The 72,089-nt window shown below is 45.8% G+C and overlaps 2 protein-coding genes across 2 annotated transcripts; one reads left to right on the top strand and one right to left on the bottom strand.

Moving 5' to 3' along the window:
* The first annotated feature begins 42,571 nt into the window (after nt 1–42,571).
* SQD1 (sulfoquinovosyldiacylglycerol 1) lies at nt 42,572–45,303 on the top strand. Its single transcript, XM_078581899.1, has 3 exons — nt 42,572–42,729; nt 42,831–43,894; nt 44,838–45,303. Exons 2-3 carry the CDS (start codon nt 42,857–42,859, stop codon nt 45,237–45,239), a joined length of 1,440 nt encoding a protein of 479 aa, XP_078438025.1. The 5' UTR covers nt 42,572–42,729; nt 42,831–42,856; the 3' UTR covers nt 45,240–45,303.
* On the bottom strand, nt 45,233–46,272 carry LOC144708534 (DUF309 domain protein). The gene is made up of 3 exons (XM_078581908.1): nt 45,841–46,272; nt 45,629–45,776; nt 45,233–45,535 (listed from the first exon to the last, which is right to left on the bottom strand). The coding sequence occupies exons 1-3, from the start codon at nt 46,216–46,218 to the stop codon at nt 45,315–45,317; spliced, it is 747 nt and encodes a 248-aa protein (XP_078438034.1). The 5' UTR covers nt 46,219–46,272; the 3' UTR covers nt 45,233–45,314.
* Between the last annotated feature and the right edge of the window lie 25,817 nt (nt 46,273–72,089).

The raw sequence follows: 72,089 nt of genomic DNA, 5'->3' as shown, positions 1-72,089 counted from the left end.
GTTGTGGAGGCTACCCGACACCTGAGCGATGCCTGGACAACTACAAGCGTTGACGAGAGGAGCATCACACAAGGATCTAGAAGAGTGTACAAGTTGACATCATTGTCTTCGAAGGGTCAAGGAACCAAAGGAATTCATGAACTAGGAGTCAAACATGAATTCCCAGTTTTGATGGTATCGTATGGACAATGACTGGTGCATCAAATATGTAGAGACGAGACTCGCCGTACAAGCTAAGATTTTCTGGGAGAATGAGCACATCGCAACTGAAGGACAAGGACGACCCATCATGTTGTCGACCGAGGTGGCTCAGATTCTGAGGAGCAAGTACGTGCAACGGTAGTACCAGATGACATTATTCCTTTCGTGGCTCAACCTACACCAGGGTCGGTAATCCGTGATGGAATACATCGAGGTCTTCGAAGAGTGTTGGATGCAGTGTCGGTTTGTATAGTGTTAGACACAAATCAAAATCTGCCACTAGTATTCTTTGTTCATTTTACCCAAAAACTTAATTCAAATTGAATTATGTTTTTGTTGGATTATTTAATGAATTAGAAATGATTTGGAGGAGATAGTTTATCCTAATTGTTTATTGCAGAGATTAATCAGCACTTCTCATGGACTAGAAGCCCTAAGGCAACATTTTCTGGTTTTTTGCATCTTTATATGATTTATTTCTCACGGATTTGAAAATGATAAGAAGGTTTTTTATCCAATTTTTATTACATCCTAATTGATTTGAAATTGTAAAGATGTCCTAAATTAGCAAATCGTGGATACGATTCATGATTTGCTAATTTAAGGAACACGAGATTAAATTGGATGATTTAAGGGATGAATATTATTCGAAATGGTTAATGATAATCAAGGAGTACTAATTGAATTAAAAACAAGGTAAATTTTATGAATCACGATGATTAAAATCAGAATTTGGGAAAAATGGCAAACATTAACTAAACTACAAAATTGGAAACTTGAACGCCAAATCAATTGCAAAATGAATTCAAAATATACAGAGAAGTACCACGAAAAATTTCCAGTCGATTGGGGTGAATTTTGTGCAACAGCCTATCAGATTTCTGCCAAATTGACGCTTGATTTTGGGGCAGAATGCGGCGCCGGATCGTCCAATATTCTGTCCCAATATTTTTCTTTTGTACATTCTACGTAGAGCGTGCAACGCATCACAATTGGTTAATTGTGTATTTGTGTGGCTCCACACGGTGCGCGACACATACGTAATCCTGTAGGTGTCTGTTGCGCAACGAAGGCGCGAACACGCCTTCTGATCGGCCATCGCGGTGCTGCATGTGGTGTGCCATTTCATACGTACTGCGCCACTTAACAAATGGTCAGCGCCAAAACTGGCCCAATGAGGGCCAGTTTAAATTAAGAAAAAATTTTTAATTACAAAACAGGTGGAATAAATCTTAGAAAAGTTTTATTAATGCGAAAAAGGAGTTTTATTAATTTCTAAAAGCCATTTTATTGTTTAATTTCTTTCTATTTATAAAAATGGTCAATTAAACATTTAATTTCCTTTGAAATTCATTTTATAAACATTTAAAATGTATATATTGACCTAATTACTTATCGAACGTATTATTTAACTTCAAGTTTGAGGAAATTCTTCTTTTAACCGAAAATCATGATAACATGCATTAAAAATTAATGTTTTTAAGCATTAAAAGCCCAAAATATGATAAATTCCCAATTTATCAGCTCTTATTTGCATGTTATCAGAGCACATGGAGCATCTGAGTGAGGAGGCCATCCTAGCTACCCCTTGAGCTACACCCGCTCGAAATATCCCGTCCATGACCGAACGGACATCACAGATTCCACAAGGCAAAGGAATGCCCCAGCCACTTCTGTGGGCTTTGCCCCACCAGCTCAGGCCATCACTATTGTCACTACGACCCATAGCACAACCGTGAATCAGGCACAAATCATGTGATTCAAGTGCCAAGAGAAAGGGCACCGAGCTAGTCAGTGTTCATCTTCAGCTCTTCTGATCAATACGGGAGGGATTGAACATGACCAAATAGAAGAGATGGTGCAACTGCGCGATGACAACTACCATGTAGATGAGGAGCTCAGAAATGAGAACGAAGAACCAGACACTCGAGTCGAGTAAATCCAGATCATGGATGCTTGTGCGACCCCAGCACCTGTTCCACACCCTGCTGGTTGACGACTCGCCAGCTTGACGGTTGACAACCCTAGCATTAGTGGGATGTCAGTCCCACACTGGGAGACATCGCGAGTGAACCCTGCACCTATCCCATAGAGGACAAACCCGATGGCAGATACAGTCCTCTGAACCTCAATCTTCTACACTTATCTCAATATCGACGATAAAGTATGTAAGTTGATTATGGACATCGGAAGTTGTATCAATACCGTCTCTGACACGATGAATGCCTGATTAGGTCAGGCAGCCATATCCCACCCGACTCCCAATGATGTGTCATGGATTGATGATTCATCATTTTCGGTAAAATGTCAATGCCATGTTCCGTTAAAGGTAAGCACTTACTACGAGTGTCCTTTCTCACGTTCTTCTTATGAAAGTAGGAAGTAACATCTTAGGTCTTCCCTGGATATATGATAATGATGTGACCATAGCCGAAAAAATGAACACATGTTCGTTCATATACGGGGGATGAAGGTTATATGGTACCCATATACCCCTAAGCCGGTGAAGAAGAGTGCCACAACCAACCTGGTTGGGTTAGTGGTTGTTAGTCGCCCCATGCACACCCAAGAGCTGAGACACATTATCAAAGACACGTTGTCATTCTCAGGTACCATGCCGCTCACCTGGCCCCCATGCAAGCTACCATGGCACTTGCGCTGCATGGTTCGTCGCCCGCGTCGCATGCCTCGCCACCACACTATTGGTTCAGCCACCAATGCCACCCAGCCAGTTGCCAGCACCGTCTGCCCCAAGCAAGAGCGTGTCATCTTGACAGGTTTCATCCAGGTACGCTTCATTCCTCGTGCAAATCTTGCATTCTTCACCCTAGAAAAGGATGGTATGACTTCATGTGTAGCAATCGCCATGCCACCCATGAGACAACAGTCAAGCATCGTTGTCTCCATCCTCGCATCTAAGATCACCTATGGCCAGATTCCTCGTCGACTCCTAACCCTAGCACCCATAGATTGCCATGGTCTTGCAGTCGCCCAGCATGTTTTACCCTTGCATCAGCATCATCATGGTAGAACCACAAGTCTTAATGTGTCATACAAGGTGGCGCCCGACGTGGATTACCGATTTTGAGTGTTCGATGTGGGATATTATTGTGTGATGGTGACACTTAGACCGGAAAGTTATTCTCCAGGGTCGGCGACACCGCTACCTTATTGTAGCGCCAGCCCGTTCTTGATCCTCCAACAAGTGGGCGATCACGCCTATGTCGTCAAAATTCCTCCTTCATGGGAAATCAGCTCCACGTTTAATGTGGCAGACCTGGCTCCATAACGAGCCCTTTTCTCCCCTCTAACCTAGGCTTTCTAGACCTCTTCAGTGTGAGTGAGTTTGCCACGACCACTTCCCCAACATTTGCACTTGATTAGCATGACTCAGTCGATTATATACTACAGGAGGTTTGCAGGTACGAGGTATCACGTAGGTTTCTGGTGCGTTAGCAGTGCCGTGCAGATGTAAACAACTCGTGGATTAGGGAGGATGAATTACAACATTTGCGGCTGGGTCTTCTTCAGCTGCCGCCACTAGCTACCCCAACTCGTTGGAGCCGAGTTCTTTTGACTCTAAAGGATGGATAGAGGCAGCCGCTCGAGATCGCCACCACATCTTTGAAGTCATTATTCATCATCACTGTTCACCCCTATCAGCTCGCGCCCCGCACGACCGGCACACCAAAGCGTCAGTGAAGATGCTCATGTTTAAATACCCTGTGTAAAGCACATCCGCGCAAGTGCTAGCTGTTTTGTGCATTTTCGTATGTGCATTTGATGTTTTTTTGTATTAGTCACGATGAATTTTCCATACTCATCATGTTATATCTATCTCGTCGTGTTTTCCTGTCCGTATCACTGTATTCATCCTTGTCGTTTAATATTCCTATTGCTTTAAATTCCCTTGGTTTAGTTTATTTGTTGCAAAAGGGGTCCCTTGTTGGGCCCCTTGTTGAATCAGTTGTAAAGGACCCATCATGGCCCTACATAAGGCCCTGATGAGCCCGAAAAAATCTCAGATCTGGAGTTGTATCTGGGTAGATATCGTTCAGAATCCTTCTGCTCAGGTATCCGCCCATTGAGAGCCACCGGCAGCTTGCCAATTGCCCCTCTGATCGCTAAACCATACACTAATAATAACCTGACGAGTCTCTATGGTAGATCAATAGCTGAACTGACGGTCTTCGTTGGGAACCATCTTGCCACGCCACCAAGTGATTTTGTATCCGCACGGCCAAGAAGGCTCTCTGTAGGCGACAGGTAACCGTCAACGGTCTCATGCCATACCCACGTCTCACAACAAATGCATGGTTGTGTTGAGATTCGGCCAATGAGTGACTACTCCGGTCGACGAACGCGTCTCGCACCTAACTCCTGCGATCGTGTGGTCCCACCTTCTGCACCCATCACAGCGCTGGGTCATTGCACGGCCTGTGACCAACAATGTACTGTCACGACTAGTCGTCGTGAACCACGACCGACAATCTGCGTTCAATGACTGTGTGCGCTACTGTGCTCTACGACTATCCCATGGCCTGAAATTGCATTGTTGGGCGCTATAAAAGTCATCGACATCATGCTGCCTAGCTTCTAGATGCCCATCATTAGATGCCTCCGCCCCACACCGGACAGGGTGCCCGCCAATCAGGTAGCCACGGTCGTAACTCAAAGCTAACACTATTGTCGCTTGAATTTGTCATTGCCGTCTCCAAAAGCGAGATGCTGTTGCGTATGTTCACCAAGCCTCACCTGGCACTGTAGTTGCTTGCCCAGCTCCCCGCACTACTCCTGCCGCTCACGACCATTGACTGTCTCTGCTAGCGCCATCAATCATAACCTCCTGCCCGTCGAGTTTAACCATTGTTTGGGCCACCTCGCCGCTGGTCTCCTTGCTCTCCTTGCCGCCGACTCCTCCAACAATCACGCTCCTGTGCGAAGATGAATTCTGCACCAAACGAGTCTTGCCATGCCCCTCCCCAATGGCACGCACTCATCTACCTTCCCGCGCTGGCCCGTGCCCGACGAAGACGCCAACGATGAACGCCGCCACCGACGAGGTACGCCGTTCTCTTTCTCGTCAATTACATTATGTCTTTCAGTACATTTTTGGCTGCACTCCACGCCCGGGCTAGAAATAGGTGAGAGTTTATCTTGTGAAAACTACAAATTGAGCAAACTTTTTGGTACGGCTCGAGCCTGTCCATTACGTGCGAGCACCAACGGAATTATTCTGTTTGGCACCGTAGTTGTTATCCTCTCCAACAGGCTCAAAAGGTCACTGTCATCATCAACGATCAGTGACCTTGGAGTTCAGAGCTCGACAAAACTTCACGACTCGGGGCCTCCGCGTACGTCAGCCTAGGACTCACGTCATTACGTAGTTACATATCCCATTAGGGAATTATCCACGAAGGATGTCACCGATAACATCTAGCATCATCTTGGTATCAGAGCATCGTCTCGATACCCTTGGGACGACATCACTAATGTTGTCATGTATCGATTTTTTATTTTTATATGAAATTTAAATCAGCCACCAAGAGTCTTCGGATGAGGAGGGAGAAAGGTAGCAAGACCAAATTAGCTAAAAGGGGTTTTTTCAATTATCAATGTTTCTTGTTTTCAGCAATGACTGTTGATTTTATTAGATTTTTAAACTAGGCCATGAGACTCTTTATATGAAAAGAGAGAAAACTAGAGAGAGAAAGAGACGCAAATGGATTTACTTTAATTTTAGTGATAAATGATCGCAAAATATTTTTTGATTTTTGTTAGATTTTTAATTTAGGCACTAAGAATACTTGGATGAAGCGAGAGAAACCAACAGAGAGAAAGTGATCCAAATGGGTTTTCTTATATTTTCTGGATTATTTGGTTTGAGAAATGAATGTTCATTTTTATTATATTTTGAAATCAGCCATTCAGAATCTTGGGATGAGGAGCGAGAAAGTGACCCAAATGGGTTTTTAAAAATTATCAGAGTTATTTGGTTTCAGAAATTTTATTTTCTTATTAAAATCTGCTATCGGCATTGAGAGTTTGTAAATCAGGGGAGCAAAAGCTAGAGAGATAACAGGATGATGGGTTTGATTGAATTTTAATGATATTTGATTGTAAAATATTCATTGATTATGTGGATAAGGAGAGAAAAAGCTAGCGAGAGAAAGTGACCAGGATGGCTTTTCTAATATTGCACGGTTCAATGATTTTTAAAGTCATTGTTGATTTTCATTGTATTTTGCAATCAACCATTATGAATCTTTGGATAAGGAGATAGAAATCTAGAGAGTGAAAGTAAGGCTAATTGATTTTTAAGTTATTAGTGTTATTTGCTTTCATAAGGGTTATTATTTTCAATCAGAATATGAAATTATGCTTTGAGAATCTTTATATGAGAAGAGTGAAATAAAGAGAGAGAAAGTGAGGCCAATTTGTGCATTATTAATTCTTTAGTGATATTTTGTTTCTAAATATTTGCTGATTTTTATTAGAATTATAAATGAGCCACTAAGATTCTTTGGATGAAAGAGAGAAAGACACAAAGAGAAAATGACTCAAATGGGTTTTTACAAATCTCTAAATTATTTTGTTTCAGAAAAGATCCGTTTGACAAATCAATGGGTTTTTAATTATATTTTTAAATTGGCCACCAAGAATCTTTGGGTGAGGAGAGAGAAAGGTAGAAAGCGAAAGTGAGCCACATGGGTGTTTCTGCATTAGCAGTATTATTTGGTATCAAAACCTTTGTTATGTTTTATTAGAACCTTAAATTAGGCCTTGAGAGTCTTTATAGGACAAGAGTAAAACCCAGAAAGGATATGCGAGGCTAAAGGGTTTGATTGAATTTTTAGTGATATTTGGTTGCAAAATGTTTGTTGATTTGTTATATATATTTAAATTAGGAACTAAGTATTTTTGGATGATGGGAGAGAAAGCTCAACAAAGAAATTTACTCATACGTGTTGTTTTAAGTTTTGAGTGCTATTTGGTTTTAGAAAGCTTGTTGTTTTCCATGAGAATCTTAAATTAGCCCAAAATAGTCTTTATATGAGAAGAGTGAAACCTAGAGAGAGAGAAAGCGAGGCTGCTGGGTTTTATTAAACTTTAGTGATATTTGGCTTCCAAATATCTGCTGATTTTATCAGAATTTTAAATCATCCACTAAGAATCTTTCGATGAGGAGAAAGAAAGCTGGAAAGAAACAGTGATCTGAATGCCTTTTTTAATACTTTAGAGTTATTTGGTGTTATACTAGGAGTATTCGGATGATGAGAGGGAAACCTTAACAGAGAATGTGATGCAAATTGGTTTTTTAAAAAAATTTTATGACATATTTGGTTTCCAAAACGATTGTTGATTTATTCTAAAATATTAAATTAACCTTGAGATATTTTACGTCAGGAGAGTGAAAGATAGAGAATGAAAGTGAGGACAATGGTTTGATGAAATATAAGGGATATTTGGGTTCAGAAATGTTTTTTGGTTTTTTGTAGTATTTTAAATCAGAAACTAAGAATCTTCAAATGAAGAGAGAGAAATCTAAAATGAAAACGGATAGGAATTGGTTTTTTTCAATTTTATGCTAATTTGGTTTAGGAACTGATTGTTTACTTTTATTTGAACTTTAAATCAGCCACTAAGAGTCTTCGGATGAGGTGAGAGAAGGGTAGCAAGGAAAAATTACCTGATGGAGCGTACCAGCCAGCTCCCCTAGAGACGTCTTCAGAGATGCCATCACCGTCATCAACGTCCCCGCCGGTTCGTGTTCAGCCCGACCGGCATGCCAAAGTGATATTGAAGACGCCTATGTTCAAATACCCCAGGTGAAAGCACGACCGTCCTCATTCGGTTCGTTGTTTTATCTTGTTCGCGTGTTCATTTTGTCGTATCCTCTCACCATGTGTCACGTCATTCGCGTCATCATTGTGCTCATGATCATCGAGTCGTGCATCACACATCGTTTTTTTTTGTCGTGTTATCATATGTTATTGTGTCTTGTGCTTGCTTATTTAAAAAAAAATTATTTTGTCTTTGCATTTTGATGGGGCCCTATGCATATGGACGCTCTCAATGGACCCTGCCTGGGGGCCCATCTTGACCTCTATATAAGGGGATAAGGGGGCACCCTAGGTCGGTTAAACCATAAGAAGTATTGATTTGTTGTTTGAGTTTTGGTCTCACCCGAGGAAGAAAAAAGGAGAAGGGTAGCAAGGAGAGAAGAAGAGGAAGAAGGCAGAAGAGACAAGGAGAGGGAGGAGAGAGGAGAGAGTGTTGACATTACATGCTCTCGTGGTATCGTCCACCACCGGTCTCCCCTAGCCTATCCCCGCGAGAACGATTCTGTCCACTGGTGGATTTTGCCGTGCACCTACGGCCCCCTTCTTGGACATGAAGTCGATGCCCGCCGTTCTTGATCTCGCGTGTTACGACCGTCTGGGCTTGAATATCACCCTAATTGTACCCTGGGCTGATCGGTCGCCATTCGTGAGGCATCCATCATCACTGTCAAACCGTGAGGTGCGCCGAACCCTAGGGCACCCTTTGCCACCGTCCGGTTGCACCTTGGACTGACTGGTCATGAACAATCCTCTAGGCACGAACGCTGGCCAAATCCGGCTGCCCTCTGTTGATCGCCTGTAATTGTCGGAAGTTAGCGTGCACAGCTGTCACACGCAGCCCTTGTTTTTCTCTTGATGCTGCATTGCTTGCTAGTCACCACCCCGCACCCACGCGCCGTTGTTGTCGTGCCACCACCTATGGAACTATGCCAGGCTCCTCCCCAGCATGAGTCTAGCCCACTAGGCGCACTGGCTAGTTGATAAGCCAAAAATAGGGGTAAATTTTATGAAATTTTAAACCCTTGTCGTTGTCAATTTTAGCTTATACAATAAAATTTATAAAGCCTCACTTAAGATGCCCAATGACGAGTAGAGGTATCGTCCAATGGAGGCTAGCAAGGAGTTCAATTCGATATTTTTATTTATAAGTAGGATTAACTTGATATTCAATGAAAATCAAATTAACCTAATTAGTCCAGGAATTTAGAGAGGGAGGTAGAAGAGATGAGAAGAGTAGAAGAAATTTGGAAACTCTAAGTTGAATTAATTGATCCAAACGAAAGGATCAAGGAATTCAATTTAGAGGGATTAAGAAGAAAGTTTTGATTTGGTTGGTTGGTTTTTGAAGATTTGATAACTCAGAACTAACTACACTATTAGATAATAAATAAAAAAAGAAATTTTAGTACCCTAGAATTTAAAGTTTTTTTAGAGTTTTTTTTGGGAATGCACTTGAATACCTAGTTAAATCTCTCCATTTCTCCTCTCAATCCTAATCAGGGCATGTACATGCCGCTCAAGCAAAGCAATTTAGAGGTTCAGACTAGAATCAAGAAGAGCAATCAAGAAATTGAACCAATTTCATTCAAAATGCACCAAAATTCAAATACAATGAAGGTAAATGTACGAAACAGGTTGATCCAAGCTGGGGCTCCTCTCTGTCTTGTAGTTGTGATAGAGAACCATCAAGCATGACCCCCTCCTCTCAAAATTCAGCATTTATACCTAGGTAAAATGGCAGAAATTACCATCTTACCCCTAATGAGTAATTAATTTTTATCTATCAATTCAGGCTTGATCTCAATAATCCAACCATACAGATAGAAAGAGGGGATCAAGATGAGAAAATCCATAAAAAAGTCATCTCAATCGGACTTCTGGATCGAAAGTTATGAATAAATGAATTTAAACCAATATTAGCCATTGGATTAAATCATTTATTTAATTTTTTTCTTCTTCTAACCGCTTGTTGAGGTATCGTCTTTTCATTGGCTGCAACATTTTAACTTCTTCAGGTGGGTGCCTTCTCGTTGCGCCATGTACCCCCTAGCGAAAAATAAAAATAGAAAGAAAAAGGTAAAACAAATGAGGAGTTTAAATTTAACATGCACGTGGCGCATACGTTTCTCGCAACGCGGGCGAATCCGCAAGCGCCACGTCACCGCCCGTGCGTGCGCATTGCACGCACCGCGCGGGTGGTGAACTTACCTCCCGCCGCTGACCCCTCCTCAAGCGCCGTCGGATTCTCATCTGACGGCCACGATGAGGCCACGTCGACGCGCGAACAATTCTTTTGGACTTTTTTGTTGCAAAACCCATTTTAAAACGTGCAATTGCAGATGGACGCCGCCCAAAAATATTTGTGTATATGCCCTTTGCGCATTCTCTCTTCTCGTGTTTTTTTCCTAGAATATTAAAACAAATATTAAATCATTTGCAATAAAACCCTATAAAATTTTAAATAACATCTTTACGCTTGCAACCACAACCGAGAGCTGTTTTGAGGGTATAATTGCAACAAACATTTACAAAAAAACCCTTCAAAGGTCGAAAATTATCTTCATACTGAATTTTTTCCTTATAAACATATATTTTTATTTTTAAAAAATGCATTTCTTCTTCAAATAGATCTAAGAAAAATCCCAGAAAATCCTAAAAAATTCTATAAAATTCTATAAAATTCACTGATTCATCCTTGTACTGATAAATCTCAAAATTAAATATTAAACTTTTCATTTTGATTCAAAAATAATTATTTCATAGAAGCAACAGAAAATTAGGGAAAAAACAGAAATCACTTGAAACCAGTATTTTCCTGTAAATAGATGATAACAACCCCATTTTAAGCTCTTTAAATGCATAAAATTGTGCTAATAGCATGAAATACAGACTGAATTTAGGGTGTTATCACTAGTGCATCAATGAAGGTCTCAATGTGGAGTGTCTCACGATGAGGTACATCGTTCCCTTGCTTGCCTATTATATTATCCTCTACAGTATACTTTTGAATGCACTTTACCTCGCTCGGGTTAGTTTAGGTAAGAGATTATCTGTTGAAAACTACAAGTTGATTGATTTCCCAGGTACGCGTTGAGCATGTATGTTATGTGCGAGCGCCAAAGGCTTTATTCTGCTTCATGCCATATTTGCCGTCATCTCTCCTATGAGGTCAAAAGGTCACTGTCACCGTCACCAGTCGCCCACCCACGAGCTCAGATCTCTGCGAGTCCCCACGAGTCGGGCTTATATGTACATCTCACCAAGGATACTATATCACGTAGTTACATCATCTTATAGTTCCGACAATCTCTAGGTATTTGAGCATCATTTCAGTACCAGTCACACGACGTCCCCGACGATGTTTGGCATCCATTTGATATCAGAGCAGGCTGTGGTTGCTCATAGTGCATCTCCGTACTTGCATCATGTCATCTGCATTATCCTATCAAAAACCCATGTAGGTACCCTCCGAGGAACTAGCCATGGCTGTTAAGATTCGATCGCGTAGAGGGAAGCATTAGGGATGTTCAACCTCCCCGCGACGAGCTGATTCGTTGCCATTTGAGAAAGGCAGCCCTCTGCACCTCATAGAAAACCATCCTCTGATGTCGAAGAGTGGCAGATCACCACCACATTCGAAGCCCGAACGGACCGTACCCGCCGATAGGGATGCCGATGAAGCGTGTGGTTCACACGGACACACCTACACCGTCGTGGATGCGCACGATCACACCACAGCACCTTGTAATCTCTCGATGCCTCGTCTCCTAGTGACACCGAGGAGAGAGTGGTGACGAGTCGTCGCCCACACGAGAAGGATCTAGTGGATGAGCCTGCACCTCGGGTTTCAGCCACACGTGGTCAAGGAGCAGGATGTGTCCAAGGGAGATCGCAGCAGCAACACCGCCCCAAAACAGTCATCTAAAGAGCAAGGAATTTATCTTCACACCCTGACCACCATCTCCGAGCACGTCAAGCAGCTCCTAGCCTGGCCTGCGATACCACTAGTAACCGTCGCCACGCCTGCGCCCGTGTCACCTGACCGGCTCCGCGATCCGCCTCGGGTCGTGCGGCCCCTAGAGCACCCATGGAGCCCATATGACTATGATGACTACATGGGAGATGACAGGTGGCAGGACAAGGAGCATCGAGATAGAGGCCTTGACCGATACCCTCCCCCCACCGTCCAACAGGGCGTCCGTGTGCGGGATAGATAGGACCCACGAGACAACTATTATTGTGGGTTCGAGGCTGACCTATGGGCCCATCGAGATGACTTTGTCTGGCCTTATGATTGCCGGTACGACGAACCAGACCAGGTCCTCGCTACCCACCACGCATGATACTCAACATTCGTGCTCAGTACCATGGTCAAGCCTAATCATGGGATGACGATTACCGCTTCCTGACCCCACCTCAACAACACGCCAGTCTGCGTTTCCCAAGCTGCCCCATCCCTGAGCGGTGCTCAGACGACTACGAACGCTGGCAAGAGGAGCATCGCGCTAGGATCCAGAAGAGCATACGAGCTGACGTTGTTGTCTTCGAATGGTCGAGGAAGCCAAAGGAGTTCATCGACTTGGAATCGAACATGAACTCCTATTTCCGATGGTATCGCATGGATGATGATTTTTACATCAAATATGTAGAGATGACAGTTGGCAGACAGGCCAAGATCTTCTAGGAGAATGAGCGTTTTGCCGTAGAGTGAGGAGGATGGCCCATCACATCATGGACCGAGATAGCATAAAAATTGAGGAGCTAGTAGATGCCATGGCAGTGTCAGATGACATTATTCCTCACGTGGATTGTCCTTCAATAGGGTCAATAGTCCCTAACAGAAAACATTGAGGCCTTAAAGGAGTGCTAGATGTGATGCCGGTTTGTGGAGAACTAGTGAATCATTTTTGGCCTATTTACCCACGGGCTTTGGGTGGCCCTACGCAGCGAGGTGCTTCAGTGCAACATTGTCGAGGTCGACGAAGCCAATCACATAGTGGAACACATGGAGCATCCAAGTGAGGAGGTCGCCGCCCACACAACCCCTGCCGCTCCTCGAGCCACACCCTCTTGGCCTACCCCAATCACCATCGCTCAAGCTTCGTCGAATGCCGGAGGGCAAGGGAATGCCGCGACCACCTCAGTGGGATCTAATCCACCCACTAGGGCCTACACGACTGACACCCCCCCGGCCTGTAGCGCCACCATGAACCAACCACACATCATGTGCTTTAAGTGCCAAGGGAAAGGGTACCGAGCCTGCCAATGCCTATCATCAGCACTTTTAATCAATGCATGAGAAGTCGATTTGGACCAGTTGGGCAAGATGGAGACCCATACGATGATGAATACCATGTGGATGACGAGTTTGCACATGAGTACGAGGAATCCGCCAGACGAGTTGGGCACATACAGATCACAGAGCCTCAAGTGACTTCACCACCCGCTCAACAACCCATTGGCCGATTGTTGGCCAACATAGCCATTGATTGCATCGGCACTAGTGGAATGCAGCCACCACCTAGAGGTGCCCAACTGATTTGGCCTGCATGTGTAGTGCAGAAGACCGACCCGATGGCCGATGCGACCCTTCGCACCTCAATCTTCTACTCCTATGTAAAGATCAATGCCAAGGTGTGCAAGCTGATCGTGGATAGCGCAAGTTGTGTCAATGCCATCTCTGATACGATGGTCGCCCGATTAGGATTGGTGGCCATAGCCCACCTGAATTTCTACGACGTGTCATGGATCGACACGTTGTCCTTACCGATGAAGCATGAATGCTGTGTCCTGTTGAAGGTGAGCTCCTATGATGAGAGCATCCTATGTGACGTACTTCCAATGAAAGTAGGAAGCATCATCCTATGTCGTCCCTGGCTATTTGACCACTACATCACTCTAGCCAGAAGGACGAACACATTGATGGCACAGTGCAGCCCGAGCCCCCAAAAACATCTTCGGAGACGTCACCATCGTTATAGACATCGCCGCCAGTTTGCGTTCAGCCCGCTCGGCAAGCCAAGGCAATGGTACGTACTTACGGATTCAAGTATCTGGGGTAACGGGCTCGTTATCTTTTCTTTTCCTTCGGTTTTTTTTTGGACTTCATCCGTGTTTCTTTCCTTTCCGTTGTTTTTATCTCTCATTCTCCATCTCTCTATCTCGTCTTACTCGATGTAGTGAGGGGAATCCAACCTATAAGGAATTCCCCTCCACCACCACTCAAGGGAAAGACAATTCCCTCTTCTCCCCTTTTCTTTCTCTTCCTTACATTTCTTTCTCTTTTCTTTTCCTTTTCCCTTCCTTTTCTTTTCTTTTGGTTTGGGCTTGTTGTGTTAAGGCCCATCCAAACTCCCTATAAAAGGGATAGGATGGGCACCCTAAGACATGACCCTTTGACTATCTCTTTTTTTTAACGAAAGTTTATTCTCAAAGGGAGAAGAGTCGCCGCTCACAATCGAGAAGGAGAATGGAGAAGAAGGGAGAAGGAAGGAGAAGGAAGGGAAAGGAGAGAAGGAGACAAGGGAAGGGAAGGAGAGGGAAGTAAGGGAGAAGAAGATGCCACCGCGGGGTTCCCCCACCGCTGCTGATCTTCTCCTCCCCTTTACCTTGCCGCCGTCGCCCATGTGTGCGGCCGCTGCAACCCACTTGTCATCTGTTGCCGCAATACTCCACCACACCCTAGCGCCCTTTGCCGGCACACCGCGTCCGCAGAGCCTGCACTCTCTGTTCCTACCGCGAGCGTCTGTCCCCGACCGTGTGCCTGGGAGTCGTTGTGCTGCACCATCACCGTGCCACACTGCCGCCTTCGCACCAATCGGACGTGTTCCGCCCCACCTTACGCCGAGCGGCACTTGCACCGGACCGCCGCTCACCCGCACGCATTACCTAAAGGGAATAACCATGCAGAGCCCCCGCGACACAAGTGTATCCGCCTCCTGTTGCCGCCACTCCTAGCCCGTTCAGGCCCGACGCTGCCGTACAACGTTTGCACTACGTCATTGCGCCACATAGGCTCTCCTCATCCTCACTTCACGCCCGTAAGCTGCCGATGTTGATCGGACGCACCAACCGCTGCCAGCAGCCGACACCACCACTGTCGTCTCGCCTGGCAACCTCCAGGCCGTGCGTGGCACCCGGCGCTCCCATGCCAGTCCCACCCCGGGGCTGTCCGCGTGCCGTGCTTGGCCCCGACTGTCGGTGCCTAGAAGCTATCGCCGCCATGTTCGTCAGCCTGGTCACCGTCCGTAGTCAACCCCAACGACGTCATCTTCGCCTCGCGCTCGACCGCGACACCCGTCGCTCACCCTGCTCCCGCCCAATCGCGCTCCACCCACCCGACACTCGCATCGCCGCACTAGAACGAATGCATGAAGCCAGGACGGCACACAACGGACCCCAACGAGGTACGTCCACTCTGCCGCGTCTCATATTTCTTTCAATGCCTAGTCGTATTGCCTCCATCGCGCTCAGGTTACACACAGGTGAGCGGGACAGGATGAGTGAAAACACACAAAATCTCGAGTGTCTTACCTGTTTGGTACGAGTCGGGCTTGCCCGTCTCGTACGAGCAACATCCGGCGGGGAATACCCCGTTTGGCGTCGTAGCGTCCGCGACCCTCTCGGATGAGGTTCACGAGGTATAGCCACCCACCACCGGGCAACTCCGTCAATTTTCCAGCTGTCCGAAGACCCGCGAGTCGGCACTTGCACGTACCACATTTTACTGTTTTTGAATTCTCATTGATATTCGCTCATTTGCATCCAGCGTCAGACGACACCCCGCTATAGTTTGACTTCCACTACCTATCATCGGCATCAATTCTTCGCATTCGGTGTTGATCGGACGACGACCCGACGATGTCTTGCATCACACATGTTTGTTCATGTATCGGGGATGGAGGGTTACATGCTACCCATATACCATGAAGCCGGCGAACAAGTTGGTATAGACTAACCCTCTAGGGATAGTGGTCATCCATGGCCCCTTGTTCACCTAGGATTTGCGATACAAGATAGATGACACGAGAATGGGCCTCCCTGTCATGCTCAATGCTCCTATAGACACACTCGTAGCCCCCCAACACCTCAAGGTCGAAGCCCTCGTATCGGAGTTCAGTGACTTCTTCTCGGATGAGTGACTCGGCGAACTACCTCCGATGCATAACATCCAGCATGCTATAGACCTCGTGCCTGGCGTGATGCTGCCAAACCTGCCTCATTACCGTATGGAGCCGCAGAAGTACAAGGAGCTGCTCCGACAGGTCTAAGAGCTAGTGGCAAAAGGCCTCATCCAGGAGAGCCTCAGCCTATGTGTGGTCCCCGCACTCTTGGCCCCAAAGAAGGAAGGTACGTGATGTATGTGCTGCAATAGCCAGGCCATCGACAAGATGACGGTCAAGTACCATTTTCCCATCCCCCACATACAAGATCTCTTCCACATGATGGCAGGATCCACAATCTTCTCGAAGATAGATCTTTGAAGTGGGTACCATCAGGTTTGGATTTGTCTCGCGGATGAATGGAAGACCGTCTTTAAGATAAATAATGGGTTGTACGTATGGAGAGTTATGCCCTTCGGCCTCTCGAACACGTCGAGTACATTCTAGTGGCTCATGAATGAGGTACTCCACAGGTGATGAAGATAAAGATCCTCGGGTTTGAGCAGATTCGGAATGGATACATTAGTTGCCCCAATTTTAGGCCCATCGCCATGGAGATCCAGCGAGGACCGTCCCGCAAGCTTCAGGACTACGTCGTCACTGACCGTATCCTATTCTTCTGAAATAGGTTGTGCATGCCACGCACGTCACTCCATGATTTCCGTATGTGGGAATGTCATACTAGATGTCTTAGCGGCCATTTTGGCCACGACAAGACCATTGACGTCGTGGAATATCAATTCTACTGACCCATTTTGAAGTGCAACGTTGGTAACATCGTCACCCAGTGCCATGTATGTGCCATGGCCAAATAGGTCAAGAATAGTGCGAGGCTATACACTCCGCTACTAGAGCCCAAGCATCAATGGGATGATGTCAGCATGGATTTTGTCCTAGGGTTACCACGGACCGCCCAACGACATGAATCCATCATTGTCATCGTTTATAGGGTTTCGAAGATGGCACACTTCATGCCTTGCGCAAAGACATCCAATGCCATGTAGATCGCACAACTATTCTGCCAGGAGATGGTGCGCTGGTAAGCCAAAACTAGGGGTCAATTTTACCAAATTCAATCCCTTGTCATTGTAAATTTCAGCTTGTACAATAAAATTTATAAAAACCCTATAACTGTTTAAATAATAGCTTTACGCCTGCACACACGACCGAGAGCTGTTTATGAGGGCATAATTGCAACTGAAGTTTACGACAAGCCCCTCCGACTTTCAAAATTGCTCTAAAACTCATATTTTTCATATAAGTATATCCATTTCCTATTAAAAACCCATTTCTTCCTCAAATAAATCCCAGAAAAATCCAATAAAATCCTTAAAAAATCCTACAAAATTCTAGAAAATTTAGTAATTCATCCCCACAGTGATTAACCTTAAAATTAAATTTAAACCTCCCATTTTAATTTAAAAATAATTATTTCCAGGTCAAATAAATGCCTGAAAATTCATAAAATTAACATAAAATTAGGGAAAAATCATAAATCACTTGAAAACAGTATTTTCATGTAAATATATGATAAGAAACCCTTCTAATCTCGTGAAATGCATAAAATTGTGCTAAATTACTTGAAATAAAGACCAAAATTAGGGTGTTATGATATACCCCCCTACTTAGACATTGCTAGTCCCTTAGCAATATCTAGGTATTTTTCCAAATTATCATTTATTTTTTATCCCGTAGGTCAAGGAAACAAGTGTTGGAGGTGGTAAACATATCAATCACAAGCTGAGATGACACACTAAATGACAAATTGAGCGCTGACCTTTTCAGGAATGTGGGGTTCCTCTCTCATTGGTTTGGATGACTACGTAGATGAAAAGGGAGTGCACTTGTCGCTAGGTATGACACTAGACTCTTAAGGTAATCTCACTTCACTCATTTGATACTGGTCTCACATCTCTCGCAAGCAAGATCACTCTCTCCCGAGGTGGCGGCCACCAAGTACTTGTCTCCCATTAGCGTTTCTCCTACCCAAGAATAGAATAAGCCAATTTCCTCCTGTTGAGCACATAATATGGAAGGTAGCAAGAAGAATAAATGGCAGAATTTTCAGGATTGTGATATGAGAGATGGAAATAACATGAAGGGAATGGAGTAGGTGTTAACAATAGGGTGAATGTATCGTCAAAGGGATGTGGTGCTACCTAAGATAATCTACTCCCAAGATTTTTGAAGAAGTGGGGTAGATAGAAAAGATATGACCAATATAATGATAGATACAATGTAACCATGAAGGATAAACTAATATAAAAAATTCATTCACGTCAAAACCCCTTTTTCACTTTCTTCTTTTTTGTGTTTTTTCTTTTGTTTTTTCAATATATATTTTTCTCTTCTCTTTTCTTCTTCTTCTTCTTCATTTTTCAATAGAAGAGGGGCATGAAAAAAATAAACCACCTTCCATTTTATAAATGGTTTCTAAACATCTTATCACAACTGCATGACCGACATTAAAGTCATATTGGTCTAAGGAGAATGGACAGAAGAATACGATTAAGATAATGCAGACGAATCATAGACAGAAAAAAAGGAGAAGAGGTGATATCCCAGTGATATCGTAGAAAGGAAGATAGATGTACTTGGGAGATAGGTGTATCCTTGGTAGTGGAATCAAGGTGATGATCGGTAAAATGTGAAATGTGTGGGAAAATGAATTTATGGAATAAAAATTATGATGGATGAGATGTGAAGTGTGTGCAACAATGCGGTAGGTGGAGACGATGTATTCTGTGCATAGGACTTGGAGATTGACTCACCCCTATCTTGAAATAAGAGTAGGCTAATGGTGAGACAAAATACATAAGTGGGATTGGTTACTTCGAGCTAATGGAATGGAGGACCTCAATTCCCTCATCCCTCAGCCTTTAGAGCATAGAGCTTCTACCTTTTGACTTTCCATCATCTAATCACCAACTAGATACTCACCCCAATTTGAAAGTGAACCCACATTGCTTAAAATCACACGTGTTCCACCTCAAACATGCTCTTGAACCGCCCTAGGAGCTTAACTTCTCTACACATTATCCCAAAACCAACAGAAGAAAAGTTTCATTACTATGTATACATGTTAATTATCATTATGAGCAGGTTCAATTATGTAATCTTTTCTAAAATTAAATGCATAAATAACAGTTTGCCATATAAAATGAACTAGACTCCCCCCCCCCATTTGAACATGCGTGGTCCTCAATGCATAACTAAGAAAATAACCAAAAGTAACATTAAGAGAGAGAATGGCAACCAGTGGGGATGGACATGTGGCTCGCCGTTGAGATGATAGATATAAAATCCTGAATAAGCTATGCTGCATTGTACATCGTGATTTCTCCAACTTGGTCAACATCCTGATCAAAAAAATAAAAACACCACAACAAGACTAGTAGAGGTTCCACACAAAAATAAATAGTTCAAGTCATTCAAGAGAAAAATTTAAGAGAGAAAACAAGTTGAGGAATTGGGTCCTAAAAGATCAGGTTGTGGACAAATCTTCAAAACTGCTCCCCCATGTGGTAAGGTTGCATCCCTTGATTCCTCCTTCATGTGGGCTCCACCTACTTGGTGTGACACCTAAAGAAATACAAAAAAAAACGTGAAGGAGAACTGGAAAAGGATCCCAGTTCCCATTAGGAAAAGCAAAATAAATGAAACTAAAGATTCTCTCAATCATAAAGCTAAACTCAAAGGACTTTGTATGAGAAACTCGATGCCCATGTGTATATACCTATATTTAATAGTGAGTTTCCTTCTAACTTTGGCCCACAATAGTAAAACGTTAAAGGGATCGGACGTAAAGAAAAGCATGCTAGAAAATTGCCATTTACATTCAAAGAAATGATCATGCCAATCTGTAAAAAGAATTTTCCATAAGAAAGGTTCAACCTTAACTTCATTACAAATTTCTGTCATCCTTCTCTTAGGTTGAAATTTGAATAATTCACTAGTTTTACTGAAAAATTCTTTGTTCATCTCTATTCTCATCAACATCATCCTCATTGAATCCTTCACATGATTTCTGTCGTCAAGAAATAACATGTAAACATCAGAGATTATATCATCCACTTCTTCCATTGAGATCCTTGGCTCCCCAAAATTATCCCTACACAATTTTCCAAAAGAATCATATCTTGAAAATTCTTTTATCTCTTCTCCATTCCTATTATATATGGGTTTACATACAATTCTAGTACGCAGTGCTTCTAGAAATGGAATAGGAGGTTGATACTCTTCAAGATGAGGATGGGTGTTTCAAACTGACCTTCCTCATCTCTTTCCACCGTTTCTCCCATATCATCCTGAAAATTTAACTTAGAAGCATCTGATTGTGATTCCTCATACCCATGTATTTCATCTTCAAAAAAATGTAAATTCAAGATTTCAGCAATCTTCGTCTTAATAGTTTTCATTTTTCTGAGAAAATAATCCTCCTCGAGGGGACCACTTTCGGCAAATAAATCCTTCAAAAAATTACAAACATCTTTCTCCATTTGTAAGATCCTTATGAAGTATTCTCCCCTTTCATGAAAATCATTTTTTTTTAGTAGGAAACCCTCTAATCATATCAAGAAGTAGAATCATTTTGGAAAGACATTTATGTTTGAAAACAACCTCATATTGAAGAAAATAATTCATCATAAACTGCTCACTCTCTTCAAAATCATCAAGCTGAGAAATTTTCTTTTGAATATTTCAAATTCATTAACAAACACATGCTTCTCTTTGGAAAATGAAGATGGAGTAGATTGGAATGAACTTGTAGAAGAAAGTCCTAATGATGGTGATTGCGCCCACTTATAGTGCTGATATTCCAAAGGGGGCATGACATGAGTGTGGAAGCCATGATCATGGATATTATGAAGGGAAAATTTAGGGATTGTTGCCTCAATAGATTTAGGATAATATGAATGTTCATGAAAATTGTGGAATGCCTCGTATGAATGGTCATATTCAGACATATGAGGATTGATGTCATATTTTAAATGTTCACCATAATTCAACGAGTCCCTATAATCATTAAAATATTCAGATTGTGCACCTTCATAGTATAAATTATCGTGGTGATAATTTTCATACAACTCATGGTAACGAGAATTATGCCCATAACAGTAAGACATGGTTGCTTCATATGCTTAGAAATAGTTTCCTATTAGAAATACGTGTTGCAAGAATATTTTAGCTCAATACGTAGCACTTTCTAAGAACTTCAATCCAAAATTGGACGTAAAATGTAGTGCGAGAAGATATTAAATTAAAATTAAGCACTTTGTAGAAAATAAAATCAACAAGATTTTTAACACAATTTTAAAGCACACAATTGATAAAAATGAAAATCAATTAAATTTCCTTGGCGTTGCTTCCCCGGCAACGGCCCCAATTGATAAGCCAAAAATAGGGGTCAATTTTACCAAATTCAATCCCTTGTCGTTGTAAATTTCAGCTTATACAATAATAATAGTGAATGAAAAAAAAAGGGAAAGACCAGGAACTAACCGGATTTGGCACGCCTTAGAAAACACCCAGTAGCGACTATTGTTCATGAGAATTCCCCAAACCCAAGGTCGTTGAAGGGGTGATGATGTGCGTCCGAGGAGAAACATCAATGGTGCCTAGGCACGCAGGATTGAGACCGCCGGGCAGCACCAGCGTCTAGCAAGCTTGCTCAGTAGGAATTCTCATGTCACCGACGAATACGTATGAAGAGGCGCAGGTTCACCAGTTCAGCAATCCAAGGGAACGGGCTGGCAGGGATGCAATGCGTCGCGCACGTAGTAATGGGGGGGGGGCGGCGGGGGTGGCGTGCGGAGGAACCGTGAGCCATGGCCGAGCAGCATCAGGCGTGGCGGGGGCGGCCGTTCTCACGCGGAGCGCCGTGGAGAGAACATGCTCAGCCGCACGAGCTCACCTAATGGAGATTCCGATCGCGCGGTGCCGCGAGCGACGAAATTAACGTAACGCCCGCGATGCGCGTTGGCCAGGGCGAGCTCGGTGAACCACCCGGTCGGTCGTGGGTGGGCGAGGAATCCAACAGCCAAGGCAATGCGCACTACCGGCTCCGCGCCGACGCGGCTGGACCAGGCGATCCATCGTCAACGAGGTTGAAAAAGAGACGCCGCCGGGTGACGGCCGGCGAGGCTCCTGCGAGGGGGCAGTCTGTGGACCAACCAGCTGGTGGCGGCGGATGTCTCCGGCGACGTTCCTCCTCCAGATCTGATCTGGAGATGGGAAGGGGTGGCGCTGAAAGTAACGGTTACTCTAGAAGGGAAGTTGCACTAGGTCTCTCTCTAAGAAAAGAAATTGACGGGAAAAACAAACAAGACGGAGGATTTTCTTTCAAACTCTCTACCTCCCCCTTGGGCATACCTTCCCCTTATATAGGGAGGAAGGGTGCCAAGAGGCCGTCCTTAGAGGAGGAAACCGTCGCGAGACGTGGTCCTCCTCTTTACAAGTATTTTCAAAAACAGAAATGGGAATATGGACGAGGCCCAAAACACGGCGCAATCCAGTTGTCCTGAAAATTATAAGTAAGGAAAATAACAAAGAAAACTTACAAAAGATCACGACGAGTACTTGAATCCTGGGTCACGTACGTCAGCACGAGCAGCTCAAAGTGGTTGGGCTCGTCTAGTGTCAGTGTCGGCGTGATGGTCCCCCATCATCCTCCCGGGGTGGGAAGAGCTCGACTCCGGCGAGCAAATCTCCACGATGTCTTCGATGGGCTGGATCAAGTCTGGTCGTTGCCGTCGTAGGTCTTCTTCGGTGATCCATGTATCGTTCGATGTCGGTCGTCCCTGCCAGTGTACAAGGAATGTACGTTCCACTCGATCTCCGGCAGCGTTAATTACTTCTTGCAGTACCGTTTCTATCTTTTCTTGCCACATAAGGGTAGGTAGTGGAAGTGGAATGTGTATACTCTCACTCTCATTACTATCAAGATTCAAGTGGCTGTGAGGCTCTTCAATGAGTGGCATGGGATGATATCGGACTAAATCACTGACGTTGAAGGTTGAACTAATTCCCCAACTTGGAGGAATACTCACGACGTATGCATTGTCGTTGATTCTTTGGGCTATCCGGAAAGGCCCGGCACTATGAGCATGTAGCTTCGTAGCGACCCCGGGAGAATGTCTCTCAGGCCTCAATCTAACCATCACTAGTTAACCTTCTGAGAAAATACTGGATCTTTGTCCTTTGTCAGCGGCAGCCTTATATTACTCATTTAGAGATGATATGCGTGAATGGATATGCTCATGCATGTTCCTAATTTCATTTGCAAAATTGTATGCTTCATCGGAAAATTATTACGTGCGTCTAATGGAATGAGATCTATGGGTTTCCTCGGAAGTTGACATAAACTATTTCAAACGGAGCTTTTCCAGTCGTGCGGTTCACTGAGTGGTTAAAAGCAAATTCTGCGCGGGGCAAAATTTGATCCCATGTTCTGAGATTCTCGCCAACTAATGATCTAAGTAGGTTGCCAAGGCTACGGTTGACAACCTCTGTTTGACCATCCGTCTGGGGATGGTACGCTGTTGAGAATTTCAATTGGGTTCCCATGAGAACCCAAAGTGTCTTCCAAAAGTAACTAGTAAATTTAACGTCTTGATCGGCGACGATGGGCTTGGGCACCTTGTGTAATTTGACAACATTGTCAAAGAAAAGTTGGGCTACTCGGGATGCGTCAGAAGTCTTTGAACATGGCACAAAATGTGCCATCTTTGAAAATCGATCGACTACAACCATAACGAAGTCATGGTTCCTAGGTGTCGTAGGTAACCCTAAGACAAAATCGATACTAATGTCTTCCCACGGCTTATGGGGAACAGGTAGTGGAGTATAAAGCCTGGTGTTTTGCTTGGTTAATTTGGCCTTAGCGCATGTTAGGCATCGAGATATGATCCTCCCGACATCTCATTTCAGAGATGGCCAAAAGAACTGTTGCTCCATCGCTTGAATGGTCTTGTTAACTCCAAAATGCCCGCGCAGTCCGCTGGCATGTGTTTCCCATATCAAGAAGTCACGTAGGGAGGTCCGGGGAATACATAGTCGTTTGCCGTGGAATAAGTATCCGTCCTCGATATAGTATCCCACTATTTAGGAATTACACTCTCGCGGACCTGCGCAAGGGTTTTCCTGAATTGGGACAATGAACGTAGTCGTCCCGTAATTGCTCAAATCCGAGGACTTGAGTCCTCATCATGTTCAAGATCAAGGGTCGTCTACTTAGGGCATCGGCCACTATGTTATCCTTGCCCTTCTTGTGACGAATAACAAATGTAAAATCTTGTAAATACGCTATCCAACACGCATGGCAATCGCTGACTTTGCGCTGGTCATGTAGGTGTCGTAACGCGCTATGATCTGAAAACAGGACGAACTCCTTTGGGAGGAGGTAGTGACGCCAATGGCGTAAGGATTGCACCAAAGAGTACAATTCCCTATCGTAATTGTCGTATCTCTTGCGCGTGTCGTTTAACTTCTCTCTAAAATACTCTATGGGATGTCCTTCCTGACTGAGGACTCCCCCTATTCCTACACCAGAGGCATCACAGGATACCTCGAAGACTTTGGAAAAGTCGGGTAGTCTAAGGACCGGTGCTTCCGTCATGAGCTTCTTGACAAGCTCAAAGGCACGGTCAGCCGATGGTGTCCATTCGAACTGATCCCTTTTAAGGAGGTCGGTGATGGATGCAGTCACGCCACTGAATCCTGGTATGAACCTCTGATAAAAGGTGGCCAGTCCGATGAAGCTTCGTACATCATGCACGTTCTTCAACTTTGGCCAAGTGGTTATCGCCTCGACTTTAGCTGGATTGGCAGCTACTCCCTTTGATGACAATATAAATCCTAAAAAGGATACCTCGGAGGCGAAGAAGCTACACTTCTTCGGATGCGCATATAGCTTTTCTCGGCGTAGGGCGGCGCATACTTGTCGCAAGTGTTGGAGATGATCACTCGTGTAGCTGTAAACTAATATATCATCGAAATACACTACAACAAATTTTCCTATAAATGGACGGAGTACTTCGTTCATCAACCTCTGAAAAGTACTCGGGGCATTGGATAGCCCGAAAGGCATGACGTTCCATTCATAAAGACCATATTTGATTTTGAACGCTGTCTTCCATTCATCTCCCGGTCAGATCCTGACCTGATGATAGCCACTTCTTAAGTCTATCTTTGAAAAGATAGTGGCGCCGACCATTTCGTCGAACAAATCCTGCACTCTATGGATCGGGAAACGATACTTTACTGTGGTTTTGTTAATAGCTCTAGAATCACAGCACATGCGCCAAGTTTCATCTTTTTTGGACGCGAGTAGGGCTGGCACAGCACACGAGCTAAGGCTCTCCCTGATCAGTCCTTTAGAGAGCAAGTCCTTTACTTGTCCGTATTGTTCTTCATACTTGATCGGATCCATCCTATAATGAGGAAGGTTCGGGAGGGATGCTCCCGGAACTAAGTCTATGGCATGCTGAATATTCCTCAATGGAGGAAGCTCACATGATAGCTCAGTAGGGAAGACGTCCGCGAATTCTTCCACTAGTTGAGATACCTCGGGATCCTTTGGCCTTGTTTCATCCGTTGCCGCAGACGGGGTTATGGCGAGCGCAAAGCAGAGTGGCAAGGTATCTTCTACGGGTTCTAAGTCTCACCTAAAGATATAGCCATTGGTGATAACAGGTCTTGGCTGTGAATGATCCTGTCCGAAAGTGGGAGTCGGTGGCGGAACGTGGGTACGGGTCGGAAGGGTACCAAATGAGGCATTGACCGCCGTAGATGAATGAACATGTGTTCTCTCGTCCAGATAGTTGGACATCATGATCAAACAACCAAGGTCGTCCTAGGATGACACTACCAATTTTCATTGGTAATACATCACTGAGTACCTGTTCATCATATGTGCTCGTCTTTAGCGGGACATGATATTGCATCCTCACCAGTAGGGTGGATGCGTCAATCCATGACACGTTGTACCGCGTCTGGTGCGGTACCAACGTGAGTCCAAATTTCTGAGCTGTGTCTTCGGAGATAGCATTGACACAACTCCCACTATCTACTATCAATTTGTAAGTACGTCCCGCAATTTTGACGTACATATAGAAAATAGATGTTCGCTGCGTAACATCAGCAGGGCTCGGAGTAGGTGGCTTCGGCGAAGCGGTAGGAGTGTGAGGTGTGATCGAGGTAGCGGGTCTAGAGGGACGTGTGCTCATCCTTAGAATTGCAATGGCCACAGGACTCGATCCTACCGGTGTGGCAGTAGCTAAACGTGGAGGGGTACTAGAACTGTCCAATTGGGCACGTTGCTGGGTATGTAGGGTTGCAACGGGCTGAGCAGGAGTCGGGGGAAGCGGGCTTATCTGGATATAACCAAGGGGCTCCTCTACGTCTTCTCCTTCAGGCCATTCTCCCGGATATTCATCTCCCTCCAAATCATCCTCCTGTGGCGTATCTAGTGGGTTCCTGTGGATGTCCATATGCAAGAGTGAGGGACATTTAGTGCGGCGATGTCAAAACCCTTTGCATTTAAAGCATTGCATGGACTCACAGACAGCCATCGGGGCTCTAGCAGTCGACACTACGGAGGGCGTCGGCGTGGTCGGAACGGGTGCCGGAGTAGGTGCCGGTACTGCTGGGCGCGGTGTTGCCAGAGTTCCTCGTGTCCATCCGGATGCCGCTCTAGTCGTCGAACTCGTGGATGAGCTGGTAATACTCGCCCGAGGTGTGACGGTAGTTGGCGTAACTGCGTCATCATGAGAGTATTCATTACTCTCGACTAAACTATAGGCTAAGTCTACAGTGCTAGGGTTTTGCTCTAAGACCCTAACCCCTAAATCTGAACAGAGTCCATGGACGAAAAAGGTGATCTGAATCTGAGGGCTGTCTACAAACTTGCATATCATGCGGTACTCCTCAAACTCCTCGATATACTCGCTGACCCTTCGTCATCCTTGCTTTAGGTCCATCCATTTGAGCAAAAGGCGGGTCATATAGAGCTTAGGGATATATTTTTCCTTAAGCTTTTGGGACATCTCGTCCCAAGTAAGGGGGGGGGTCAACACGGTGCCGAGCAGCTTCCTTTTCATTCTTCCAGAAAATTTTAGCTTGCCCTCCGAGACAAGCTTCCACGTAGGATACGCATAGATCATCATCCATCTCGTACCACTGGAAGTAACTTTCCAGATCTGATTCCCAATCTGCGTAATCCGTAGGGTTCTGTGATCCCTCAAAGATCAGTACTTTTATGCGCATGCTCTTCTGAATCATGGCGCGATGCGCCTCACGTCGTCTCTCTCGTTCATCATCCTGATGACGAGCAGGAGGTGGCCGGGGAATTTCCCTTTGACCTACGTGGCCTAAATAGTCCGGGACAGGCGCAACCGGTGGAGCCGGTTGGGGATAGTAAGCTCCGTCCTGGGCATATCCTTGAGGCGGGTATGCAGCTATCGGTGCTCATGGCACAGTTTGAGCGACTTGCCCCTGATACATGAGGGGTGCATAAGCGGGAGCTAGGGTTGGCTGACTAGGTGCGCCTATAGGATACACCGGTTGGGGCGCGAGTGGATATCCCGTAGGATATTGCTGTGGTACCGTAGGGGGTGCGGGTATAGTACCTTGGGGCTGAGGCGCGGGTACATGCGCCGTGCTATAATAAGGTTGGGGTCCAAGATTGGGCCCATAAGGAGTAGGAGCGGATGGAGGGACGGTAGCATATGCTACTCCGTTCGGTACCATCGGGTAAGTTGGCGCATATGGCGCAGGAGGACAGGTCTGTGTGGGAGCTACCCCATGATGTTGACCCACCTGCTCGTACTGAGGAGGTGCTCTCGCCTCCGCGGGATAATAGTTCCTATCTTGTGGATAGGATCGCTCTTTGTGGTAACGCTGGTTGCAATACCCCTCGGGTGGTGGCGACCTCCGTTGATGATGATTCTCCCAGCTCCGTTGCTTGTAATGACGCGGTTGATAGGGTTGCTGGTCATAGGGATGAGATGCCGCAGGTCATGGGGCAACGTATGTCGGAGACGGAGTGGGGCTACTTGGCATAGGAGCTTTGCACGGGCGTTGAGGGACACCGCTTGACGAGTTAGAGGTCTGGTGACCACTAGGCGGTGCTCTAGGACTGGCCGCAGTGGTGGAAACCCTGTCTTCAGACCTAGTAGGTTGAGTGGGAAGTGCTATCCCACCATTCGGGGTAGGGACCCGAGAAACGTGTTCTCTAGCCGGAGGAGGAGGAAGAGGTATCAGTACCTCCTCGTTCTCTACTAATTCCTCCTGAAAAGTCATATCTAATGGATCATGGGGAGGAAGATCCCCTAGGTTGGGATAAAATTCATGATCCATGCCGTGGTCTTCCACGTCGGTGTTCTGCCGTTGGGCTCGTGTACGAACCATCTTATGGCCAACTTCTTTAGATTCAACTGCGGGAGTTATCTAGAAGATGATATGAGATGAATGTAATGACGTGCTTTGATGCGGATGACTTTCGAAGAATAAAATGCGTAATGAAAAATGAAATTAAAACGATATACTACCGACCGTGTTAAGCGAATGCTAACACGACCGGCTCTAATACCAATATGATGTAATACGTTGTCAGCCGGGATCGACGGCACATATTACGTCGTAGCTATGCACGATAGGTGATCTAGTTAATGCCAATGGATGCAAATTTAAGAACTCTAACGAGTAGTAAGTACGGTCCAACGAAGGTGAACAATTTCAATACATTCTGACATATGACCAGATTAAGGCAGACTCCAGATGACCCTCAAATTCTACATGATCAATTACGACGCGAGAGGCGTGTTACGGCCCAGCGGAGTTATCCTTCGACGTCAACAACCCAATCATCAATCGTAAGGAAATCCTACCTCTCGACAGTAGTGGCTATCCTATCCAAACTTTATCTATGAAATAGGCAGAGGAATGCGATAGGGAAGGACGGCACTGAAGGGAGTAATAATACTGAATGAAAAAAAAGGGAAAGACCAGGAACTAACCGGATTTGGCACGCCTTAGAAAACACCCAGTAGTGACTATTGTTCGTGAGAATTCCCCAAACCCAAGGTCGTTGAAGGGGCGATGATGTGCGCCCGAGGAGAAACATCAATGGCGCCTAGGCACGCAGGATTGAGACCGCCGGGCAGCACCAGCGTCTAGCAAGCTTGCTCAGTAGGAATTCTCATGTCACCGACGAATACGTATGAAGAGGCCCAGGTTCACCAGTTCAGCAATCCAAGGGAACGGGCTGGCAGGGATGCAATGCGTCGCGCGCGTAGTAATGGGGGGGTTGCGTGCGGAGGAACCGTGAGCCATGGCCGAGCAGCATCAGGCGTGGCGGGGGCGGCCGTTCTCACGCAGAGCGCCGTGGAGAGAACACGCTCAGCCGCACGAGCTCACCTAATGGAGATTCCGATCGCGCGGTGCCGCGAGCGACGAAATTAACGTAACGCCCGCGATGCGCGTTGGCTAGGGCGAGCTCGGTGAACCACCCGGTCGATCGTGGGTGGGCGAGGAATCCAACAGCCAAGGCGATGCGCACTACCGGCTCTGCGTCGACGCGGCTGGACCAGGCGATCCGTCGTCGGCGAGGTTGAAAAAGAGACGCCGTCGGGTGACGGCCGGCGAGGCTCCTGCGAGGGGGCAGTCTGTGGACCAACCAGCTGGTGGCGGCGGATGTCTCCGGCGACGTTCCTCCTCCAGATCTGATCTGGAGATGGGAAGGGGTGGCGCTGAAAGTAACGGTTACTCTAGAAGGGAAGTTGCACTAGGTCTCTCTCTAAGAAAAGAAATTGACGGGAAAAACAAACAAGACGGAGGATTTTCTTTCAAACTCTCTACCTCCCCCTTGGGCATACCTTCCCCTTATATAGGGAGGAAGGGTGCCAAGAGGCCGTCCTTAGAGGAGGAAACCGTCACGAGATGTGGTCCTCCTCTTTACAAGTATTTTCAAAAACAGAAATGGGAATATGGACGAGGCCGAAAACATGGCCCAATCCAGTTGTCCTGAAAATTATAAGTAAGGAAAATAACAAAGAAAACTTACAAAAGATCACGACGAGTACTTGAATCCTGGGTCGCGTACGTCGGCACGAGCAGCTCGAAGTGGTTGGGCTCGTCTAGTGTCGGTGTCGGCGCGATGGTCCCCCATCAATTTCTTTTGATTTTATTTTTCGACATGCGGGGTACGTGGCACATGCAGATTCCACCCGCCATTTGAAGCTCAAGTGTCATCCACCAATGAACAATCGACACGTCAATGCGTGTCTCAAAGGAAATAAATAAATAAATGAATTTAAATCTAATGGTTAAAATTTGTTTAAATTCATTTATTAATAACTTCTGATCCTGAAGTCCGATTGAGATGATTTTTTTATGGATTTTCTCGGCTTAATCCCCTCTTTCTATCTGTACAGTTGGATCATTCAGATCAAGCCTACATTGATAGAGAAAAATTAATTACTGAACGGGGGTAAAATGGCAATTTTTACCATGTAACCTAAGTATAGAGGCAAGATTTTGAGAGGGGGAGCTCATTCTTGATGGTTCTCTATCACAGCTGCAAGACAGAGAGGATCCCCAGCCTGGATCAACCTGTTTGGTACCTTTCCTTTCATTGTATTTGAATTTTTGGTGCATTTTGGATAAAGTTGGTTTAATTTCTTGATTGTTTTTCTTGACTCTGGTCTGAATCTCTAAATCGCTTGGCTTGAGCGGCATGTACAAGCCCTGATTAGGATTGAGAGGGGTAATTGAGAGATTTAACTAGGTCTTCAAATGCATTTCAAAAGAAAACTATAAAAAATTTCAATTCTAGGGTATTAAAATTTCTCTTTCATTATTGTCTAATAGTGTAGTTAGTTCTGAACTATCAAACCTACAAAAAAACCAACCAACCAAATCAAAAAGTTCTCCTTAATCCCTCTAATTGAATTCTTTGATCCTGTCATTTGGATCAACTAATTCAACTTAGAGCCGCCTTACTTCTTCTACTCTTTCTCATCTCTTCTACCTCCCTCTCCAAGTTCCTTGATTATTTAGGTTAATTTAACCTTCATTGAAGATCAAATTAATCCTGATTAAGGTTGATTTATCAAGAAAAAAAATCATCGAATTGAACTCCTTACTAGCCTCCCTTGGTCGATACCTCTACTCATCATTGTACATTTTAAGTGAGGTTTGATAAATTTTATTGTATAAGCTAAAATTAACAACGACAAGGGTTTAAAATTGCATAAAATTTACCCTTATTTTTGGCTTATCAGTAACCTATTCCTGTCCCTAGTAGGCAAGCACCTTATGACATGGGATTTGATAATCCCCCCATTGAGTTGGCTTATAACTCCTCGATGAATGGAACCACCGGGATGAGTCCTTTTGAGATCGCATATGGCTAGGCTCCTCGTCGACCCCTTGACTTAACACCCAGAGATCCTCATGTGATTGTATCTAAGGACAGTCTTGTATGCGTCCAACATATTTCGTCATTGCATCGACATATTCATGATAGAATCATGAGTCAAAATGCATTGTACAAAGAGGGTGTTGACTTGCATCGCCGACCCCAAGTGTTCGACGTGGGAGACCGCGTGATGGTGAGACTTTGACTGGAGAGATATTCTTGCTTGACGGCTACCAAGCTACATGCTCATAGTGCCACCCCGTTTTCGATCCTCAAAAGAGTGGGCGATAACGCCTACTTCATCAAAATCCCTCCTTCATGGGGGATCACTTCCATGTTTAACATGGTGGACCTGGCTCCATACCGAGCCCCTTCTCCCTCCGACCCAGCCCTTTTAGACCCCTTGATTGTGAGTAAGTTTGCTGCGTCCACTCCCCCGATAGTGTCACACGATTGGCACGAGTTAGTCAATTGTGTAGTGTAGGAGGTAATTTACTATGCAAGGGATGAGGTATCCCAAATGTTTTTGGTGTGTTGGCAGGGACTTACAGGTGTGGATGACTCATGGATCATGGAGAATGAGTTGCAACGCCTATGACCGGATCTTCTTCAGCCACTATCGTTCACTGCCCCCAACTCGTCGGAGTCGAGTTCTTCCAACCACGGGAGGATTGATGGAGTGGGCTAGTCAGCTCCCCCAAAGACATCTTTGGAGATGCCATCACCGTCATCAACGGCCCTGCCGGTTTGCGTTCAGCCTGACTAGCATGCCAAAGCGATAGTGAAAACACCCAAGTTCAAATACCCGAGGTGAAAGCACAACCATGCTCGTTCAGTTAGTTTTTTTATCCTATTTGCGTGTCCATGTTGTCGTGTCCTATCACCGTGTGTCGTATCATTCGCATCGTCATTGTGCTCATGATCATCGAGTCGTGCATCACGTGTAGTTTTGTTTTGTTGTGTTATCATATGTTATTGTGTCTTTTGCTTGCTTATTTATATTTTTTGTATTTTGTCTTTGGATTTTAAGGGGATCCTATGTATATGGATGCTCTTAATTGACCTTGCCTGGGGCCCATCTTGACCCCTATATAAGGGGATAAGGGGGCAACCTAGGTCGGTTAGACCAGAAGTAGTATTGATTTGTTGTTTGAGTTTTGGTCTCACGCGAGGAATAAAAAAGGAGAAGAGTAGCTAGGAGAGAAGAAGAGGAAGGAGGAAGAGAGAAGGAGAGGGAGGAAAAAGGACGGAGTGCCGACATTGCATGCTCTTGTGGTATCGTCCACCACCAGTCCCCTCTAGCCCATCCCTGCGGGCATGACTCCCTCCACTAGTGGAGTTTGCAATGCACCTGCGGCCCCCTTCGTGGATGGAAAGTGGACGCCCACCGATCTTGATCTCGCGTGCTACAACCCTCTAGGCTTGAACATTGCCCCGGTGCACCCTGGGCTGATAGGTTGCCATTCGTGAGGCACCCATCATCACTGTCAAACCGTGAGGTGTGCCAAACTCTAGGGCGCCCTTCGCCACTATCCGGTTGTACCTTGGACTGACTGGTCATGAATGATCCTCTGGGCATGAACATAGGCCCAATCCGATTGCACGTACTCTGTCCCAGCTCAGCCGCTTGCGGGGTTGACCGGCATGAGCGACCCTTCCTCTATTCACACACATCGCCTTGTTTTGGCTACACCAGGTTGACCGGCTGTGCACGATCCTCCAGGTACGTACACAGCTTGGCTCAAATGCATCCTGAGTTGACCAGCTGTGAGCAACTCCCGAGCACGTACGTCAACCTGCCGTTATAGTGTCCCGATTGATTGGACTACTGAGCAACGACCTTGATGCAAGATGATAGGGGAGACTAGGTAGGAAAGGCTATCTAGTGTAGGGTTGGATAAATAAGACCACAATTCATACGATCAAATTCGAAAATTTAAGTCCAATGTAAATACTAATGGTGTAGTCCCTTTCCTCCTTCGAGTGCAGGAGTAATGTCTTACAACCACCGTGGTGAAAACAAAGCAACAATTTCATTAAATCAAGCGGTCGATCACTATAAGATTCAAAAGCCAAATCAGCTAATCCAATGGCACAAGATGAAGAACGCCGCCACCAAAATGGATAGAATTTACCTCATCACTAGAGCAGTGCATCGTGGCAGTGCGGGTAATTCTCGACACGTTGTTGGCAGGGGAGAGTGATGTGCACTTCGATAGGATGTCGCGGATCCAACTGGATGTTGCAGGGCGGGCGACTGCGTGGACGAGCAGTTGTGCTTGCGTTTTGACAGGGTGTTGCAGGACGTAGGATTTGAAGCCCTGGATGCTGAATGAAGGGGTCGTGTGGGCGGGCGGATGCGTGCGACAGTGACGAGTTTAGTGTTAGCGATCGCGGCTAGCGTAGATCCAGATGGCCGAGCAAGCTTCGGCCCGGTTGTTGGCCAACGGCAGCGACGGGTGACTACGGAGGTCGCTTTGGTTACGGCGGCCGCGACGAGCTGCGCCAACCGCTAGGGATGCTTTGGCGGGTGTAGCACACTGCGAGGGCCGGTAGGGCTACAGTGTCCACGGGTGCAGCGGCCACGGACTGCGGTTGTATCTGCAAGCAACTGTGACGACCGCGGGCTGTTGCGGGGGCCAAGGGCAGCTATGATGTCTCTGGCGGCTATGGGCTGATCCGTCGGCCACGGGCTGCTGAAGTGGCCGTGGGCAGCGAAGGGCGGCAAGGGGCGACCGCATGGGCGGTTGCGGGCAGTCGAGGGTGGCTCAAGGCAACCATGGGGAGCTGCGGAGCAGCCCCGGGTAGCCTAGAGGTGGCCACGGCAGCGGTTTGTCGCCAACTGCAAGGGCGATTGTGGCTTCGGCTGCACGGGCGGCCATGGGGCCGGCTGCCAAGAGGCAGCCACGTAGCGAACGCGGCTCAATGGCTGCCGAACTACCGAGAGGTGGCCGCGGGGACGACCGCCGAGCTGCTGAGAGGCGGCCGCAAGGGTGGCCGTGGGGGCGAGCGTGGGCCAGTCGTAGGGGCGGACGTCGGACGGCTGCAGTCGACGGTTGCTGGACAACCGTGGTTGGCGATCATTGGACAGCCGTAGGCAGTGGTCGAGGGGTGAGGGCCGAGGGGCGAAGGCCAAGGGGCTAGGGTGATGGAGATGGCGGTTGGAGCTCTGGCAAAGATGGCGACGATGACAGTTTACGACGAAGGCGGTGGCAGTTTTTGGCGAACTCTATGGTTTTTTTCTCTCTCCATTTTTGCAATGGCATTTTTATAAATATGTAAAAAAATGCAAAAAAACACTAAAGAATACAGGAAAATCACAAAGAAATCACATTTTTTTCAATAGTGTCTTCTCTCCTCTATCTATGGAAATAAAGGGGGAGAAAGCCCAATTAATTAGGGCCCCCTAATAGGAGAGAGAGGCACACAAACACACCCACACATGCGCTAACACACTCGCAAACGTGTAGGTTCGTACATCGGTCCAAACATGTGAATAAACAAAAACAAACACATACGTGGCCGATAGACAAGGCCTACTAAACAAAGAAAATATAGGGAAAGATAACGTCAAACATTGGTGGCCTGTTGACGAGGCCGGGTACTCTGAAGGCTGGGTCTCGTGCGTGAGTCCTCACTCGACGAACTCGTTCGACGGTGTCTTCGAAGCTGGATGGTCCCCCATTACAATGAAAAGTTTAGTGGTGGGGGAACATTTCATGTGTTTAGAATTGAAAATTTTTGTTTTGATCATTATGTCATAATCTAAGCATTGGGGGGTCTTTGTCTCATTAATCCCATTTACAAACCGAAATCCACCTTTAGGAGATCTTCTTCATCCATTAATCTGAACTACATGTATAGGGAAGTTTGGCTTTATCACGCATCATGATCATGCAAAGATGAAACAAACTGTGATTTTGGATAATGTGGGAGTCAATTTCCAATTGGCTAGAGTATCTAGTGGGTGTGAAGGGGATAGGAAGATCGAAGGATTGAAGCACTATGACTCAAAGAGGTAGAGAGTTGAGTAAATTGAGGACCCCCACCACGTCACCATTTCACTGAGCCAATCCTACTTGAACATTTCATTCTTTCATTGAGTCAATCCTACTTTAGGGTGTAAGATACTCATCTCTCCAAGTCTTACACCACAGAATTTTCCTTTCCTTGATTCTCCATCTACTTTGTCATCCCATTTGTTATTCTATATGCCATATTCCTTTCCTTTACCTTGAACTTTTCTCTAACCCCCAGCCTTTCATGGATGGTAGCCATCTCCCAAGCCATTCTATCTCCCTTTCTACGGGATCATCTACATCTCATCTCTATCTCCACTTCTGTCTAATTTCACTCTTCAAATTCTTAATACCTCCTCTTCTCTTAAATGATTTTACATAATGCCCTCACTAATATCAGTGATCATTATCTTCTCTCTTCTTTTCAACTATGCTTTAGTATGTTCTTTACCCCATAGAAAAAAGAAAAGAAAAGGGTCCTCAACTTAAAGCAAAACCTGAGGAGTAAAAAACACAAAATAAAAAATGTGGGGATTGTTTTATGGTAGGCATTCTAATACATCAATATGGATCCAAGATATTGTTTATTGAATCTAGTGAGGGCATCCCACATTATTTCATTTCTTTCTATATCCATCTCATTCGTCTAAGTCTTTGGAGAAGGCAACCTGAAATGATATATCCATTATGAAACCATACATTCCAAATCCATATCCTCTCCTTTGAGCATTCCTTCTTTCGTTCATTCTTATTCTCTTACCCATGCGATCATTTCTAAAGCAAACCTCTTTACACATATCTCCCTGATACAACATTTAATATTTTGTGCTAAATGGGAGGCGGAGACTATGTAGCTTTTATCATGAAGTAGGAGGAAACTTAATGGAGAATTCTAACATAAAGTAGCCCGTACCTGGAAGAGAGTGACCATGATATGAGAGGTGAGAGTTCCACCACTTGAAGAGTGCAGTGAGGAACCTTTAGATCAGAGTGTCAAATCTGGAGAGAAGTACATTTTTCTATGATGGCGAGGACGCCAACAAGTTACCATCGGATGCGTCGCCACGGTCAACCGAAGTCAACGTCTCCACCACGGATACGCCACCACAGTCAACCGACGTCAACACTCCCACTACGGACATGCCGCAACCGTCTCCGCTACGCATGTCTCCACGCACGCACGCCCCTTCGTGCATCATGACACGTCGCCAACGGCAGATCGACAACTGCCCCTTGGCGTGACATGAAGCACGTACCGTCTTTAATTCTCGTCTTTAATTTCTCATCTTTAAGTTGTATTTTCTCTTTCCTCCAAGGCCTATATGTATAGGCCATTGTTTCAAGAAACAGTTAGGCAGTCATAATTCAAGAATCAAGTTTTTGTTTAACTCTTCTTGGAGGACTTCCCAAGCCTCCCTATCCCGTCTTCAACCCTACCTCGCAGCCTCCGCCACCCTCGCCGCCTCTATCGCTGCCGCCACCACCGCCTCCCATCTCGTCGTCGGCCTTCCCTCCCTTTTCCCTCTCTTCCATTTCTCCCTCTCTCTTCTCGCCCTAGGGCCGCCCTCCACAGGCTGCCCAAGGGCCACCCTTCCAGGCCGTCCAAGGGCCGCCCTCCCAAGCCGCCTAGGGGCCGCCCTCCCAGGCCGCCCCAAGGCTACCACGACCGCCCCCTTGGCCGCCCTCCACAGGCTGCCCAAGGACCGCCCTCCCAGGCCGCCCAAGGGCACTCAAGGCCGCCCCTTGGCCGCCCTCCCAGGTCACTCAAGGACCGCCCTCCCAGGCCGCCCCAAGGTTACCAAGGCCGCCACCTTGGATGCCCTCCCAGGCCACCCTTGGCCCGCCCACTCCAGGCTGCCCAAGGCTGCCTCTTGGCCGCCTGTCCAGGCCGCTCAAGGGCTGCCCACGCTGCCCACTCAAGGCCGCCCAGGGTCACCCCTTGGCCGCCCAATCAAGGCCGCCCAAGGATCGTCCCAAGCACCCATTCCGGGCTGCCCAAGACTGCCCCTTGGCCACCCGCCCCAAACCACCTACTCCGGGCCGTTCTGAGGTTGCCCTCGGCCGCTCTCCTAAGCCGTCCTCGGACCGCTCCGGGACTGATCTTGGGCCATTCGTTCTCTGCCAGGGCCATACAACGCTCATAACGCTCAGATCCTTCTTCATCCAGAGGGCCATTCAACGCCCAGATTCGCCAAGTCTTGCCTCCGTCGGAATTTCCCGCATCCTCTTCACGCACTATGGTACCGAGATACGCCTGAACTCTTTGGTGTCGAAGTGTTCTCCATTTAGTATTTTCTCGAGAAGTTTCCACCGTCCTCAGAATTAGATTTGGTTTGGATTTCCCACTTCCTCCCTCTCTTTCGAGTGTTTCTTCGTGACACGAATTCGGGTATTGATTATGGTGCTTAGGCATTGTTGCGGTGGGGGAAGACAGTACTCCTACCCTCGATAAGGGTCGGAGCTGCACCACCAGCTTTTCATCAATTTTAAAGACCGAATTCGACCATGTGGATTTCTGTGGACTGTTTTATCCCACCCATACCCTAACCTTCCATTGTCGTTCATCCATCCAAAGATGGGCACAACGTTACTCAGCTCGCAGCGTTGCATGGCTCAGGAGCAGTGACACGGGAGTGGAGATGGAAGGCAGGGGCTCAGAGCGGTGGCAACAACGATGTGAGCCATTGACTGAAGACACAAACGATGGGGGTGGCACTCGGCGACAACATGTGCAGCACGGGTGGCGGAGGCAGCAGGGCGAGCGGTGACGACGGCGGCACGAGCGGCACGAGCGGCGGCAACTGCGACGCATGCGGCAGCATGGCAGTGGCACAGCAAGACGGCGACAGCGCGGCTGGCGGCGACGCCAGGCATCAACACAGAAGGACAGCGCAACACAAACACGAATGACACAGTGCAGGCATGGACGCAGGTTGTGCAGTGCAAGCGGTGTGGGCCGATGGTTAACACAGTGCAACCGCAAGGCATACGATGCAGGCGGCCGTGAGCGGGCGAGGGGCGTCACGCTATTCGTGATCAGCGGGGCGCAATCCAAGGGTGGTCAGTGCGGCGGATTTTGGCACTGCTCAGGCCGGGATAATTCGGCTCAAGCAGGCCGAGAGGTGTGGCTAGAGGCAAGGGCTATGATGGGCCATTGACTAAGATCACGCAAGAGGGAAATGCTGATGGGGGGAGACAAAGAGGAGAAACGATGGTGGTCTGACAGCACAGGCTGCACACGGGGTGGCGCGGCGATGGCGCGTGGTAGTGGCGGTTGCACTGTTGGTGGCTACGTGGCAGTGGCATTCGGCAAAAGGTGGTGGCGCGAGCGCCGTGCAATTCGTGTAGAGTTGGCACAGACGGCGAGTCGACAACGGTGTCGGGCGGAAGGCGGCGCCATGGTGGCATGCAGTTTGCACGGAGACGGCCCAGACGGCGAGTCGGCAGCGGCGTCCGGCGGAAGGCGGCGGCGCCGCTATCGACTGCATGACGGCGGCATGTGGCGGAAGTTGGCTGGTGGCAACAACGTAACGCATCGACACCGGACGTCAATGCATCGACACCGGATGCGCCGCCAACGTCATCCAACACGCCGAGCATGCAGACTCGTCAACGACATCAACCAAAAAACCGCCAGACTTTGGACGTGCCACCACCACCTCCCAAGACGTCCTGCATCATGACACATCGTCACCAATAGATCCAGAACTGCCTTTAACGTGACATGATTACACATCGCCCACGTTTTATTTTTACATCATTTCCCATATTTTCTCTTTCCTCCAAGGCCTATATGAAGGCCAAAGTTGTAAGAAACTTTTAGCCTAGTTAGCTGGTGCTCGCACTACCAGCGCACGTCGACACCCGCGCACACCTACGCCCACCGGCCTTGCGAGCGCAAGCGTGCGGGGGCGCCGGTGGGTGCTGGTGTGCGCCGGCGCCCGCCGGTGCCCACGTACGCCAATGCCGGCCGGCACCGCTCACCCAGCGCCTGCCAGCGCTGGCACAAACCAACACCCACCAACGCCCGCGCACGCTAGCGCTTGCCGACACCCGCGCACGCCAGCGCCCCCCAACGCCAGCGCACACCAGCGCGCGCCAGCCTCACGCTCGCGTGCGACTGCCTGCTCACGCCGCACGCTTATCCGTCTGTGCACGCCACGCGCTCGCCTCGCCCAAGCACTTTGGATCGTCAAGTAACCCAGCCAAACCCGACCAAGTCATTGCCAAGACCGCTCAACGCCCGGAATGCCAAGCGCCCCTCTTCAATCAGCAATACGCCGAGAATTCCCCACAACCTCGAGAGACACTCCGGTGCAGAGGTACCCCTGAACTCTTTGTTGTCGTGTGTTCTTTGTCTAGTATTCCACGAGAATTCTTCCACCGCCATCAATGACTAGTGGATTAGGTCTTTCATGAGTTTTCCCATGAACGTGAATTTGAAAGTATTGGATTTGGTGCTTAGGTATCGTCGTAGTGGTTGAAGACAGTACTCCTGCCTTCGACGAGGAAAGGGGCTACACCACCATTATTTCATCGGATTTAAGTTTCCGAAACTGATTGTGTGGATTTGTGGTTTTATTTATCCCTACCATTCCTAAACCAATCCTGTCCCAGCACTTGTTACCATCCTTCCCATCTCATCAGTTGTTTGCATCCTTCTTCTAGTTGTCCTGCATAAGTGGCAGAGCAGGCGGCGCTCAGTTCACATAGAGAAGCGGACTGCGAGTCGACGGCCCGTCCAGTAGAATGCAGCGGTGGCTTGTCGATTGCGGTGGCAAACCCGCGGCGGTGACAAATCAGTGGCGCGGCAAACCTGCGGGCGGTGGCGGACTGATGGTAGCGGCATCCTGTTGGCCGCGGTGGCGTTCTGAGGGGGGCGCCCTTCCCCTTCCCCTTCTTCCCCCTCCCCCTTCTTCTTCTTCTTACCTTGCTTTCTCTCATGTTCACGAACAACCCTTGTTTTTTTTTTATTTTCCAAAAATTCAACAATACTTTCTTTGTCCTTTTCTGACTAAGGGATTAGGATGCCCCTTCCATCCCTTAAATAGGGATGGTGATGGGCCCCTTAAAGAGGTCTACAAGAAGGGGCCCATTAGGCATAGGGGCCTCCTTTAAACAATAAATAAAACATGAGAAAAATATAAGTTCTAAAAGAAAAGAAGGGGTCGTGTGCGTGGATATTGCCTGAACTTAAGAGCGCAGGTGTACCTTTGCCTCTGCCTTGGCGTGCCGTGATGGCTGGAGATGAACCAGCGGTTGTCGATGATGATAGTGCGGATTTCGACGACGTCTTGGAAGGAGTGGGGTCTCTTGCTTCATCACCTTCTCTACAAATTGCATAGATATCTATAACATAGATGTTTTGTAATCGCTTTCCACTAATCAATAGTTCTCCAGTAGAAGAATTGAGGAAATTACATTTGTCCTTTCTGAATTCAACTTGCTGGTTGCTATCACATAATTGGCTAATGTTAATTAAATGATGATGAAGCCCTTCCACATACAAGACATTTTTTATCAAAACCTAGTGATTCAAACTCATGTCTCCCATACCTAGAATCTTTCCACATTTGTTCTCCCCAAAAGTTACTTTCCTTCCTTTTGTGTTTCTCATGCATGTCAGCCATGACTAGCCATAAACCCATTTGGTTCACTTTCTCTCTCTAGCTTTCTCTCCCTTCTCCAAAGATTCATTGTGTCTGATTTAAAATTCTAATAAAACTTAATAAACATTTTGAAACCAAATATCATAAAAATTTGATAAAACCCATTAGCCTCACTTTCTCGCTCTAGCTACTAAATATGACTAAAAATTTGATAAAACCCATTAGCCTCATTTTCTGTTCACTATAAAAGAGAGTTAGAGAGAGAAAAAAATGAGAGAGCATGAAAGAGAGTTAGAGAGAGAGCAAAAGAGAAGATGAAAGATAGTTAGAGATAACAAAATAGAGGATGAAAGAGAGTTGGAGAGAGAGAAAGCGAGAGAGTTGAAAAGAGAGAATGAAAGAGAGTTAGAGTGAGAGAGAGCAAAAGAGAGAGAGAGAGAGTGAGTGGAAGTGAGAAAGGGAGAGTGAGAAAGAGAAAGGAAGTAAGAGAGGAAGATGAAGCAAGATAGACAAAGCGAGTGAAAGAGATAAGAGAGAAAAGGATTGAGAGAAATTGATTATGTGTGAGAGAGAACAAGAGAGAGATCAGGAGAGTGGAAGAGAGAGAGAGAGATAGGATGACATCAACAATAATAGATGACGGTCGTCGTCCTCATCCACGACGGTCAACTTCACAGTCAATGATGGATGTAGTCCTGGTCATTGATGATTGTCATTATCCTCGTCCACATGGATTTTTGTCCCCATCATTGCTTATCGACGTTCCCTGCATTGATGATCTTCATCTCCTTCATCGACAATCATGTCCTCCTGTGTGGACTGTCGTTACCACGTGTCATCCCTTTCGTTGACAGCCTTTGTCTCCATTGCTGATGGTCATTGTCCCCTTTGTTGACGGCTGTCTTTCTCATCTACAACGGTCACTGTCAAAGTCTAGTATCATCTCTATCTATGATTGTCCTGATTTCTGTAAAAAAATTTAAAATTATCCACACTTTCATCATCAGTGATCCTGCCTGATCCATTCTATCATGCCATCATCATTCATCTGATGATGACGAAGGACAAACTCATCCATCATCCATCCGACAAGCCTAGTTTGGGACAACAGGAATAAAATTGGAGGTGGGTCAATGAGAAAAACCATCCTTAAACGCCCTAAAGTCAATGTCCTCGATGATCGTGCACCTTAATCTACAGGAATTGGAGTAAATTAGAGGAATTGATGCGAAATTTGTATTATTACTCGGCTGGAATAGTTAAAATCATAGTGGGCCTGGAATAGATCTCGCAGCGCATCAAAGAATATCCTCACCCTCTTCAATCTTCGATGCCTAAAACCCTCTGAGCACGAGATATTGAGATAGAGAGAGGGCTGGATAATTCGCAGTCTCGTCCTCTCTTCTCTTCGTCCTCCCACCCTCTTCCACTCTTCACCTTCCCCCAGATTCTTCCTCGTATCGGAATAGCTACCAGGCAAGCACTGCAATCCGCATCTCCAGAACGATCTTTCGAATTCGATTCTCCGTTCTTCGCGATTTCTCACTCCAATCTCTGCTCCCGCGCTTGTTTCTCAGGTTCCGAGGCGACGAAGGGAACGAGAATGGCATATCTACTCTCGTCTTGCCACACAGGCAGACCTCTCCACTCAACAGTGGAGATCCACCGGCCCAGGAGCTTTCGTGCCAAATCCGCCCGAGCTCTGGGCAGCAAGCTCCCGTCCATAAACCTAACCTCACGGAGACCCTCCCGAAGCCCGAGGGATCTGACCGTCTGGGCCACCGCCGTGCCAATCAGCCGAGACGGCGATACGGCCGTCTCGAGACCGACAGAGGAGCTATGCTCTTCGAACAACAAGTCCACGAAGGTGATGGTGATCGGAGGGGACGGCTACTGTGGATGGGCCACAGCCCTCCACCTCTCTAAAAAGGGCTACGAGGTAGCCATCGTCGACAGTCTCGTCCGCCGCCTCTTCGACCACCAGCTCGGCCTCAGCTCGCTCACCCCGATCGCCTCCATCCACGACCGCATCCGCCGCTGGAAATCTCTCACGGGAAAAACGATCGATCTCTTCGTCGGCGACGTCTGCGACTTCGAATTCCTCGCCGAGGCTTTCCGGTCCTTCGAGCCAGACTCGGTGGTCCACTTCGGGGAGCAGAGGTCTGCCCCCTACTCCATGATCGACCGGTCGAGAGCGATTTTCACGCAGCACAACAACGTCATCGGCACCCTCAACGTCCTCTTCGCCATTAAAGAGTTCGCCGGAGAGTGCCATTTGGTGAAGCTGGGGACGATGGGGGAGTATGGGACGCCCAACATCGACATCGAAGAGGGCTACATTACGATCACCCACAACGGGAGGACTGACACGCTGCCGTATCCCAAGCAGGCGAGCTCCTTCTATCACTTGAGCAAGGTCCACGACTCCAACAACATCGCCTTCACTTGCAAGGCTTGGGGCATCCGAGCCACGGACCTCAACCAGGGGGTGGTCTACGGCGCGAGGACCGACGAGACGGAATTGCACGAGGAGCTCTCCAATAGGTTCGACTACGACGGCGTCTTCGGGACGGCCCTTAACCGGTTCTGTGTGCAGGCGGCCGTCGGCCACCCGCTCACCGTCTATGGCAAGGGCGGCCAGGTTAGTCTCTCAGTGTCCACTTACCACTGTGCTAAAAGCTATAGCTGATATATGGCAGCCACCTCAGTGTCTACCATATCCCTTTACCACTCTGCTAAGAGCTAGAATTTATATATTAAATTCGGCTAGATTATTATATGTGTTGTCCCATTGTCAGTGTGCTAAAAGCTATAGCTGATATGGTGATAAGGGCAGCCAGGTTAATCTCTTATGTCCCTTTATGACTTTTCTAAAAGCTATAGCTGATATGATGTTAAGGCAGCCATGTTAATCTCTTATGTCCCTTAACGACTATGCTAAAAGCTATAGCTGATATATTAAGGGTGGCCAGCTTAGTTTCTATTGTATCCCTTTATCACTGTGCTAACAGTGCTAACAATGCAAAAAGCTATAGTGTTGGTATATTAAGGTCCGCTAGGTTAGTGTATGTGTTATCCCTTTATCACTGTGCTAACAGCTATAGCAGATAGATTAAGGGCAGCCAGCTTAGTGCTATCATATCCGTTTACCACTGCTATAGGTTACGACGGATACTGAGGTCTGCTAGGTAAGTGTATGTGGTGTCTCTTTATCACTGTTCTAAAAGCTATAGATGATATATTTAATGAGGCTTGGTTAGTCCCTTCATCATTGTTCTAAAAGCTATAGCTGATGTATTAATGACCGCCAGGTTAGAGCGTTGACTGAATGATTGACTATGATCAGATCATATGACTGAATAGTGATCTCAATACCATTCAGATCACATCCCCTCAATCACTCAGATGATCTGATTGTTGAGGTCATTGGGTTGGCCACAATCAGATCAGAATCTGTGATCAAGGCTCAATCAATCAGATAGAAACTCCTAACCCTATTAGGGAGTAGCGCCCTTGCTATCAGCTATAGCTTTTTTAATGGTAGTAGGCAGAATTTGTCCTTCTGATAATCGCTGTTGTTCCAGACGCGGGGCTATCTAGACATCAGAGACACGGTGCAGTGTGTGGAGCTGGCGATAGCCAACCCAGCTAAGCCTGGGGAATTCAGAGTGTTCAACCAGTTCACAGAGCAGTTCTCGGTCAACGATCTGGCTCGGCTTGTGACCAGCGCAGGGGCGAAGCTTGGGCTTGAAGTGCAGGCGATCTCAGTGCCGAACCCACGGGTAGAGGCAGAGGAGCATTATTACAATGCCAAGCACACAAAGCTCATGGAGCTTGGCCTTCAGCCACACCTGCTCTCTGATTCTCTCCTTGATTCCCTGCTCAACTTCACCGTCCGGTATAAAGATCGAGTGGATACTGCTCAGATCATGCCCAGCGTCTCCTGGAAGAAGATCGGAGTGAAGCCGAAGACCGTGGCTGCATAAAAATCCATGTAATATGTTTCATGTTTCATCTGATCTTATCGTTGAATGGAATCTTATTCTAGTTCATCAGTGATTTCACTGGGATTGGGGAAGGTGTTCTTCCGTGGCAAGGAGGGTGGGGATCTTCACTCTCTCCGGTCTTTGAACGGTGTAATTTCCTTCCGGATCGAAAATGATGTAAGAAATTCCAGTGGAATCCATCTCGACGGTGTAGAGTCGCTGTCCGGCTGCGAAAGATCCCAATAGCAGGTAAGATCTCTCTGATCCGTCCATCGCCAGGCATAGATCGTTTGTGCCTGCAACGAAGAAGTAAACCGCAGAGATTGTTGATTATCTAAGACGAAACAACTTCGTGATTTGGCAAAGTAGAAAATCCTAGAACAACTCACAAGCAGCGAGCTCTTTTTGCGTTTGGTAGATGAACTCCAAAGCCGCAGAGATCTCCCGCTCGAACCGGACGAAAGGCCCGTCGTCGAAGTCCATCTTCCTCAGCTTGCCGAGGCCCTCTCCTAATTGCATCATCGCCCCGCGATGATTCTGCTCGAGAGATAGCCCATCAAGAGCAAAACGCCGCAGCTTATCGATATCTATTGAGATTTACCTGATTGAAGAGATGATGAAACCCCACAGCGCACTGCAGAATTCCGTGAATTAGGGTTCGCGAAGGCTCCTCCGCGTCGTACCATAGTTCTTCCAGGACGTCGTGCGATTTGTGGTAATCGCCGCTGTTGAAAAGAAGAACAGCTTGGTCGAAATTCTGCTCCTCCCCGTCGGAATGATCATCATCGGATGATTCTTCTGGGAAGAACCTGTAGCCTGCGCAGAAGGCGGTGGATTTCTTGAAAACGCGGTATCCTGGCAAGAACGGCGACGAAGAACAGGAAGAAGATCGGATGAACGGCCGCGAAGATGGATGATGAGATTGAATCGAGGGGAGCAGCGGCGCTGTTCTTGCGGCGAGCCAAGCGGTCGCGGCCATTCCCGCCCTCTTCTTCTTTCCTCTTCTGCTATGCCTGGGTCTGTTCTTGGAGTTTTCTCGGGGATTCTCCAGCGATGTAGCCTATGATTATATCGTGACCGTCCAACCACTATTTGATGGACGACGATTGATTGATTGATCGCTCGATTATCAACTCGGAATCTCATGATCGGACGGCTTTGTTGTGTTGGGAATAACGTTAGACGATTCGATCAGACCAGTCCCCGACAGATCGATCTATCAGTATCAGTCAGCAGGCCAACTACTCAAATGATCCAGATAGCGTTGTCGTCCAGGGGGACCAGACCTGATAAAGAGTTTGATCGGGGACTGATTGGTCAAGTCACAGTGACTTCATGCCCATCATCCCATGTATCAATGGGGAAGGACACAGTCCAGTTGCGGTTTGGTTTTGCCAAAAACCTAAACCTACACCTGAAGTTCAGTCTGGTTTCAGTCTCGATCAGGTCTCCGTCCAGACTGATCCTAGGTTGTCATGTTGACTAGTCAATGTGAAAGCCAACGTCAGGTTGACTTGGTCTACTCTAAAAAAAGAGTCCATTTGAATGTCCTCTCGGGGTGCAGAAGTAGTGTTTGGTAACGCGAGAGAGAAATAGTGACATGACTATAATTAGAAAGTGAAAAAGAGTGAGAAGGAGAGAAGGAGAGAGTAAGAAACTAAAAAGGGGGAAATAATGAGAGAGTGATAGAGGGAGAGAGTGAGAGAGTGAAACATGGAGAGAATGAGAGTGATTGGGACAAAGAGGTAGGGAGAATGACGGAGTAGGCCTGAGATAGTCAGACTCTTGAAATACCTAGGGTATAGTTTATCGTCAAACCCTAATCCATCATTCGATTAGTACTGATGCGCAACCTAGATCATTGGAAAACTTCTTACTCCGTCATTCTTCCAATATCCTCATTATCGTGACCAAGGATTTTTGGTGGTGACGACGTCAACACATCGACACTGGACGCACCACCACCGTCATCTGATGTCGACATTGTTGCTGAGGACACGCCGCCACCGTTACCCGACCAAGTCAACGCGCGCCAACATCAAGCACGTCTCCACCTAAGCACGCCTCGTCACGCGTCATGACACGTTGCCAACGACGATCAAGAACTGCCCCTTGACGTGAGACGAAACCACGTCGCCCGTCTTTATTTTTATTTTATTAACTGTATTTTTCTCTTTCCTCCAAGACCTATATGTATATGCCAATGTTCCAATAAACAGTTAGGCAAGTCAAAATTCAAGAATTGAGTTCCTTTTACTCTTTTTGGAGGACTTGCCCTAGCCTTCCTCTTCACTATCTCCGATCGCCACCGCTGCTGCCGTCTTCACTGCCCCGCAACACTAGCCGTGGTTCCCTCTCCTCTTCCTCTTCCTTTCCCTCTTCCTCTCTCTCTCTTTATCTCTTTCCCTTTCTCTCCCTCTCTTCCTCTCCTCGGCCTGTTCCTCCAAGCGGCGCTAGGAACCCAACCCCGGTCGCCCGCCAGGGCCGCCCGCGCCCGGCAACCCAGTGCCGATCGTCCAAGCCAGGGCCGTGAGCGCAAGCGCCAACCGCCCGCACAGGCAGCTAGCCAGGGCCGCCTGCGCAGGTGCCAATCGCCCGCACAGGCAGCCTGCTAGGGTTGCCCACGCCGGCGCCAATTGACCGCACGAGCAGCCAGCCAAGGCCGACTGCGCAAGCACCAGCTGCCCGCACAAGCAGCCTGCCAGGGCCGCCCACGTCGGCGCCAATTGTCCGCACGGGCAGCCAGCCAGGCCGCCGCAGCGCGCCCGCCGCACAAACAGCTTTCAGGGGCCACGCCGGCGCCAATCGACCGCACGGGCAGCCAGCCAAGGCTGCCTCCGCAGGCGCCAACCGCCCGCACAGGCAGCCTACCAACGACGCCTGCGCCGGCGCCAACCAACCGCACGAGCAGCCTCCCTGGTCCACCTGCGTAGGCGCCAACCACCGCATGTGCAGCCTCGCTGCGGCTGCCGCACTTAGCGCGCGCGCAGCAGCCACCGGCCTGCCACAGCTGCCCACAATAGGCGCCCTAGCGCCAACCGGCCAAGCCAGGGCGCCCGCGCAGGCTGCCAGTCCAGTCGCCCGCGTAGGTGCCAACCGTCCACACAGGCATCCAGCCGGCTGCCCGCGCTAGCTGCGCCCGCGCCGGCCGTCACCAGGGCCGTCCAACGCCCGGAACGCCATGCCTAGTCATCCAAGTGGAGCCACGCAACGCCCAGAATGTCGCACCTAATTACGACCAGAATTTTCCGCACCCTCATCAAGCACTCTGGTGGCGAGGTATGCCTGAACTCTTTGGTGTCGTGTGTTCTCCATCCAGTATTTCTCGAGAATGCATCCACCGTTGTCGGATTTGCTTTGAATTTCTTGGAATTTCATCAATTAGTGGATTAGGTCTCTTTGTGAGTTTTCCCGCGAAGGCAAATTTGAGGTATTGAATTTAGTGCTTAAGCATCGTCGCGGTGGTTGAAGACAGTACTCCCGCCCTCGACGAGGAAAGGGGTTGTGCCACCATCATTTCATCGGATTTAAGTTTTTGAATTCGATCGTGTGGATTTGTGGTCTGATTTATCCCTCCCTTCCCTAACCTATCCGTCCAAGCATTTGTGAGCATAAAATTTTCTTAGAAGAAAATTCTAAAGCAACAAGATAACCTCAAAGGTGACTCAATCCGCACATGTTGGAGGTTGTTAAGAAAGAAATAATGAAATGACTTAAAGCTGATTTCATAAATGCCATTTTAGATAGCCCATGGGTAAGTTCTATACATGTAGTGCCTAGGAAAATAGGAATATTAGTAACGAAGGATGAGAATGGAAATGAAGTTCAAACTCGAGTAGCTTCTAGTTGGAGAGTATGCATAGATTATAGGAAGCTTAACTCTATGACAAAGAAAGATCATTATCTATTACCATTCATTAATCAGATTCTTGAAAGACTTTCAGGTCAAAACTTTTATTGTTTTCTAGATGGATATTCAGGATATAACCAAATTGAAATTAACAAAAGTGATCAAGAGAAAACAACATGTACATGTCCAGTAGGTACTTTTGCATTTAAGAGGATGCCTTTTGGGTTATGCAATGCACCAGTTACTTTTCAAAGATGTATGACTGCTATGTTTTCTGATTTAGTAGGGGATTGGTTAGAAATTTTTATGGATGATTTTTTAGTCTTTGGTTCATCATTGATAGTTGTCTATCTAATTTAACCAAGGTGTTGCAGATATGTGTACAGAACAATCTGGTGCTAAGTTGGGAGAAGTCCCACTTCATGGTGGAGGAGGTAATTGTCCTAGGGCACCATATCAGCAAGGATGGGCTAAGGGTGGACAGGGCCAAGGTTGAGGTTATCAAGAACCTCCCCCTGCCCATAACCCTAAAACAAATTAGGGGATTTCTAGGGCATGCTAGCTTCTACATAAGATTTATTCAAGATTTTGTTAAAATTTCTAAACCTTGAACTAATTTAATTTATAAAGATACATTGTTTGTTTTTAATGAAAATGCTAAAGCATCCTTCTTGCAGATTAAAGAGGCTTTAATTCAAGCACCGATCTTTAAAGCTCCAGATTGGAGTAAACCTTTTGAAATCATGTGTGACGCCTCTCACAGTGCAGTGTGAGCTATTTTAGGACAAAGAACTGACAAGAAGCCAGTTGCCATCTACTATGCAAGCAAAACTCAAGGAGGAGCTTAGGTAAATTACTCAACAACTGAAAAAGAATGGCTTACTAGTATTTTTGTCTTAGAAAAATTTTGTTATTATCTGTTATGTAGTAAAATAATTGTCTTTTCAGATCATGCAGCTTTAAAGTTTTTATTAGATAAAAAATAAACCAAGCCTACATTAATACGGTGGATCTTAATTTAGAAGAATTTGATTTAGAAATCAAGGATAAGAGCGGAATAGATAATATAGTTGCAGATCATCTTTCTAGATTATCTACAGAGTTATCTATGCCTATCCATGATGATTTTCCTATTGAATATATTTTATAAATTCAAGGTAAAAAACTTCCATGGTATGCTCATATTGTAAATTTTCTTGTCACCTAATGATTGGGATGTTAATGATAGAAAGAAATTTTATAAAGATATTAATTATTATTACAATGATGAACCTGAACTTTTTAAATTAGGTGTTGACCATGTGTTTAGAAGGTGTGTGCCGAGAAAGAACAATGGAGCATATTACATGCTTGCCATTCTTCTTTATGTGATGGACATTATGTTCCAAAATCAACTGCATTTAAAGTTTTACATTGTGGATTCTTTTGGCCAAGCTTATTTTTCGATGCTTTTAAGTTCTGCTCTAGCTGTTTAAAATGTGAAGCATTGGTAAATATCAAAAAGAATGATAGAATGCCCCTACAGCCCATAATTGAAGTAGAAATATTTGACCTGTGGGGGATTGATTTTATGGGGCCATTCCCAAATTCAAATGGACATGAGTACATCTTGATGGGAGTTGATTATCTTTCGAGATGGGTTGAAGCAATCCCCACTAGGTAAAATGATCATAAAGTAGTGCTTACATTCATTCAACAACATATATTTTGCAGGTTTAGTTGTCCTAGAGCAATTATTAGTGATGGAGGAAGTCATTTCAATAATTCTCAATTCAGGACCATGCTTAAAAAATATGGGGTTCAACATAGAATCACTACCCCATATCATCCACATGCCAATGGTCAAATTGAGAATTCAAATAGAGAGATTAAGAAGATTATTAAAAAGATTATTAAGCCTGATGGGAAAGATTGTTCAAGTAGATTATATGATGCTCTTTGGGCATATAGAACTGCTTACAAAACACCCTTAGGGATGTCTCCTTATAGGGTTGTTTTCGGTAAAACATGTCATCTTCTGGTGGAAATAGAACATAGAGCTTATTGGGTTATTAAGAAACTTAATCTCTCTTTTGATGCAGTAGGAAAACAGCATTTATTGCAGATGCATGAACTCCAGGAGCTGAGGAATGAAGCTTACGAAAATTCAAGAATTTATGAAGCCAGGATGAAGCATTTTCATGACAAGAACATTAACCGTAAGCACTTTCAGAAACATCAAAAGGTATAGCTTTATAATTTAAGGTTGAAACTTTTTTCTAGGGAAGTTAAATCAAGATGGGATGGACCATTTATAATTATTGACATATATGATAATGGAGCAGTTATGATTTTTGATCCTAAGACAGGGAAAGAGTTCACAGTAATTGGTATGCGATTAAAGCCGTATGTGGAAGCGGAAGATTTATCGCAACCCACAACAACAATATTGCTAAATCTGATCGACCCCAACGAACAGGAAGCACCAACCTAGGATTTGGATTCTAGAAATTTTCTCTTTATTGTATTTTTATTTCGCAAATAATGGGAATTAACCTAATTCCCTAGCTCTCAATTTTTCTTGTTTATTTTATTTTCAGTTTATAGCTTTTCCAGGAATAAAGAAGAAGAAGAAGAAGTACAATTCACACACAAAATGAGATGTCAACTCATCATTAGTAAGTTCTTGAAAGATCACGCCTAAGCAGGTTTGCAATTCTGAACTTCTTTATTACAATTATGATCCATTCCCATGCATTGAGGACATTGTATAATTTAGTGGGGGAGAGAATGTTTCATGTGTTTAAGAGTGCAAACCTTTATTTTTTTTGTGTCATATAAATTCCATGTATAATTGAAAACCCACCTTTAGGAGACCTTCTTCATCCATGAATTCGAATTACATGTTAGGGAAGTTTGGCTTTATATAGCGGATCATGATCATACACAAATGAGAGTCAATTTCCAAATGGCTAGGGTATTTAGTGGGTGTGTAGGGGATAGGAAAATCAAAGGATTGAAGTAGTATGACTCAAAATGGTAGAGAGTTGAGTGAATTGAGGACCCCCACCGCGCCGCCATTCATTGAGCCGATCCTACTTGAATGTTTTTATTCTTTCATTAAGTCAATCTCACTTTAGGGTGGAAGATAGCATTTCTCCAAGTCTTTAAAGCACATAATTTCCTTTTCTTGATTCTCCATCTACCTTGCCATGCCATTCCACTATGTCATTCCATTTGTTATACCATGTATCATTCATTTGTTCAACCATGAGCCATATACCTATCCACTTTCTTGAACTTTTCTCTAACCAAATAGCCTTTCATAGATGGTAGCCATCTCCCAAGCCATTCTATCTCCCCTCTATGGGATCACCTTTATCACATCTGTATCACCGTTTCTGTCTAATTTCGCTCTTCAACTTCTTATTACCTCTTCTTCTCTTCAATGATTTTACATAATGCCCTTATTAGAGTCAATGATAACGCCGTTAGAAGCGCGTAAACACATGTCAACATGCGATTCTAAGGGCGGCAAAAACAAGGAAGAAGAGGCTCACCCAATCAGAAAAATTAGTTTTTTTTAGATAATAAAACGATCCAACGGCTTAGATTTACCCTCACTAAAACCTTGATATCTTGAGATTTAGATGTTCGATTGGGCTGAAATTTTGAGGGTAGGTTCATCTTTTCCTGCTCTACAATCCAGATGGTTGGATCTTTAAATGGAGGTCTGGAAATGGGCGAAAATCACCTTTTGAAGCTCTCTCCAAGGAATTGGCCAAGAAGGACACAAGGGATGCTTTAGAAGTCGACAGTTCTTGATTCTGCACTCAAAATTGTAAGTTTTCAATCTTCTTCTTGAACGATTCTAAAACGCCAAGGCATGGGCAAAATGCACATGCGCTAGAAATTGGTTTTGAATGAAATTAGCGCTGCATTTTGATTCCGATTCAAGATCTGATTTTTGATTCTTAATTCTACATCAATTTAGAACATTTCTGCTTCATTAGATTTTTAATTTAGGGTCGAATTTAATCTTTTCCCCAAATTCTTCACTTTCTCTCTCTAGATCAATTTGTCTAGTTTCTCTCTCTAGATTTTGATTTTTATTGTTTAAGAATTTAATTTAATATATAGAAACCTAAAAAGAAATTTTGATTCGAAAATTCATCCATCTTGAAGTCCAATTTAAAAATCCCTTTCTTGATTATTTAATTCCCAATTTTAATTCATAAAAAAGTGTCTTAAAATTTTATAGTAATTTGGAAACTAATAATCTGAATTAATCTGATCTTTAAATTGAAATATTCTTATCTTGAGCTTACTGATAGAAATATTTAAAATCAAAATTAAGTTTTACTTGATTTTGATTAATTAAAAACTTTACTAAGAATAATTAAGATTTATTAATTGCAAAATTAATTCATCTTTGAATTAATTCATTAAAAAAATTCTTATTTGTTGCCTCCCTATGGTTCGACCCCTTGCTTTCTCTATTTTCTATATTTAGTGATTAAGGGAAATTATAAATTTTATTCTTTAAGTCTAAACTCCAAATCAACGACATATTTACGTGCATTTTTAGGCTTATCAAAAATCTTTTGGGAAAATCTTGAATTTTTGATCTATAACCGACGAGAGACACCCATAGATACTTGGCCCCAAATGAAGGACAAACTACGTGAGAAATATGTTCCTAGTGTTTACTTAGATAATCTTCTAGATCAATGGCATAAGTTACATTAGGGTAGGCATCTCGTCTCCGAATACACCACTCAGTTTGAGGAATTTTACATGAAATGTCAAGTTGAGGAGAAGCCCCGAATTGTTATTTCCCGATTTAGAACTGGCCTTAATCCATACTTAGAAACAGAATTACTTGTCCGCAAGGCTGCTACACTTGAGCAGGCCTATCAGATCGTAGAAGACCTTTAACTCTGTCAAACATATACAACACTCCCGTCATCAGTGGTCGTCTCGCTCTTACCGATCGTGCTCATTCATCCAACCCCGCTTACTCCAACCGATTAGCACTGCGTAACCCACTATCAGCTCTCCCGGCACCGGCACCGGCACCTGTTCCCACTCGCGCTCCCACCGAGCACCGTCCCCCAGCCCCGACACTATCGTCCACTACGCTGAACACCCGTACGTCATCTTCCCTCAATTCCACCGCGAGAGCTCCTCCTCAATCCTATCCAGTACAGATCGACCCTTCTGGCATGACCTGCTTTAAGTGTCAAGGACGTGGTCATAGAGCTTCTCAATGCCCTTCACGAGCCCTTCTTATAGGTCAAGAACCCTTCGATATTGAGCCTACCATAGATGCGCAACCCATTGATGAGGAAGAGTATAGAGTAGAAAGTTACGTCTTAGATGAATTCGTGCACGAAGAAGGATTAGTGAGCTTCATTGGCATCACTGACTATCCATCGTCACTTCCTCGTCATGATCCATCTACGTTAGTTAGGGGAATTGTTCGATGCAACCTTACACAGCCATCCACTAATAATTCTGCTTTGAGGATATCCATATTTTACACTTATTTTAAGATTGGTGATAAGATGTGTAAGTGATAAGCCTAAAATTGCGTGTAAATATGTCGTTGATTTGATGTTTAGACTTATACAATAAAATTTATAAATACCCTTAATCATTAAATATAAAATATAGAGGAAGCAAGGGGTCGAACCACAGGGAGGCAGCAAGTAACAATTTTTATCAAATTTCAATGAATTAATTCAAAGAAGAATTAATTATGCACTTAATAAATCTTAATTATGCTTAATATTGTTTTTAATTGATCGAAATCAAGTGAAACTTAATTTTGAGTTTAAATATTTAATTCAAAAAGCTCAAGATAGAAGTATTTCAATTATAAGATCAGACTAATTCGAATTATTAATTTCCCAATTAATATCAAATTTTAAGACACTTTTTATGAAATAAAATTGGGAATTAAATAATCAAGAAAGGGATTTTTAAATTGGACTACAAGATGGATGAATTTTTTAATTAAATTTTATTTTTAGGTTTTTTATATATTAAATTAAATTCCTAAACAATAAAAATCAAAATCTAGAGGGAGAAACTAGACAAATTAACCTAGAGAGAGAAAGTGAAGAATTTGGGGAACAGATGAAATCCGACCCTAAATTAAAAATCTAATAATACAGAAATGTTCTAAATTGATGTAGAATTATAGATAAAAATTCAGATCTTGAATCAGGATCAAAATGCAGTGCTAATTTCATTCAAAAACAACTTCTAGGGCAAGTACATTTCGCCCATGCCTTAGCGTTCTAGAATTGTTCAAGAAGAATATTGAAATACATATCAGAAACTTACAACTTTGAGTGCAGAATCAAGAACTGTTGACTTCCAAAACATCCCTTGTGTCCTTCCTGGCCAAATCCTTGGAGAGAGCTTCAAAATTTTATTTTCGCCCATTTCTAGACCTCCATTTAAAGATCCAACCGTCTGGATTGTAGAGAGAGAAAAGACGAACCTACCCTCAAAATTTCAGCCCAATCGGACTTCTAGATCTCAAGATATCAAGGTTTAGTGAGGATTAATCTAGGCTGTTGGATGTATTTATCTCTCCTCCAAGAAGGTAGGAAAATTTCATTTTTCTATTGGTCGGAATATCTTTTTCTTGTTTCTTCCTTCTCAGATCGCGCTCAGACACGTCGTTGTGCGTGTTCGCCACCCACAATCATTGGAGAATATTCTTCTTTTTAAACGGCCAGGAATCATTGGAGAATATTCGTCGCCCTTCTCTTTGTTTCCCCGTTGAGCCGCAATTTTTGACCTGCGTCATTTTTTTAAAAATAATTATAAAAAATGTGGTAAGCTTACCGTGAGTCGATTTCTTAAGAACAAATGTTGGTTAGCGCATGGATTAAATGCACGCGCTAACGACTTTAACAAAATATTAATATAAACTGTGCACGTCCGTGTCGGTTGGCCTTTTTAATAAAAATCATTCGCTCATTATGGCATCGCGATTCGCGATGCCATAATGACCCAATAACGCTCTCTCTCTCTCTCTTACTATTTATAAATAATAATCATCCACTCATTCGCCCGAATTTTGGGCGAATGACGTGGATGCCGCTTGATATATATATAAATGTATTATAAAATGCCAAATAAATTAAATATGTATTATTTAAATATATAAAAATCATTTCTTGGCTATATAATGGTAAAAAAATATATAAATATATGGAAAAATTCCAAAAAAATAGGAAAGCCCTTACCAACCATTAGCCAAGTATTTAAGGCCCTGGAAAAAATATTTCTTCACTGAAATAAGGTTAAATTCCATGTAAAAAATGATTAAAAATCAGAAATAATAGTAAAGTCAAAGTGTAAGAGATTTATCTTCATTTTTATATGATAACATGCAAATATAGTCATTAAAACACATACATCTAATGTAAAATTCATTAATTAATCATGTTAATTTGCAAGTTATCAGTAAGACGATCGTAGACAGTGGTAGTTGTATCAATGTCGTATTCGATGTCATGACTTCACGATTGGGATTACCGTTGATTGATCATCCTCACCCTTATTTTTTATCTTGGATCGATGCTACCTCGATCCTTGTGAAAAATCAGTGTTTCCTCCCTCTAAAAGTTCAACCGTACGAGGAAGAAGTATTATGCGATTTGTTACCCATGAAGGTAGGGAGCATCATCCTAGGTTGCCCATGGTTATATGATAATGACGTACATATCTTCGGTAGGAGTAATACTTGCTCATTCCTCTATCAGGGCAAGAAAATTACATGGCACCCATATATGCACAGTCCACAAAAACCATCACCAAAACCTACGTCATTAGGTCTATGCATTCTCAACGGGCGTCAATTTCAAAAGGAGACAGATAGTGAAATGTCTATTTGTTTAGCCATGATTCCCGATCATTCCTCTGAGGATCCCACACCCCCACCTGATGGCGCAGCCCCGGACACGCCTTCAGAGTCGTCACCGTCGCCCTCGACAGCACCAGCTCCAGCCCTGGATACGTCTTCGGAGACGTCACCGCTGCCCTCGACAGCACTGGCCGTTCGCGTTCAGCCCACTCGGCAAGCCAAGGCGACGGTACACACGCCCGAATTCAAGTATTCTGGGTAATGGACACCGTATCGCTATCTTTACGTCTTTTCTTTACTCGTCGTTTGCTTTAGTCTTCATCATTCGTCATTTTAAACTCGTCATGCTCACATGTACGGCGAGAGGATACTCCTGTCTGGATCCCCTCTCCCTTCCCTCTCGTTCAGTCTCTTCTTCCTTGGTGTTCCATCTCCTTGGTCCTAGGTCATAGGGTTTCCCTTTATGATTGGCCTTGGGTTTTCTTTTCTTCTTTTGGAGTAAGCAGGTCACCCCACTTCCCCCCCTATATAAGGGAAGAGGGTTGCCCTAAACCAGACTACGCTGTTTTTTTTGATGAAAGAAGTTTCCCCTCGTTGGGTTTTGAAAAGCTGTAAGCTCGTTCATGGAGATTAGGGTTGCGACCAGTTGAAGAAGAAGAAGAAGAAGAAGCAGAAGGAGAAGGAGAAGAAGACGAGCAGAAGATGGAGGCCTTAGGAGGGTGGAGACTGCATCCCACGCCCCTCCACGCTGCTCACGCCTGACGCGCGCGCGCCGCAACGCTGCGCCGCTACCTGCGCGTCCACACGGCAGCGCGCCGGCCCTGCCGCTGCGTGCTGCTGTTTCCCCGCGTGCCCCTGCGCCGCGGGCCCCACTCGCGCCGCCCTTGGAACGCCCGTTGTGCTATCTGCGGGAGTAACTTGCTTCCATGATCCCTTGGCCGCCGGTGTCTTCCCCGTGCAGGGAACTCGAGTGACGCCATCAGCCCACTTCGACGGTGTTGCACCCCAGAGCAGGTCCTTCTGTCCGTCAGTGCGCCCGCACCCCGCGTTCGAGGAACCCCCCGATCGTCGCCCCCAGCAGGCGACGTCTTCTTGGGTTCCGCGCCTTATCCTCGGCGCCCCGTGCCTCCTGCCCGCTGCGGACTCCCTCGACCATTACCGACTGCACCCGCGCGCGTCTGCAGGTTGCGCACGCCGTGGTTGTGCCCCGTTGTTGCCACCCACGATGCACCCCCGGCGGTCTGTTCCCTCAGAGGTTGACCGCGTCGCCCGCCGTCCGTGTTCGTGGCGTGTAACTGCGCTCGCCGCGGAGCCTCACCGCGTAGCCGGCGCTGACTTGGTTGCACCCCATTCGTGCACCCCGGTTGTTTGATACCTTGACAGCAACGTCCGCCCACCGAACAGGCCATCTCGACCGTGAGGCCAGACTCGGGCCCTCGGACTGCCATCCGTGCTCTGCCCGTCGACGCCCAGATTCGCACTCGTGGACCGCTCCTGTCGCCGCCCGACGGACCCTGCGCAAATTGCCTGCTTGCCGTCCCTGACTGTCCTCGCGCTGAAAGTGCCTACTGCAACCCTTTGCACCTTAGCCTTCGACCTCCCCCTAGACGACAACAAGGTACGCGCACGACCCTTGTCTCTTATTTTCTGTAGTATCCTATCTGTTGCCTCCACCGCGCTCGGGGTAGACGTAGGTCAGAGCGTGAGGTCGAGTGAAAGCTACGTATACTTGAGCGTCTCTCCTGGTTTGGTGCGAGTCGGGTTCGCCCGTCACGTGCGAGCACTACCCGGTGGGGTATACCCCGTTCGGTGCCGTAGCGACCTCGTCCATCCAGACGAGGGTCAGAGGGTCCACTTTCCCATCTCCGGGCGACCCCTTCGATCCCCGGACGTCGGCTTCTCCCTGCTCGTCGGCTATTGCACGTACTACACCCCCTCCCGGATCATTGTCATCCTAGCTTGCCTTCAGAGGATTTTGGTGCCCGACGAACCCTTCGAGCACTCGTCGCGCACCGACGCGCCATCAACACCGAGTACGAACCCTCGGTGACAACAGGACTTCGCGTTAGACGTGGTCCTGCATCACCACCACTGGAGGTTTCCCAATTACTAGCTGAATTTGAGAGCGTCTTCCCCGAGGATTTACCCAATGAGTTACCACCTATGCGCCAGATTCAGCATGCCATTGATTTCATCCCCCGATCCTCCTTGCCATACCTTCCCCATTATTCTATGGATCCCATGCAATACAAGGAACTTCAGCATCAAGTCCAAGAACTCTTGGACAAGGGATTCATTCAGGAGAGCCTTAGCCCATGCGCTGTACCTGCATTACTAGTTCCCAAAAAGGATGGGAGTTGGCACATGTGCATTGATAGTAGAGCCATTAATAAGATCATCGTCAAATATAGGTTTCCCATCCGTCGCATTGATGATATGTTTGATATGATGGCTGGTTCGAGGATTTTCTCAAAAACAGATCTCAAGAGTGGCTATCATCAAGTCCGAATCCGTCTTGGTGATGAGTGGAAAACCACGTTTAAGATCAAGGATGGATTATATGAAAGTTATGCCATTTGGTTTGTCGAATGCACCTAGTACCTTCCAGCGTTTGATGAATCATATTCTTAGACCATTCATAGGAATCTTTGTCGTGATTTATTTTGATGATATCCTCATTTACAGCAAGTCCAAACACGACCATATCCAACACCTATGTCCAGTGTGTGAGGTCCTAACGACCGAATAATTATATGCACATCCAAAAAAATGTTCGTTTCTTGTCGACCATGTCTCCTTCCTAGGTTTTGTCTTATCAGCACAAGGAGTTCTTGTCGATCCGGCCAAAATAGATGCCATAACCCAATGGGCGACCCCTAGAAATGTCCACAATGTTCATAGCTTCCATGGTTAAGCCACTTTCTATTGACGATTCATTTCTAATTTTAGTACTATTATGGCGCCCGTGACCGAGTGCCTAAAGGGGAATCACTTCGAATGGACTGCTTTAGCACATAAATCCTTTGATGATATTCAACTTAAGATGACACAGCCTCCCATCCTGCGTTTACCTGATTTTGATAAAGTATTTGAGGTCGCGTGTGATTCATCGGGATTAGGAGTACTGAGTCAAGAGAATCATCCCATAGCATTCTTCAGTGAAAAGTTGAACGTCGCCAAGCTCAAATATTCCACCTATGACAAAGAGTTCTATGCTATCGCCCAATCCTTACGTCATTGGCGTCATTACCTACTCTCTAAAGAATTCGTTCTCTACTCCGATCATGAAGCATTGAAGTATCTCCACTCTCAGTAGAAATTAAACTCTAGACATGTTAGATGGGTCGAATTCATCCAGTCATATAATTTCCTCCTTAGACATAAGAGAGGAGTCGAGAACCGAGTGGCCGATGCCCTTAGTAGATGTGTCCACCTCTTGAATGTAATGAAGGTAGAAGTTATCAGTTTTGACCAGATGAAGGACATTTACCCTGACTGCTTGGACTTTGCACCCATTACCTAGGCCGTAAGAAGTTACCCGAATCCCAGAATCCAAGATTATATCTTAGAAAATGGATTTTTATTTTATGACCGTTGCCTATGCATTCCATAGTCTTCCCTCAGGGATTTCCTTGTTTGCGAAACACATGCCAGAGGCCTGAGTGGTCATTTTGGGAGAGATAAGACCATCGCCACTGTAGAGCATATGTTCTTTTGGCCATCGCTGAAACGAGACGTAGCCAATATTGTATCCCAATGTCGTGTATGCGCTCTAGCTAAACAGGTCAAGCAGAATGCTGGCCTTTACACCCCCTCTACTGGTCCCTCATAAACCTTGGGATGACGTGAGCATCGACTTTGTTTTAGGACTTTCGAGAACCCATAAGCGTCATGATTCCATCATGGTTGTTGTAGATCATTGATAACATGATAAATGAACCTATATTTGTATACATTTTAGATGTTTTTAGTATTATTAATTTATAATTTATCATGTTATTGTTTGAATTAACCAAATATTTATGCATTAGCTAATAATTCCAACTTTTGCACATTATGATTATTTTTCACTAACTTCATTGACTTCTATGAGGTCAATCAGTTTTATTTTTGATGACTATTTTATAGTTCCAAATGTGCAGAAATTTACAGGAATTAGAAGATATCATTCTGAGAAAAATTGGAGGATTTTGGGAGCTGAGTGACTATCAAAATGGGCTACAAATGATGAAACGGTATTGTAGGCTTTTAAAGGAGAGATCAGAGGGGCTTGGACCACGACCTGAACTACCTATTGGGCCTGCAAACACATTACAAAAGAAACAAACTGGAAATTACAAGGCAAAGCTCTCAACCCATGGAGAAAAAGAGGCAAAATGGCAAGAAAAGAGAATAGATAATGCCCAAAGGGGTATTTTAGTAATTCTCACAATGTATAAATAGACTTTTTCTCCCTCATTTTCCCTCATTCTGGACGTGCTCTAGCAAGTGGCTGGCCAGCAGGACAAGGCATTCTTCAGAATCCAGGTTGTTCAACCTGCTTAATGTAAGTTTATTGAAGTTTTCTCTTAATCTCGTCTCTTGTTTGCATTGAAAAACGCCTGATCCTGGCAAAATATAAGGATCCATACTTGAGAGGAAGCATTGAGGGCTCAGTAAACTTGCATTGAGGCTTTAGAATCTTAGATTTCTACCTTCTCCATCATTTCCCATCCATTTACCCTTAAAATCCATCACTTTCTCACTCTAAACACTAATTTTCTCTAATTTCTCTCTCTAAAATAGGTTTTTTCTATCACTAGACCTTCATCTATATCCATAGTTACTCCCCTAAAAATTTCATAAAAATCTCCTTCATTTGCACATCCAAATTCTATCTCAAACTCCTTCTACACTCTCTCTTCATTTTCTCTCTCTATCTCCTCATTTTGGCCCTTTCTCTCTAGAATCTGTTCTTTCTCTCTCTAGATGTCCATCCATATCCACAGTTCATTACCTCAAAATTTCATAAAAAATCTCCTTCATCTACAGCTTCAAATTCCCTCTCAAACTCTCTCTACACTATCTCTTCATTTTCTCTCTCTATCTCTTCATTTTCTCTCTATCCTCTCATTTAGACATTTTATCTCTCTAGAAACATTTGTCTCTCACTATATAATATCTCCCTATATCTCTCTAGATCCTCAAGCATTCCCTACTTAGAATCCCAAAAAAAATCGCATTGAAATATCATTTCTTATCTTTTCAAAACACTTATTTTTGTCTTCTAGCTGCCACCGTGCGGCGCCGTGTGGCACCTGTGCGGCGCCGTGCGGTGCCTGTGCGGCAGAGACAGCCCTCTGCCCGCCGGTCTGCGTGCAGCCAGTGCACAAGACCGCAGGGCACAGGGTAGCCCTGTGTAGGACTTAGCCAAATCGGCTAAGTCCTGGCCATTGGGTTAAGCCCAATAAGACTTAAGCCCAATTTGGCTAAGTCTTGACTTAGTCAAATTGAGCTAACCTTAGTGGGCTGACCCACTAAGAGGCCTGCCCTCTACGGGCCAACCCAGGCCCGCCGGCCCATTCCGCCGCCGCCGCCGCCGTCGCCGTCGCCGCCGCCGCTCCGGCGATTGCCAGAGTATTTAAAATTATTTAAAAATATTAAAAATCTGAAAAATCGGAAAAATTATTTTCTGCTTTGAAAAAAATCTGAAAAATTTGGAAAAAATATAGAAAATTAATATAAGTTATTTATAGTCATTTTAACACTTAAAACATTTCAAAAAAATCTCTATTTATTGTTTTTAATACTTATAGTTGTTTTTTATATGTAAATTAATTCCAGAAAATTCTTAAAATATTTATTTCTGATCAATTTGCTAAGAGAAAATAGAAAAATTAGTTTAGAGATATGATTTTGTGTTTCTCCTTGTACTTTGGCTTAATTTAAATCATAGGGAATTTTGAAAATTACCAACAAATCTAGAAACATCTCAAAAAAATAGTATTTTTCACGTTTAAAATCATTTTCTTCATCCCAAGCTTGAGAAAGAATTCTGAAGTTAAATTTCTGCGTCTCTGTGGATCGACCCCTTACTTGCCCTATATTAATTATAGAGAATTTAAGTGGAAAATTTTCATAAATATTTGTGGCTAAGTCTGAATCAAAACAACGACATAAAACCCTGAACTTTGGACTTATCAATCATTTTTCTAAAATGGCACATTTCATCCCTTGTTTTAAAACTTCTGATACTTCTCATGTCACTCAGCTTTATTTCAACGAAGTTTTCTATCTCCATGGGCTTCCAAAAAGTATAGTATCGGATAAAGATGTCAGATTCACTAGCTACTTTTGGAAGACTCTTTGGCATCTCTTGGGAACGAACCTCAAATTTTCCACAGCTTTTCATCCCCAAACGGACGGTCAAACCGAAGTCGTTAATAGAAGCCTCGACAATCTATTACGATCATTGGTTGGGGACAACCTCAAATCTTGGGATAACGTCATTCCACGTGCCGAGTTTGCCTATAACGTGTTGGTCAACCGTACCACTAGCATGAGTGCCTATGAAATAGTGCATGGTCATCCACCTCGCAAACCTACAGCCGCATACCCATGTTACCGCATGCTCGAGTCTCAGATGATGGTCATGAATTTGCAAGTCATATTAGAAGTCTTCATGAGGATATTCATAAACGCATCATGAGTAGTGACACTTCATACAAAGAGACCGCAGATTTACACCGTCATTTTCGCGAATTTAAAGAAGGTGACATGGTGATGGTGAGGGTTAGGCCGGAGAGATTCTCTTCCAAGCGGGCTACCAAGCTTCATGCTCTTAGTGCTGGGCCATTCCCAATCCTCAAATGAATAGGGGAAAATGCCTATGCCGTTGACATACCCTCCACGTAGGGATAAGCACTACTTTCAATATTTCGGATTTGGTCGCTTTTAAAGCCCCACCTCCTTCGTCTATTGACCCTTTTCTACCCATGGACTTTTCAGTGAGTGAGTTTGACTTGTCCACCCCTCCCTCACTACCTTTTGATTGGCAAGAGAACATTGAGCCTATACTGGACAAAGTAATCACCTTCACCAAAAGGTGGAACAGTGCAGAAGTTTCTTGTTCGTTGGTAGGGCAAACCGTCGACAGATGACACGTAAATCACGGAAGAAGACCTGGTTCGTCTGCGGCCCGACTTGGTGATCCCGCTGGAGTCTTCTGACACTCACTCGACGGAGTCGAGTTCTTCTCACCCCAGGGGAATTGGTGGCGACGACGTCAACGCATCGACACTTGACGCGCCACCACCGTCATCTGATGTCGACATTGTTGCTAAGGACACGCCGCCACTATTACCTGACCAAGTCAACGCACCAACATCAAGCACGTCTCCACCTAAGCACGCCTCGTCACGCATCATGACATGTTGCCAACGACGATCAAGAACTGCCCCTTGACGTGAGACGAAACCACGTCGCCCGTCTTTATTTTTATTTTATTAACTGTATTTTTCTCTTTCCTCCAAGGCCTATATGTATAGGCCAATGTTCCAAGAAACAGTTAGGCAAGTCAAAATTCAAGAATTGAGTTCCTTTTACTCTTTTTGGAGGACTTGCCCTAGCCTTCCTCTTCACTATCTCCGATCGCCACCGCTGCCGCCGTCTTCACCGCCCCGCAACACTAGCCGTGGTTCCCTCTCCTCTTCCTCTTCCTTTCCCTCTTCCTCTCTCTCTCTTTATCTCTTTCCCTTTCGCTCCCTCTCTTCCTCTCCTCGGCATATTCCTCCAAGCGGCGCTAGGAACCCAATGCCGGTCTCCTGCCAGGGCCGTCTGTGCCCGGCAACCTAGTGCCAACTGTCCAAGCCAAGGCCACCAGCCAGGCGCCAGCCGCCCGCATAGGCAGCCTGCCAGGGACCGCCCACGCCGGTGCCAATCGACCACACGGGCAGCCAGCCAGGGCCGCCCGCGCAAGCGCCAGCCGCCCGCAAAGGCTGCCGGCCGGGGCCACCCGTGCCGGCATCAACCAACCACATGAGCAGCCAGCCAGGTCTACCCGCGCAATTGCCAGCCACCTGTAGAGGCAGCCTGCCAGGGCCGCCCGTGCCGGCGCCAACTAACCACACAAGCAGCCACCCAGGTCTGCCGTGTAGGCGCCAACCGCCCGCATAAGCAGCCTGCCAATCACCCGCACTTGTAGCGGCCGCACAAGTAGCCAACTGGCCTTTGCTAGGGCTGCCCACAATAGGCACCCTAGCGCCAACCGACCGAGCCAGGGTGCCCGGACAGGCTACCAGTCCAGTTGCCCGCGTAGTCGCCAACCGTCCACACAAGCATCCAGCTGCGCCCACGCCGGCCTTTACCAGGGCCGTCCAACGCCCAGAACGCCACGCCTAGTCATCCAAGTGGAACCACGCAACGCCCGAAACGTCGAGCCTAATTACGACTAGAATTTTCCTCACCCTCATCACGCACTCCGGTGGCAAGGTACGCCTGAACTCTTTGGTGTCGTGTGTTCTCCGTCTAGTATTTCTCGAGAATTCATCCACCGCCGTCGGATTTGCTTTGAATTTCTTGGAATTTCATCAATTAGTGGTTTAGGTCTCTTTATGAGTTTTCTAGCGAACCCGAATTCGAGGTATTGAATTTGGTGCTTAAGCATCGTCACGGTTGTTGAAGACAGCACTCCTGTCCTCGACGAGGAAAGGGGCTGCGCCACCATCATTTCATCGGATTTAAGTTTTCGAATTCGATCGTGTGGATTTGTGGTCTGATTTATCCCTCCCTTTTCTAATCTATCCGTCCAGCACCTGTTGTCACCCTTCTGTCTCATCAGTTGTCAACATCCATCCCTCTAATTGTCCTGCATCAATTTTTTCGCATCATCTTTCTTGAGTCGATCGCGTCTTATACCAAGGTCGGATGATCCCCTCTTGACCACTCAATCATCTCAGTGAGCTTCTTACTACATCCGAGCTATGACTTATTTGAATCCCATGATTAGAGGCTCATAAGTTATTATCAAAACGTAGTGTGTCAGTTCAATGGATCACTTATACAACCGTGACTTCAATCAACCTGATTGACATTTTGGTATAATACCATTCATGGATTCGTACGGATCAATTCAGTGAACTCTTTCTCCAAAGAGCACGCACTATCTATCCTTAGTGTCGCCACACTAATAGCCACAGGATCAGCTATACTTATCGTACAAGTAGGATCAATTAGTGTTATTCTATCTGGATAATTTGATGTCTGTCTCGACTCCATCGAATTGGAATATTTAGAATACATGTTTAAAAACTATTGATCCATGTATTATGATCTCATCGTAATTCACCAAATCATTGCACGTATTCATGGACTTTGTTATAAACATCACACGGAATATTAATGAAACACAAATATTTTATTCAATGAACTTAAATAAACATTATCGCGTGATTGGCTTGACGCCACATAATATCCATCAAGAGGGAGAGAGTGCAAAAGGAAAGGTGTTGCGCGAGGGAGAGAGGGACCAGGTGAGAGGAAAGAGAGAGGGAGAGGGAGCAGGTGAGAGGAGAGATAGAGGGAGAGGGAGCAGGTGAGAGGAGAGATAGAGAGAGGGAGCAAGTGAGAGGAGAGAGAGAGGGAGAGGGAGCAGGTGAGAGTTCCAGATGGAGAGATGGAGAGATGGAGAGAGAACGAAGGAGGGAGAACCGGAGAGAGCAAGAGAGTGTGGAGGAAGAGAGGGAGAGCATGAGAGAGTGAGAGAGAGAGAGGGTGTGAATGAGAGGAAGAGTGGTGAGTGAGAAAAAGGAGAGAGGAGAGTGAGAGGGAGAAATGAGAGGGTGAGCAAGGAGAGAGAGTGAGAAAGAGAGGGAGAGGAGAGAGTGAGAGCGGGAGAAAGGGTGAGAGAGGAGAGGGAGCGGAGAGAGGGAGAGCGGGAGAGAGGGTGAGAGAGAGGAGAGAACGGGAGGGAGAGGAGAGAGTGAGAGCGGAAGAAAGGGGGAGAGAGAGAGGGAGAGGAGAGAGTGAGAGTGGGAGAGAGGGAGAGGAGAGAGTGAGAGCGGGAGAGAGGGTGAGAGAGAGGAGAGAACGGGAGGGAGAGGAGAGAGTGAAAGTGGGAGGGATGTGAGAGAGAGGGAGGGAGCAACAGGGAGGTAGGAGAGTGAGAGGGTGAGAGAGAGAGGGAGGGATGGAGGAGGCGAGAGAGAACGATATGGAGAGAGGGTGAGAGAGAGGGAGATAACAAGATGGAGATAGGGAAAGAGAGAGAGAGGGAGAGAGAGGGAGAGAGAGGGTGAGAGAGAGGGAGAGAGAGGGAGAGAGAGGGAGAGAGAGAGAGAATGATAACGAGATGGAAAGAGGGGGAGAGAGGGGTTGAAGGGTAGAGAGAGAGCGGGAGAGAGGGTGACAGGGAGAGAGGGAGAGAGCAAGCAGAAGAGGGGGTGACGGGGAGAGAGAGTGGGAGATAGGGTGACGGGGAGGGAGGGAGAGAGCGAGCAGAAGAGGGGTTGACGGGTAGAGAGAGAGCGGGAGAGAGGGTGATGGGAAGAGAGAGAGAGAGGGAGAGAGCAAGCAGAAGAGGGGGTGACGGGTAGACAGAGAGCGAGAGAGAGGGTGACGGGGAGAGAGGGAGAGAGAGAGCGAGAGAGCGAGAGCGAACGAGTGAGAGAGAGGCTGATGGAGGACCATCCAGTCGAGCGCGTCCAGACTTGTCACCAGCCACGTCGCGGAGCTTGAGCTGATATGAAGAACCTCCATTTCCGCTACCAGGCTTGAATAGCCGTATTCGCGTCTTTTTGCTTTGTGTCGTGACTCTTTGTGGTTTTATGGTGGCTCATTCCTTGTGTATGGGTCCCATCTTTGTGTTGTTTTAGTCTTTTCTCATCATCTTTGGATTGTAGGGAGGCCCCTCCTGCGTGAGTACATGCCTCCCCGTATGTGTTTTGTTGTTTGGTTGAATTAGATGGCACCTTTAGGGGGAGGGAGTCCATGTTTGGCTTCTTCCCCCCCTAAAGAACCCTTTTAAGGGGTAGCCCAATAAGCTTTGCCCTTCAAAGGGGCCCAATTGGGCGTCCCATAACTGCCCCTCATTTCTATAAAAGAATTGGGAGGGGTGAACGTGGGGGGACATGCTTGTTGTTTTGAAGATCCAGATTCCACTTATCGTTTTGAAAGAAAGAAAGTGTGTTGTTCTTTGATGGCGCCCTTCCCCTCTGCATCCTAGTGTTATAACTTTGCAGTCGTAGATTGTATCCGCTGGGCTTGTCAAATTTCTACAAAGACAGCAAACATCTCCGTCGGTCTTTCTTCTTTGCCAGGACCTTCGTTAGTGAAGTCTGCCGTCATCACATGGTCAAGGTGCAACATAATGCACTGATGACGTCCTGAATAATCACGTGAAGCCTAGATTTGTCTTCGGGCCACTTGATCATGATACTTGGTTAAGCTACATATTGACACCCCTAGATCTATGGTGCTGAACCTCTGGTACACGTTTCACACCCTTCAACATTTCGATCTCACCACTCGACCATAGTCTCTCGACCATAGTCTCCACTTCCACGAACCTCTACAGGATCAGAAACTCTTCCCTTGTGTTCATGCCCATCCCGATCTTCCTGGTGTGGTTCTATGTGTGACGTTCGACAACTTCCCTTCAACCCCGTCCCAGCCTATTCTCAGACCAGTTTTCTTTCACCACAGACTGACTAGTTCTGGCCACTACTAAGAAAAGTTTTACCCTGTCGTGAATGACCTCAGCGGACTCTTTGTCCATAGGACTTCCACCCCTGATACTTTGCTACATTCGCAACTAACCAGATCTTTGTATTGCTACTGCCTAGTTATGCTTATATCTGGGAATCTATCTTGAAAAAAAAGACTAGCTCGATTGCAACAATCCAAGCCCCAGGCTGTAGGACCCTCGGACTTTGGGTGCCTCCGGAGGCATCTCTCCTCGATTGTTCGACCCACATGTGGACAACGTCACCCTATCTATGATCAACAACCAGTCGGCTCCGCACCTACAGGTCCAAATTCCTATCCATTTTTTATAGCTTAATACAACTTTCAATGCTTTTTGGGACTGCTCCGAGAGTTATAAACATATTGCAGGATTAGACACCCTCTTTGTGATCAGGATTTATCTTCGTCGGTGTCAGACCCACCCATTTTTTAGTGATGGTCAGGACATCCACATACAGGGCACTCGGATCATCGGGAGCTTGCTGATGAATCATTAATCATGCTTGAAAACCGACATTTCTTAAGGGTTTATACAGTCATATAATGAAATGAACATGCATTTTTATGTTAACTTCCATTTTCATACAATTATTCATTCACTATGTAAAATGTCATGTTTTTAATGAGTTTTAACATTGTTCAAAAGTAGTATGAAACTTGTTGATCAAGTAGAAAGAAAATAAATAAAAATATAAAAAATTTATAGAACAATATAAAATAAATAGAGAAGAAAGGGCTCTTAAGGAGCCATCAAGGCACACAGCCAAGGCCACCGCACCGCAGGCGCCACCCATAGCCACAACCAAGGCTGCAGCCGTAGGCGCACCTGCAGCCCTAGCCAAGGCCGCAGCCGCAGGCAGCACCCGCAGCCATAGTCGAGGCCGCAACCGCAGGCGGCACCTGCAGGTGCACCCAAGGCCGGCTCCTCAAAGCGGCTTTAAGGTAAGAGTAGCCTACGCCCACGATAAGTAGAAGTTTATTTCAGTTCGTTTAGATAAGGATCTCAAAATTTATACATTGTTTTCGCTTTCTAAAAGCGGCAATATGGGATTTTTATATAACATTGTTTTTCAAAGGATTGGGCCGGGCCATAAATGGCAAGGTAGTGATCGCAGCCCATCGGGCCGCGATCTGAAGAAAAGTAAAAGCAAAAATCAGACCGGGCTTCGAGCCAACCGGGCCCAAAGCCCGTGTCGGTTGGGGCTTGTCTTAAAGATGACAATATAATCTTGATCATGGATCTTCTTTTTGAAGATCGAACGGTCAAGATCAGCTCCTTATCGGGACAGAGCCGTATGATGCGGAAGTGTCACGTATGGTTCCCTGAGAAGGGAGTGGCTACCCACTAGAGCTTATAAAAAATACCACCGGTCAGGTCAATTCTGCTTTGGGGCCACCCCTTGCTCTTTTTTTCTTGTTTTCTTGTTTTTGTTTTATTTTTCAGGCGACAACTCAGCGAGCAGTGCCGAAGTTGACAAATCAGACATAGACACATGGAATCAGCATTGACGTGGTGCAGCTGACTGTGCACGGTCCACCGGAGATAAAGAGGGTCACTGACTATGATTTAATCGTAGTTGTCTAACCCTCTCATCTATGATTGGACGGTCGAGAATAACTCGACCAATTTTTTTCCTTCCGCCACCATCTCCGTCGCTGGAGACTTCACTCCGGTGGCAAGAAGGTGGATTTCTGTCGATTCGTGGTCGGAGATGGCGGCGGAATTGTCCCATACCGGTCATGAAGGTCATTGGATCGTTCCTGACCTATAAATTGCCAGAAAAAATATCTTTCGCCGCCGAATTTGAATTGCCTATTTGAGATAAAAAAATTGCGACGGAGGGAAGATCCTCAGTCTTCTTCTTGTTTCTCCTTGGTCTCTCGGTCAATGGCAGTGATATAGTCGTGGTCTGAAGGGAGATTAGCAAGAGAGAAGAGTAGAAGACAGAGAGAACGAGAGTTCTTACCTGAAGGACAACGCGACCGGAATGGGGTCTAGAGCTGTCAGCGACTTCGAGCTACTGCAGAAATCTGGTAAGTAATTCGAGTTTTCTTGTTAGAAGCTTAATTGATTATAGTATATTCAATGATTGAAGAATCATCTCCTCAATCCATTCCCTCAAAGTTGAATTAAATCAATTTCGAGCAAAAGCCAAACTATTAAAAATCTCGTTTAGGCATTTCTTCAAACATTTAGTGTTCCTGTTTTCTAAACGATCTTTAAACAGCCAATTTAAATCCTTTCAACCCAATTAAAAGTCTCTAAAAAATACAATAAAAATCTAGGAATATATACTTCCTATTTTATATACACCTTAAGATAAAATAGCTTTAAAAATTACTCTCGCTCCTTATAAATACCCATATAACTCCAATTTCTCTGTTAGACATTACAACGAACACCTAGTGGTGCTTGTTTACTCTCCTACTCATTAGTTAAATCCAACTCTATGAGCCAATCCCTGTGGAGATGACCTTACTCAACACTATAGAATTCTGAGTAAGTTTACAAATTGAAATTTGTATTTGATTGAAGCAAAAATAATAACAACGACACAAAATTAACACCCCATTTTCACTTCATCATTTTCCCGTGTTCCGGGCCCCTTTGTTGCCACTTGACTTACGTCTCAAGTCATCAAGTCCCGACGTATTTCTCGTTGATTTTTATTAACAGTCACATCATTCAGAAATCCATCTCACATTCTTCCTCGTCTTCCTTACGAAGTAACATGACCCGTTCGATTCCGGTCATCATGTTACATCAGAGGGTAACGGGAACAGAGGGAGAGAGCAAGCAGGAGACAGGGTGATGGGGACATAGGGAGAGAGCGAGCAGGAGAGAGGGTGACGGGGACAGAGGGAGAGAGCGAGCAGGAGAGAGGGTGACAGGGATAGAGGGAGAGAGGGAGCAGGAGAGGGGGTGAGAGAGAGAGAGGGAGAGAGGAAGAGCCAGGAGAGGGGGCGGGAGAGAGAGGGAGAGAAGGCGAGGAAGAGAGGGAGAGAGAACGAGAACGAGGACGAGGGATATATTGAGAGAGGGGGACAAGGAGTGGATGCAGTCTTTGGTCTGCCAAAAAAAGGCTGACTGACGGTCTGTTTTGGTCCGGTCTGACCAAATTTTGGTCAGACCGTGTCCTTCCCTATGTATCACTTATGGTGATTTAATATTCCATTTTCTCTTTACGTGCTATTGTGCTTATTATACATGCAGATGTAGCCTCATAGACACTATTGTTACTCTTGCTGCCATTCCCGATCATTGATCAGAATGATAAGATCATTGATTGCTTGATTTGGTACTCTATAGGAGCTTGATCTTGAAAGAGAGACTCAACCCTGGAGGATGACATTAGATATTGTTTAGCCAAGCACCTTCTCATAGATAGGAAAAAATGTAAATAAAATGTAATGA

This window comes from Wolffia australiana, chromosome 1, assembly GCF_029677425.1.
Source record: "Wolffia australiana isolate 7733 chromosome 1, ASM2967742v1".
Classification (NCBI taxonomy): domain Eukaryota; kingdom Viridiplantae; phylum Streptophyta; class Magnoliopsida; order Alismatales; family Araceae; genus Wolffia; species Wolffia australiana.
The sequence above is the reverse complement of the archived record's forward strand: the minus strand, read 5'-3'. Positions and strand labels throughout refer to the sequence as shown.

Bases quoted from the DNA above. Each gene is read 5' to 3' on its own strand.
- SQD1 (XM_078581899.1), top strand. From the start codon at position 42,857: ATGGCATATCTACTCTCGTCTTGCCACACAGGCAGACCTCTCCACTCA. The intron at 43,895-44,837 runs GTTAGTCTCTCA...CTGTTGTTCCAG, and splicing joins TCTATGGCAAGGGCGGCCAG to ACGCGGGGCTATCTAGACAT.
- LOC144708534 (XM_078581908.1), bottom strand. From the start codon at position 46,218: ATGGCCGCGACCGCTTGGCTCGCCGCAAGAACAGCGCCGCTGCTCCCC. The intron at 45,777-45,840 runs GTAAATCTCAAT...TCTCTCGAGCAG, and splicing joins TTCATCATCTCTTCAATCAG to AATCATCGCGGGGCGATGAT. The intron at 45,536-45,628 runs GTGAGTTGTTCT...TCTTCGTTGCAG, and splicing joins GCAAAAAGAGCTCGCTGCTT to GCACAAACGATCTATGCCTG.